The 54,272-nt window shown below is 47.9% G+C and overlaps 1 protein-coding gene across 5 annotated transcripts; it reads left to right on the plus strand.

Annotated features, from left to right (window-relative positions):
* Positions 1-12,095: 12,095 nt before the first annotated feature.
* pou2f2a (POU class 2 homeobox 2a) lies at positions 12,096-50,712 on the plus strand. Of its 5 annotated transcripts, none has more exons than XM_037273216.1 (16): positions 12,096-13,188; positions 41,540-41,605; positions 41,846-41,880; positions 42,378-42,434; positions 43,280-43,405; positions 45,189-45,512; positions 45,698-45,803; positions 45,879-45,970; positions 46,103-46,246; positions 46,317-46,458; positions 46,539-46,687; positions 46,862-47,059; positions 47,469-47,659; positions 47,725-47,793; positions 48,705-48,778; positions 49,486-50,712. In XM_037273216.1, exons 1-16 carry the CDS (start codon positions 13,089-13,091, stop codon positions 49,785-49,787), a joined length of 2,175 nt encoding a protein of 724 aa, XP_037129111.1. In that variant the 5' UTR covers positions 12,096-13,088; the 3' UTR covers positions 49,788-50,712. The 5 variants fall into 5 exon arrangements, with proteins under 5 accessions (XP_037129111.1, XP_037129113.1, XP_037129114.1 ...); XM_037273217.1 differs by lacking the exon at positions 12,096-13,188 and adding an exon at positions 39,168-40,004; XM_037273218.1 differs by lacking the exon at positions 45,189-45,512.
* Positions 50,713-54,272: the final 3,560 nt, after the last annotated feature.

Here is a 54,272-nt window from a genome sequence, read left to right on the forward strand (position 1 = left end):
TGTCCGTTGCAGCTTTACATGACTGCACTGCTGCCCGGAGTAACTGTCAGACAAAAAGACTCACGTTTCCAGGCCTTTAATTTTTTCGTTACACAAGGGGAGGAAATGAGGAAGAACGAAACCAACGTATGAAAAGTCAAACATGAGAGAGCCAGCGGAGAGAGGGAGTGGAAACAGAGGAGGTAACAAAAACAAGGCAGCTTTCAAAAGTGCAGGATGAAAGCTGCAGTCAGGCACCTCCCAAGAATTATTTTATCTTCTCTACAAGGCAGTACAAGTGGCGATTTCAGCGGGCCGCACGCATGTGGACAAGCAGGTCAAATTTTGAGTCAGCAAAAGCCCGATGTGTGCCCGTCTCTGAAAGATGATCCTGTGCCGCTTCATGGCTCGATGTCGCGCTCACCAACACATTTGTGCACTGCCATGGATGCAGTTTGCTGTTAAATGAAACCAACAGTCAGACCTATTTCCAAATCGAGCCAGCCCCGCTCCAGCTCACTAGGCCACGCCCCTCAAAGGCACACACCAAGACTGCTGTCCTTTTTGGGCGCCGAGGAGCCAAATGCTTCCTCCCTTTTTTAGTGAGCTGTCTGGAGCATCCCTCCGATGTTTGTATCGGAATGCGTCTTCAACACGTGTCCCACGTATCAATAGGTTAATAGCCCAGATGTCAGTTTCACTGACTGGCTGATTAGTTGTGTGTTCACTAATCCACACTGGGGCGGGGAACTATTGGCTTTGTCATTGATTTTTAGCCTTGTGAGCAGCAAGAAGATAGAGAGAGGGGAGATCTATTGATTGACCCCAAATTAGCCCCCCCACTCGCCTCTACACACACACACACACACACACACACACACCACCCACCGAGCATCCAATCAATGATGTCGTTTCCTTCCAGCCCTCAGCTGGAGAGTTCTCATTGGCTGCTGACGAACGTCACGTATGATCGCAAAGGCGAAACGTGTTGATTTGATGGAATTTCTGGATGGCTTTGAAATGAGCCGTTAGTCACTAAGTGATAAGTCACAACATCAGAAACCTTTTTAGAAATTTGGTTATGATCTTTTTCTCATTTTTCTTTCAAAAAACGACCTGACCTGATAAAAGGCTTTTATCAAATTTGTGGCAATTTTGTGTGTTTGCTTTCGTTCTACCTTTTGGCCTCGATGACTGGCTAATAAGCAAATTTGTCGAGGCAAATGTGTGCTGCCGAGGGTGGCCTCGTCGGAATGATTTTTGTTGGTGATGACATTCCCCCATGCAGGATAGAACGGCTTTCCCTTTTCCCCGTGACCGTCCCGCCATTGCTCCTTCATCTCCCTCCCTCCCTCCCTCCAATTCCTCTTGGCTCGGTCTAAGCCGGGGAGCTTTCCCCCACTGAGCCCTTTCCTTCCCATACATCACTCGATCTCATCCCTCTCCCGCTCTCCGTATAGCTCCTTCAGGTTCAGCCTGGCTCCCCCCCCCTCCTCTTTGCTCTCTTTGGTGCGTCTGCGAGGTTGTTAAACATTTTTCTTGCCTCTTAATTGTTTTGACTGGTCCGATTGGCATCCCGATTAGGCCCATTGATTTCCTGGCGCTAAGTGCATTGATTTTTAAATTTCTTATTGATTCCTCGCTCTAAATCACCTGCACTCTCACTCACAGTCTGACTGTTTTGCCGCGGCGTGAAAAAGGGCTGAGGGAAGACCGCGGCGAACAGGGAAGGCTGGCGGCGGCAGGGAAATCAAACTATGGCCATACAAACGTGTTTGGAGCATGTCCCACTTGATTGCGTCTTACAAAGTACAATTACATGCTCAGTACGCAAGTGGAAGTACCAAACAACCTGATTTGGGAGGTTTTTAAAATAAATACTATATGAGAAAGGGACGCTAGACGCCTCTTTGGCAATTAAAGAACCAAGAAAAAAAATATTGCTAAGCTTATTTACTTTGAAATGCTTTCCTTGAATATGAGTGCAAAAACAAGAAAGCTGACAAAACATACTATGGAGTCAATTGGACCAATTTATTGACACATTTTGCAGTGGGATCGCCACAGTGTATTGGTAAATCTAAATCCTATTGCTAGGGAGACATGGCTTTTCACCATGGTGAGAAAAATGCAAAACTGTGTACTGGAGAAAACACTTTTACTTGCACACATTTCTGGATAACATACAAAACATGTACTGTCTGTAACAAATTGTACACAGTATAATCATAATGTCCTGGCGTTACTTCCAGGAATCCGTCAGGCCCAATTTTCAAAATGTCTGCTGCTGATTTGGGAGGATTGCGGGGGGCGGATCAATAATTGAGTAATTATGAGCCGGATCGGGGGGGGGATGGTGGGCAGCGTGACGCGGCTATGATGATGGAGCGCATGTTTATGTGTGAGTCACTTGATGGCTGAAGTCGGCTTTATCAGGGATGGACAGATATTGGAAATGTCAGAGATGGAATGCGCTGTTTTGTCTTTGCCTTATTATTTCGCATGCTGTGTGCGTGTGTGCACGTGTGCGTGTGTTGTTTCTGCTTCATGACTGTTAGGTATTGGAGACCCACTGGACTCCAAGTCTTACATGCCCACTGGTGTTTCTCTGAAGGTTGCGCATGGGCCTAATTGGCTTTAGCCTCGTGTGTGTGTGTGTGTGTGTGTGTGTGTGTGTGTGTGTGTGTGTGTGTGTGTGTGTGTGTGTGTGTGTGTGTGTGCGTGCGTGCGTGCGTGCGTGCGTGCGTGCGTGCGTGCGTGCGTGCGTGCGTGCGTGCGTGCGTGTGTGTGTGTGTGTGCGTGCGTGTGTGTGTGTGTGTGTGTGTGTCTGTGTGTGCGTATGCGCGCGCGTATGCGCGTGTGCCTGTTTTCATGCATGCATGAACACCATAATAAAGTGCTGCTGTGTGAGCAAAAGTGTGCATGAAACCCAAACTTTGCTCTGATATATCCAGTATGATGTTAGTGTGAATGATGTATTTCTTGAAATAGTGTCCTCCCTCTAAAACAGGGGTCACCAACACGCTGCCCGCGGGCACTAGGTCGCCCGTGAGGACCGCATGAGTCGCCCGCAGGACTGTTCTAAAATTAGCTCAAATAGCGGCACTTGTCAGTGAGCTGCATCTATCTATTTTACAGTCAAACCTCGGTTTTCGAACGTCCCGGTTCTCGAACAAATTGGAATTCGAACAAAAAATTCGAGATTTTTTGCTTCGGTTGTCGAACAAAATTTGGAGGTTGAACTTCGCGAGATGAGCCGGGAGGACCCGAACAAACCCAACCGCGCGGCCCGGATGCCGACTGACTCCGTTGTTATTGTATTTTCGTTACTTTGAGGATTGTATTAACCCCCAATCATGCCTCCAAAGAAAGCAAGTGGGAGCAGTAAAGCCATCCTAAAACACAAAGATGCTCTTAAAGCAATGCGACAGTGAGCGCCCGGCGCGCTGCGGTTGCGCGATCGGACCAAATTAAGCTCCTGCGCACTGAGGTCCACTTAAATTTCGGAAAGTACATTAGGACTTTAAAAATATTTTCTAAATTTTAGCGACGGCTCTGTCACAATAATGCGACCAGCGCGGTGCAGTTGCGCGGTCGGCGGCGCGCTACTGTTGCGCGTTCGGCGGTGCGCTGCAGTTGCGCGATCGGACAAAATTAAGCTTCCTGCGCACTTAGGTCCATTTAAATTTTGGAAAGTACATCAGGACTTTAAAAATATTTTCTAAATTTCAGCGACGGTTGCGCGTTCGGCGGTGCGCTGCAGTTGCGCGATCGGACAAATATGCACAAATGAAAAATGCTTAAAAAAGGCGGGGTTTTTTTTTGTCTTGAAACGGATAAAAAAAAATTCTATTATTTGTAATGGGAAAAATAGATTCGGAATTCGACCGATTCACTTCTCGAACCGCCTTCTGGAACGGCTTGTGGTCAAAAACCAAGGTTTGACTGAATTTTTGCTATTCTTGTTAAAATCACACTTACATGTGAACTGGAAATGACAATAATAACACAACGATTCCCACTTGCTGTTCCAAGAGATGGTCAGGTGTGCCGAAGGAAATAATCCAATTTAGAATCCAATCCAATCATTTTTCCCAGTTGAAATGAATGGAAATGCCATTAGTTCACCCCCCTAAAATATTTGTGTTATAGTGAGGAAAACCAGCACTCTACAATATTGTATGTTAAAAAAAATAGAGTAACAACAAAACAAAGGCAAATTTCAAGAATTGAACAGTTTGTGCATCATGATTTAATGCTGCAACCCAATTCATTGTGCTTCTCTTCTGGTTGTGTGCCTGACATGGCCACCGGGAGGCACTACTAGTCACGCACACACAAATGGTGAAGAACAGTACTTGTTTTATCACGATGAAGATGCTCTCATCGTTGTTATTCTCAGCGAGCATAAAGCTGTGAGAGCGGCGACATGTTGTTTCTTGATGTTAGTCCAACATTTGTGCTCAGCTATCCGTCGCTTCGAAAAACCGCGTCTGTCGATGCTAACCGTTAGCATTTATGTGGCATTTTGCGTTATTTGTCTATGTTACCATACCAGGGCATCTTAAGGCTTTCGTGTTTTTTTAGTATATTCAGTTGTTTTTAAAAAAAATTGTGTGGGGGGGGGGAGGGGGGGGGTCAACATCAACGCACTAACTCGAGTTTCACCTTACGGTTTGTTTTAGTGTTGGAAAAACGTTTCAAAGGTTTTGCAAGTGTTTTAATGTGTTACAAGCATGTGGGCAGGTCGCAAGTATAAAATCTTAAGCAACTTATTCATCTTCATTCTTTATCACAAACGGGGCTTCACTGTGAGCGACGGTGCTGTCCTCTGTACTGGCCGACTGTCATTGGCTTGCGCAGGTGTGCCTAATGTTTTGTCCAGTAAGTTTTTGCGCAAATGTGACAACGTCTCTCGACCTGTCGTACAAGCGTGCTGAGGTGTTGGCGAGACCTTTCTTTAAGTGTCAAGGCGTGTATTCCTATTATTGTTCCTGCGCTGACCAAATTGCCCTAACCTTTTCCCCAAGTCATTTGCTGCCCGCTATTGTTTGACTATTGTGCAGTGGAGCGCCGCTGCCCCCGCCCCGCCCCCAAATGGACCATGCATCGGGTGGCCCCGCGCCGCCATTACAATATACACTCTTCTGCGAACAGCCACTTAAGATGAGTGCTTTTAAATGGCCCCGCAGATGAGAGCGAGGAGAAGGGAACACGAGCGACAAACCCATCGGTTGCCTTTTTCAAACACTTGCTGAGACGCACAAGCTGTTCTTGGCTCCTGTCCGTGCTGGCTGCAGCATGGAGGCCATATCAAATACGCTATTCACCAGGGGATAGCAATTGAGCACGACAGCAAATGGTAAACCTCCAGGAATAATTGACCAAAATGATTACAAATGCCTCAATATGAAAATTCCTATTGGCTCCTAAATCATGGGTTACAAATACAGCGGTGCCTTGAGATGCAAGGAAAGTGACTCTGATGCAAGCCATCATTTGGCCCGTCCTATGAGTAGAGATTTTTAAGTAGAGATTTTTCACATTCATTCAGCTTGTCCTCACAGGGGTGGCAAACGTGTTGGAGTTGGAATTGACCCTGTTTAGGTCCTGAATACATGAAAGCAATTTCAATGGAATCTAAGACAATATATATGTCCACTGGTTCGGCTTGATGAGTTAGTTGAGTCCAGAGACGGGGAAGTAGCATTTAGCTGTTATGCTGCAGGCAAATGGGAGAAGCTGCCAACAGAAGTGAAGTCAGCCCCAAGTGTAAATACTCGGAAAGCCAGATGAAAAAAAACAATACGCCTTCCCGTACGATCCTGTTGCCCTTGATTTCCCTCCAAAAAAACATGTTATCCAAAAATGTGTTCATCCAGCAAAGAAAAGGGAAAGTGAATGTACTCTCTTGTCTGCAAATCCGTTGAAACGTTGCACACGTTGACGCGTATCGAGTTATCTTGCGTATGAAAGGCGCCATGTAAAACGGCTTTGCCTCGCCTCGCTTTTAATTCACCTCTCAATGGCGCTTCAAACGCCTCCCCGTTATAGAAGCCATCGATGCCACAAATAACGCAATAAAACGGCGCGCCGCACACCGTACATCATCTGTGGCGCTTTATGATCAATATTTATGGATTAACATGACAAAAGCATAAAATAATCCAATCAAATGTCACTCTGTTCAGGAACATGTATGGTTCGCTACAGAAGTGCGGCACTCGCCAAGGTTGGCCGTAGCAAGTTTTGCTGTGATGAACCAAGCGGAGGATGTCAAGGGCCAGTCATTCGGCCCTGTGAGGATGAATTTCAAATTTGACCGCTTAAAGAAACACTCCCGCAGCAGAATGCGATGGAGGCAGCAGAGCAAAAACGCAAGAAGCTTCAAGTTCAATTCACGGTCACGAGGTCATTTGGGACTTCATCTTCAACGAATTGATGTGAAGTTTGAAGGTGTTAATTGAATAATCAGTTTTGAAGTGGATTAATCCTCATTTGGATTTTAATCTCTCTCTCTTTGTTTTTCTGTCATGTGTGTCGCCCACTTTTACGACGTATTGACTGTTTTATGGGCAGCCCAGGAGCACCTCGCGCAGAAATAACCCAATCTGGCTTTTCCTGACCGAACAGCAGGCTTCTAACCTGCTAATGTTCGGTCCTGTTATTGCGCTTGGTGCTTGAACAATTTTGAAAGGAAGTCAGTGCACGCAAACAGTGTTACGAACATCGACATAGCTCGTCCTTGGGACGGATCCGAGGCGTCCGGCTTTGCCTCGACCCGCTCACCTTCTCTCGGCCTCATTCATCCTTAATTCCTCATCATCATTAATTAAAAGCCCCCCAAATCCCCAATTAAAAAATGGCTTGTTGGGCAGGTGCAATGTGGAGCGAATGCAGGCGACGGTAGCGATGGTAGCGGCGGCAGCGGCGACGGCAGCGGCGGCGGCCGTGTGATGAATTTCTCTGTCAAAGACAAATTCGAAATAAATCTTTTGCCTCGGACTTCCAGCGCGTGTCGCACTCTGATAATTTCCACAATATCCTCTGCAACCCCCCGAGGGCAGATATTTTTTATTTATTTATTTAATTTCCTATACTCCCAGCACCCCCCTTTCCTCCACATCTGTCTCTTCGTCTCTCCGCCCTGTTTGTTTCCATCCTTGTAAAATGCTGCTTGCTTTGCTGAAATACTGCAGTGCTTTATCAGCCCACTTTTTTAGCCCCTTCTCCTGGACAAGCCGCCTTCCCCCTCTCTTTTTTTTTTAGTTGTTGTGTAGTACGCCTGCTTGTTGGAGGGTGGAGTGTGTGTGTGTGTGTGGGGGGGGGGGGGGGGTTAAAGGGTGAGGCACGGTGGGAGGGGTCGTGAGCAGACGTGGGTGCGACATGTAACCGCGGCGCAGGAGAGGAAATCAATACGTGAAAGGATGAGGAGCACTGGGGTGGATTACCGTCTGGAGGGAGATAGGGGGGGCTGTAGATGAGGCCTGGGGGGTTGCCGTGCACTAGTGTGTCTATGTGGAGGCCAAGCGCATTGTCCACTCTCGTCCCCACCCTCCCTCCCCACACGCACCCCTGACTTGAATCTTGACCCCCCCCCCCCCCTCAGCTCACATACACACAGGCGTAAACACACATTACCAGGCACAAATGGAGTGAATGTGTGGACGCTTATGGCCGCCGTGTGCTGATAACCTTAGACTATCTGGACGGGCGAATAATGGCCAGATATTACCAGTGTAAATTAAAGCGCTCCGGTGAGACTGTGCCTGTGCGGATGTGTGTGTGTTTATGTGCATCTGCCACCGAGCCCGATAATAAATATCTATAATAAATATCATCATTATTGGGACAAACGCTACCCCCATCCCCAATAAGGCAGCTGTTGTGAAAGATGGCACAGGGGACTTAGGTGGATATTGGCAATATATCAGCATTGATTATTGAGAGTGCTGACAGAAGAGAGGCAAAGTTAATAAAAACTAATAAAAGAACAGAAAAACAGATAGAAGACTGCCTCCCATTTAGCGGGATCAAATGTTTGTAAAGGAGCGACAAAGCGTGCGTACATACATATGATGTCTCACCATGATTTGTTAGGGAGGTGATATGATTGGCCGTTCGAGACGTCACAGTCGCGATCGAGCAAAACCAGATTTGATCTCACGAACCGCTTTCTACGCTTCAGGACGCGGCACCGTCAGCTGAATATTTCGTTTTACTTCATCTTGACGGCACTAATTTGAGATACGGTCGCTGTTTGGCGACAGTGTCCAGAAGAAAAATATTTGAACAAAAAGGGTACAGTGACACATGTAGATGGACAATATGAGTACTCTTACTTTTTTTTATCTTGTCAGAAGAAAGACGAAATGAACCCCACTAAAGCTCTTGGTGGGAAACACCCCACTGCATCATGATTGGTTGCTGCATCCAAGTAGGAAAGCAAGTGTGAAGCATGAATTGGCCTCTATAGTGTCCCCAGGTGGCCAAGGTTGGCATACCTGAATACAAGGTGTCTTGAATTCCATGTGAAAATGGAAGGGAATGTCACAGGACTCCAAGTTTTCCCCTTCATGTAAGGTGGCGTGAGAGTGACCTAGGGACCACCTCCCCTGGCCACCACCTAGTTCCACTCCTGAGTCGATGACTGGTTTGTCCTAGGCGTGGTAACACTTACGGGGACCCGCTGCATACAGAGCAGTGAGACGATCAACCGCTGACAAAGTTGATAAGAGGTCATGCTTCATAACTGTATCGTCTTGACAAACGTATACATCATGTCGCCACGTGTCTTTGTGTGAGAATTGCACCGTACTGCGTTCTTGTCGTGCATGCAACCAGAATATGACAGTGGGGGGGGGTCCATTGTAATGGGGTTAGGCCTCCCCAGCTATCGATTGACGAGCGGTGATGTTATTGATGAGCGACAATTTAATTCCACCGCCTCATTTGTCAGTGTGACGTGACCGTTTAACGAGCGAGCGCGCCACTGATATGCGGTGACGGCAATGGTGTCGACTTGAGCGCTAGCTTTCGCGCGTAATCAAATGCAAGCGGGGCAGGCGAGCGCATGTGACTTTGGTGCAAGGCCTTGTTTATAACTAATGGGTGGCCTGAGGACACTTCAACCTCCTTCTGATTGGATAAATATTTCATGCCACACTCTGACCTGCTGCACATGCAGCATAAACACGTAGAGGCGCTCGACAAATTGCCCTCCGTGAATACCGTTGTTTTATTTTGTGGTCCTATAACGTAAGAAAAGCATTTAAAGAGCCATCGTTCGCTGGCTGAGGACAAAATGGCGTGTGGCGAACTTGCATTTAACTTTTATATGAGCTTCCATATTCTCACTAGGAACCATGTTAGCAAACTTAGGTTGCTAAAACAAAAGAGCTAAAAGGATAAATCATCATTTGCAGTGAGCTTTCATGGTTGAATAATAATGAATTAAATCTACGTTTACTACAATGACTCAAGTTTCTGTGTGTGTCTGGGGGGGGGGCGAAAGGTCTGAAAAGCAACCTGACGGCGATTGTGACTCCAATCCAAATCAATCAGCGGCACAGAGTTTAGCATGCTCAATGTATTGAGAGAAGACAAGCACGATCCTTTCCGTTGACTGAAATCGTTTATTTTGTGTGAAGTCGAGATGAGACGGTGCTCTGGAACCCACGGTGCCGCTTGTTATGCTTTGTGGACGGGCGCTTCCGGCTCATTTTACCGTAATCATCTGTAATCGCCGGCGAGCCACCATTACGTCCATTAGCGCTAGCAAAGGTGCGCTGCTCTATTTGCGGCATGCCTTGCTTGCACCATATTGAGGTTTTGGCCGTTGCGTCGGTCCCCGGTGACGGCAGCCGTTGTTGCTCGCTCGCTCGCTGGGCCTGACTGTCAGTTGGTCTGTGCACGGGCCCTTGAGTCTTGCACGTTCCCCAAGGAGCAGAAACCTCTGTTGGGGCAAAAAACGCTGTGGGGGCCCTTTTGGCAGCAATTTTGCTGGACAACATCAAGGCACGTGGAGGCTTTCTTTCCAAGTTTGGATGTGTTGCCGAGACACGTGAAGGTCCTCGTTTTAGTTTGACAACCCCCGGAAAAAGAAATCGGGAGCTCATATATGTGTCTGATTCACATATGGAAGAGCAAGGCGGGCGGCCTGCTCCCTAGTCCCTATCTGCTGTGTCTGGAGCGTCAATTACCCTGAACAGGATCTCGAAAATGTAAGAATAGTTTCTGTGGGAAAATAGGGCCTTTTTATTCCAACGGGGAGCCAGGCAGCAGCCACCTGTCACCCCCGCCGCCGTTTATTTACATTCACCCAAAGTCAAACGTAGCAAAATGTTCTCAAGGTGTGGGTGGATGCTGTAAAGGTGTAGACCGCACCACCTCCCGAACCGCTTGCGTGCCCCCTTCCCCCAATCTTGCCCTCCCTCCCTCACACACAAGCACAAGCCACTACATTTTCCAAGAAATAATTGCTTTTGTCTGGAAGGAGTGCACGAGGGAGGGCGGGAGGGCTGAAAGGGGGTGCTCACACTCCCTCTATGGATGAAAAAGGGGGTCTTTGAAGGACAACTGGTCACTTACACCCCCCACCCCCCCTCCCGTCCTCATTGGATGTCATCTGTCATACATGACGCTCGGGGAGAGCCGCCATCAAGCCCGCTTGTCCACTGCGGGACATTTTTCTTCATTAAGGCCGCTTTAGCTCGCAGCGCATCCGCAGCGGCCCTGATGAGGAAATGCGGCGAGCGCGGGTTCGCTCGCTCTTCTTTTCGTAGCGTCCTCCTCCACGATATTTTTGTGAAAAGCGTGCCATTATCACCCCGCAGCGTCGTTGAAGGTAGAAATCAGATGCCTGCGGGAAGGACGCCGTTGGACCATTCCGTTGGCCTCATTCCTATTGATTTTCCCCGTATTGACTGCCATGTTTAAAGTATAGATTTTTCTATTTAAAAATCTATACGGACAATAATCTGCCGTGTAAGCGCCTGGCGTTGACTGATGCTGGCCAGTAATTGACGGCGTGTAAGGTGGCGGGCGAGGGCAGAAGGAGGGAAGGAGGAGGCTGCCGATGCAAGGGAAGACGATTCGGGTGGTAACCTCCATCGGGGAACAGCATTTTTGGGGCGTTCGACCGACAGATTTTTTGGAGGTGGTTTGGCGGGATGAAATTATGATTACCGATTAATCGGCCGATTCATTTCAAAATAAATAATGAATGAAATATCTAAAATCAGCCGATTTTTGTTTATTTTAAAATATTACCAGTCAAAGATTTTATAATGGTAAAATATATACTAAAAAATAATAAAATCCAAATTTGTGAATATGTTAAATATATAATCAATTTGTCAATAAAATACAGGTCAGAACTTTTATTATTTATAAAAAGAATCTGACATGATTGGAGCAATGTCTTTTATTTCAACTTAAAAATTCAAATACAAAAATAATTTATAAAATCTACATAGTCAACACAAACAGATGTAGTGTATATATGAATATTTTTTAATGCACTCATTATCTAACGCACTTTTATGGTGATACAAATTTGTTTAACCTACATCTCTTTCTTACAAATAATGATGCATTTGCATGAAAAAAATTGTTAATTGGCAAGCAGATTTCAGTCCTTATTACATGTAGTATTTTAAAAAATATGCCATTTCATTCATTAAATAAAGGTTGGCAAACCTTTGGCCTGTGGCCCATCCATGTACCTTTCCACCTTAACTTACAAATGCGCCAAACATAATAATAATAATCATCATCATCAATGTTGCATCCACTGACACAATGTCTCCCAGCCTGCCTCTCTGGTGGCTTATTATATACAGCGGCGGCGATGAGATGAGTTAATTGCGCCGCATGCTGTGGTTTTAGCCCTTAAGCATCACCATGAATTCCCTGATCCGGGCTAGCCTATCCTCTTTTTTCCCCTTTCCAAATGCACTGATCAGGGCTGGCATCATTATAGCCTGTATTATTAAGAGTCGTAGAGAGGGTGGGTGGGGGGGTTCAAAAATCGATACAGGATACCTTTTGCAGCGCTAGTGAAAACGAGGGAGATGGAGGGGAGGGGCGATGGTGGGTGGGGGTGTGGAGGAGGATAAGGGGGTGGTGGTGGTGGTGGGTAGTGATGTGTGAGTAGTAGCGGCTCCTGAGCTGCCTCAATGTTGCAGGCAGCCTGGTGTGGCAGATCGCTACAATCGTGCAAGGGAGGCGGGTCGGGTGAGCTGGCTGCTGCATACCGGGGGGGGGGGCTTCCCAAAAAAGAAACAAAAAGAGAAAAAAAAACTAAACAAATAAGACTCGAAAGAGACATACACAGGCGGATGGACGAAGTGTAAGTTGTTTTTCCCTCGGGTCGATCTGCCCGTTGTTTGTTTATCTATCGATTGATTGCGTTTTAATTACAGGAGAAGTGGGGCGGAGATTCGGGTACGAGCGCGCGGCTGTGTGTGTGTGTGTGCGCGCGTACGTGCGCGCTCCCGAGTGCGTGCGCGCCTTTTAATTAACCAACTCGTGCGTTTCTCGACGTTCTTCTTTTTTTAAAGCAAGCTAGCTATTACCGAATGTATTTTTGATGCAAATGTACGTACGCCAAAAATAGCTCCAAACCAAATATAACCACACAATAAGACATTTTCCCCCAGTTGTAATTATTTCCCTCTCGAATGCTGTTTTCTTGCCGTCTTTCGTCTGTATTCAAGCTAATAACCAAAGCCAACCCCTTAAGCACGCTAGCGACTGTGTACGCTTTTTTTTTTGTAATATTAGCGTGACGGTATTCACCTCCAGGGGCCTCCATGTTGGCTTATTTCGTCCCCCAGAAAGAGCAGTCCTCGTCGTCTCGACCTAACTTTTTCACTCGTCAATCCGTCTGTGTGGGGTCGTAACAGGTTCTATGCACATTCACGCCGGTTAAACTCAATAAAAGTGCCGAACCGGGGCGGGGGCTACATGTGTACGCACCAAGCGGCGAGCTGTCCACGCCGAACCGCCTCCCGAAGAACAAGCGCCGAGACTCCGGCGGGGACCGAGCTCGCCCCGGCTCCTCCTCATTCGCACCCAAAGCCAAAGAAAGAAGCCGGAGGAAGATCATGTTTGTTCCCTTGCCGGTGCCGTTCGTCTTTCAGAGAGCTGCCCCTGACCTCAGCGCCTGGCGTCTCAAGTCCCCCCTGGCTCTCCGCTCCAACTCCGGTAAGACGTGTTCACTTGTTTCCCTCAACGGCGAGCCAGCCCAGCCCTCCCCGCGGTTGAGAGACCTGCGCCCCGCCTCGGTGGCTCTTCCTTCCTTCCTTTCTTCTTTCCTTCCTTCCCTCTTTACCTTCCTTGTCCGGGCGTCGCTTTGCTTCCGTTCGCTTCTCCCGGAGAAGCGTGTCCGTCCTTTCCCTCTCCTCCACTGCCTCAGCCTCCGCGTCTCTCCCCGACTAGACTCGGCAGGCAGGGAATATTCATGCCAACTTATCGATCCTCGCGGAGATCGATTCCTCGGGCCGCTGGAAGCGAGCGCGAGGGGGAGATAGGAAAGGGGAACGCGGAGGAGTACGGCAGAGAAATGTCTTCTTTGCCTCTTTTGATGTGTTTCATGTAACTCTGGTAACGTTGTGTGCAAGCTGTAGTTGACTTTTCGGCTCGATGGCTGACGGCATCATTGCTCACCTACCCGGATGCGGCGCAGGGGATGAGAGCTGGAGGGCTGGAGTCAGGCTGGTGGGATGCTGGTGTTTGTAGGCTGGAGCTCCATGAAAGGCACACTTGGGGGAAGAAGTCACAGAGCGTGTCCCTCAACTAGGGATGCTAAAGTTTCTTTCTTTCTTTTTTTTTTAATGTATGCCAAAAACGTTTGAATGCATTCTGAGCATTTTTGACTGATAAATGGTCTGTAAATGATCCAATGGTGTGTTTATGAGAGTTCCTTGTCAGTATGTGGATCGCCTCGAGTGCACCCCGCCTCCTCCCATTATGTGCCTCCGGCTTACCTGTGACCCCGAACGAGGATGTTGGAAAAGGGAAGTTGTTGTTTGTAAAGAATTGACGGTTGGGCCGGATCTAATGCTTCGATGGCCGTCTTTGGCCCGCATGCTGAAGGTTGCGCATCCCTCACCTTAGTGTTAGCGTAACGGGTCGTCCTCGGTTTACGATGGTCCAGACATAAAACATTCCGAGGTTCCAAAGGGTGCTAGAATATGTCGTCATGCGGCACAAGAAGGCACACTCGGTTACTGCCGTACTCTCCAGTGATTGTTTTATATTGATGAGATATAAAGTTTTTTACCATAATCAGGATATTTTGAGGTGATGAAGGATGCATCATAATACGTGCTCACGTGGCAGAAGGCACGCTCAGTTACTGCCGTACTTTGTGTTTTTGTATATTTGTCCCATAACTGAATTTTACACCAATATTTTCAGTAGATCTGACAATTTACTGTAGTTTGTGCAGCAGGCTAAGAATACTGTGTAGACAAGCTCAGTCACAGCCGTACTTGCTGCATTTTGTTTGATTGTTTCATGGTAACTGTCCGGCCCAGTAGCAGGAGCATAAGAACATGCTGTGACGAGGCGCAAGAAAAGCTCACTAAGCGCTCTCCTCGCGGTTTTTCATTTGCTTCTTTGTATTTATGGCCACGGGTTGTTGCATATTTATGATATTTCAAGGAAGAACTCGTTTGCACAGTGGCATAAGAGCGGGTCATTAAGTGCCACAAGGAGGCCCGTCTGCTTAATATCCAATTTTATCTTTGGATTTGCATGCCCTAGATTTACCATACCATATTACCATAATTTGGACTTTACTAACTACGTTAACATGCCCACGTGTAACATACACGTTCATAGTAGCGTGGTGTCAAATAAATGTTAGCCAGAGATGCTGGGCTCTTAAAGGGCACCCAGCCGAACCCTGCCTCCGGCGCCGAACCCCGCCTCTCATTTCTAAATCACTTCAAGCATATTTGATCGGCAGCGCAGCGAGCATCACTGCCGTTCCCGCATGTGACAGTGATGAGATCGCCCGCCGGGGCCTCGTGGCTCCATGGCTGGGGCCATACGAAGGGGGGGAGGTGCATCCACGATCAGGCGAAAGGAGCAATAACCAGCCGAGGAGGAGGAGTTTTACTGCTGAAAAATTGCAAATGTCAGAAGCAGATAAAACATATGCGGGCCAGGAGAGGAGCGGGAGAAAGTACGAGCGCGTGACAAGGCGAAAAACGTGGAAGGGCGGAAAACTCGCTTTGAGCTGGAGAGGGAATTGCCGGGTGAAGCGTTCCGTCTGGCCCGCCATTGGAACAAGCGGGCCAAGTGACGCGTCGACGGCGAGATAACAGTGGCGTGCGAGCTATGCCGATTTGGGAACGCACAACAAGTGACTCGTTCGACTTTGGCGCCGAAAAACGCAGGCCAAAAGTGGCTCCTCCCGTTTGTCGCCGTCTTCCCTCAGCTGAATTTGGTTTAAAAGCAGCCACAGCTGCCAACAAAGAAACAATAGAAATGTCTCTTAAGAAACGTTTTAAGGATGGACAGAGATGTTTAGAGGGAGGTCCTGCTTTGGCGAAAAGGCTTTGCAATTCAGTCTCACCCGTCTGTCCAAAAACATGCCACCCACAAATGCTCAGCATGTCCATTTGTGGCAGCCTTGTCCTTCCGAAATGTAGTCCGGCCCTCGGAGGACTTTGCGTCCCTTCCCCACTTTTGGAGAGAGGATCAATTCCATTTCTCGGTGATGCACCTGTGCCCACTTTAGCGGCTATTTGTGTACGACGGACGGCCCACATGGCCAATGAACTCCGTCAGGGTGGGTGGGGGGTTCATGCCAGTTGCAGTGTTAACATGATTGCAAATGACAAAATGTCAACCTGGGTTTGTTAGCGACATAATGGCGAATCAATAGACGTGAGAAAGATGTCAATACTACATGCTTTATTGCATTAAGCTACCTCTCTCCTTCTGCGTAGGCCCCCCCACCCCTCTTCCCTCGCTCACCCCAGACTCGCTCGCTGTCACAATACGATTCTCTCCCTGCTAGAATTAGATTGTGGAATATGACTACAGGAGTGGAGCGACGGCGGAACGCTCTGGTGGCTAACGAGCTTTTGGTTCTGCTCTTTGTGTACATTAGGATGCGATATCGATGCACTGCTTGAGGCCAGACTTGCTGATGTGGACTTGAGCTTCTGCCTGCATCCATCTTCCGTTTGGAAGATGTGCTCGAGCATACATTTGGACACACATTAAGATTGAAACATTTTGGGGGAAGGGGGTGGGGTCAAATGAACATTTAGGAAAATACCCTCGGCATCGAATATGTAGTCTGGTTTCTGGAATTTGCCCCTTGCTTGAAAGTGGCTCTGTCATTGGCGGCAGAGAGATTTGGAAATGATTTCAAAGTCAAAAGTCAAAGTCTGCTTTATTGTCAATTTCTTCACATGCCAAGACACACAAAGAAATCAAAATAACGTTCCCACTATCCCACGGTGACAAGACATAGTACACAATATACATACAAGTAAACAACACACAAAAATAAAAACAAGAAGGCACAAACAATGAATAAATAAGAGTGATGAATAAATAATAAATAAACAAATAACACAATAAATAAGATGAGCAAAAATGGAGCAAGTGTACATACAGCAGACAGTCAGAATATAGCGCAAAAGTACAGGACTCATTCAGTACAGGGATTCATTTCATTTCAGACTTTCTCTTATATGATGATTTTCTTTCTTTCTTCTTTCTTTCTTTCTTTCTTTCTTTCTTTCTTTCTTCTTTCTTTCTTTCTTTCTTTCTTTCTTTCTTTCTTTCTTTCTTTCTTTCTTTCTTTCTTTCTTTCTTTCTTTCTTTCTTTCTTTCTTTCTTTCTTTCTTTCTTTCTTTCTTTCTTTCTTTCCTTCTTTGATGCATGTATAATTATTCCTAAGGCCTGGCTGGATTGATTGGATATTATTTTTATTTGTTTGAGGCCCATATTGATTAGGAGATTTGGCAGAATCAAATCCCAATAACCAATTGATCAGCCGATTAGTCCCAAAAAATAAGGTCCGCCTCTGCCCGCACAATATGGCGCCTGTGTGTTGATATGTAATTGACAGCCTGTTGATTGAATTGATTCACGTGTGGTGCTGTGTCGAGGGACAGTTACTCGCTCTTGCTGCCGCGCTGTTTGCGTTCACTTGGGTGTGTGTACGCATGGTGGGACATACGTATGTGGAAGTGGAATGATTGCGCCACAGTGTGTGGCTAATGTAGTATTCATGGTGATGAGGTCCCGCGGCTCATTAGCCCCAAACGCCATTATTGAGTTTCTTCAGACCACATCAACCACGCGCATATGAATAACCATTAGCAAGCGCTGACCTTTTGCACAAATACTTGACAGTGGCAAAGAGAGCCACGCAGCATCCCAATTGGGCAAACATTGCAACGGTTTTGTTAGCTTCATTCATTGAAATACGGGCCGCCATTAGTCCTAATCATAGCCCACTTCATCAGACCTCTCACCTGTAGAGCGCACGCACAGGGCCCCAAATGGACTCTGCGTGCGTGTGTGCGCGCGTGTATTTGCAGGCAGTTAATCAACACATCAGCGGGAATCAACACATTCAAAGCGCCCGGCCGGCTCCATTGCACATATTGATTGATAGCGTTTATTTCCCTCGCCGTCTCTCGTCTTCACTCGTCCAGATGACGTGGACGTACAGAGAACTGGAGCGTCCTTGACCTCTGCCGGGCACGTCATGTTATGTTGTGTGTGCGTGGACGCACCGGCCCGATCAGGATCTTGAGTGGTCTTCGCCCCTGGCAATCAGCGGCTGCAAAAACAGGTTGTGAGCTCCTGCTGCTTATTGACCAGTCCCGTAGTTGATTTTGCCGCTTCTTTCCACCACCGCGGGAAGGCTTTGCTTGCTGGTTAGCATGATCACGCCACAACAAATGATTGACGCTACTTTTATGGACGAACAGCGAGGAAGTTTTTTTTTATGGTACATTATTTCCTTGTAGCATTTTGCTTGTCCACGGTCTTGCCTTTCCCAACATTTTTGACATATGACAAACTTCTGTCTCTTTCTTCTCGACCTAATCGCAGCGGGGTAGGTTTTGGATGGTTTTGTTTCGAGCTCCAAGTTCCAGAATTTGAGTTTGGCCCAGATTCTTACTTAGCAAAATAAATTGAGGAGGAAATTTGATCATCTGCACACAAACGAGCGTGTCCATTTTTTCCCATCTAGTGATTGTCTTGCTGTATACGAGTTTCAGCAGCATCCACATTCATCCCGTCTGTGGGACTTGATTCGGTTGTTGCTAACAAAAGCTGAAGGTCTCGGATGCCGGATTTGCCGACAGCGCGCTCATAAACGTGCCAACAATCAGTTTTACTGGCCTCATGTCTTTTTTATTTATTTTTTTTTTTTTAGTTGTTGATTGCAGCAGGCTGTCACCTCTGGCATCTTGCTCATGTGCAAGTACATTTAGCTAATAAAAAAGACCAATAAAACGCAGAGGTTTGATTGGGTGTCTCCCCTTAGCCCGCTAGAGCGGACGGCTAAATCAAGGGTCCTTCGCCAGCAGCCCCCCAACCCCATTTCATTTAGCTGATAAGATTTATGGTAATGAAGGCGTTCTATTAACCTCTGCTTTCCACCGCTGTCCTTCACGCCGATGGTGGATGAGAGTCATGCTTGGCCATCGTAGCGAAGCCAGCTAACATGTCCTCTCTTAAGACACACAATGTGCGCACACACACGCATGCACACACACACACACACACACACACACACACACACACACACACACACACACACACACACACACACACACACACACACACACACACACACACAAATAACCGCCAAAAGCAGCTCAGGCCTTTTGAGAGGGTTGAATACATGTTTAATCTCCTTGCGCTGGTCATTCAATCCGTTTCTTTATCCCCTCGATCCTTCCTGCTCTCCATCCTCCTTTGCGGCAGGAGGCCTCTGTTCTGAAATTAATCTGCTGTACTCGACCACCTTCTCGCCTGCTAATTCTCTTGTTCGGTCTCCGTCACGGCTTTTTGTCGGCCGTCACCGCCCTCACTTAGAAAAAAGATGCGGCTTCAGCGGGGTGCGTCCCGAAACATTTTGAAGATCTTAACTGACTCTGCATAGGATAACCGAATGTGTGTCCTCAATAGCCTCGGACATGACTGCGCACGTTTTTGTACCCAAAATCGAGAAGGCATGATTTGGCCTAGTACCCGCGCTAATCTGTGAGATGCAGCAGTGGCACCCAGTTTGACGAGAAATTTAAAAAAAAAAAGCCAAGCCATTAGTTTTCCTTTACATTTACGCGACGGTTGATTTTTGGAGAACTTTGTAAAAATGCAAATGTTGCCAATTTAGTTTGAATGCTGAAAACAAATTCAACAAAATGAAATTGTATACATCAAAATCATTAGCTGTTGTAGGAGTGCAACTATGTTGTTGACAATTGTTTTTGGTGCTTCACAACTTTTCTTTCACCGTTTCACCCAACCCAACAACACCATATTGACACGTTACATTTATGTACAAATAATAGGGGGGGTGGACAACCCTCCCTTTTTTGTACAAAGGCTGCACCCCTCTGTCCCTTTGTGTGCTTGTAAAGAGGGACAAGAGAAGGGGGGGGCAGTTGATGGAGTGACTTAGTGACCTCTCTCTCCCCACTTTTGACGCGCGCATGTTCTGTCCATTTCACCGTAGCGCCTCCCCCTCTTCCTCCCTCTTTCATCCTATTCGGTTGGCCCTTTTTTCAGGCTGGTTAAGTTGCTGTGGCTGTTGGCCTCGCACGTCCTGCCCCCTCCCTCCCTCCCGCCCTCCCTCCTCCGTAGCCTCCTCGCGTCTTCCGCAGTAGACGTCTGCTTGCCAAAGTGTCTGTAAGACGCATTAAGGCCCATAAAAGCCTAGTTTGCCGTGGCACCAGTCAGAGGTAGTGTACAAAAGTGACTTTAAATGAGCCGGTGATTACCCGGGAACATGGCAGACAGACGACCAAGTGGCCAGGAGAGTGTGAGACAAGGCCACGGCGGCTTCTTCTCGCCAGTCTCTTCAAGGAAAATGGTCCAAGAACTAATATTTGTTTGTCTCTCCCTAAGAGCTAAAAAGCCGACTTGAGTGCAGGTGTGGTGACGCAAAAGTTGCAAACCTAAATTTACTGCGACGCCCGCCGCCCTCCCCTCGCTGTCACCCCTCCGCCTAATTGGCCACATGCTGCCTTGAGTGACATGTGTAATCATCAGTCAAATTATAAGGGGGCGGGTGGGGGAGGCAGCAGAAGGTGGTGTCTGAAAGGAAGTGCTTTGATCAAAGCTAAAGATGGAGGAGTGGGAATCCAAACAAACGGATGGAGCTACATGGAAACCCGCTGTCCACACACCTGCTGCAACATTAGTGGCACGTCGCTGGCACCGTGATCGCTGCTAATGGCGCAAAGTCCATCAATTGCTTTTCTCATGGAAATGGCATTGAACTTGCTTGGCTCCACCCCTTTCGCAAGGCGGCCCACCGGCGCAAATAGAATATTGCACATAGATCCATCCATCCATCCATCCATCCATTTTCTGTACCGCTTTGTCGGGGGTCGCGGGCGTGCTGGAGCCTATCCCAGCCGTCATCGGGCAGTAGGCGGGGGACACCCTGAACCGGTTGCCAGCCAATCGCAGGGCACACAGAGACGAACAACCATCCGCACTCGCACTCACACCTAGGGGCAATTTGGAGTGCTCAATTGGCCGACCAAGCATGTTTTTGGGGATGTGGGAGGAAACCGGAGTGCCCGGAGAAAACTCACGCGGACACGGGGAGAACATGCAAACTCCACACAGGGAGGGCCGGAGGTGGACTCGAACCCGCACCCTCCTAACTTTGAGGCGGACGTGCTAGCCAGTGCGCCACCGAGCCGCCCTGCACATAGAATCACTTGACAAAATTTGGTGGAGTTCTTTATTATATCCTGGATAAAAACGGTTCTCTATTAATATCAAGCTTCCTTTTTTGTCACTCGACTTGCCTTCTTTGGGTCATTGCCAAGATTGGTCAAATTGGCCAATTTCGGCTGAATTGTTGCTACGATGCCACTCTTTTTACTTTTGCCAAAAATGCAGATTGCATAATTGTCTGCAAAAATATCTGTGAAAATATCTCCGTACCTAAAATAGCTTCTGCGCTGTTTCTATTTGGACACACATTGTTAACGAGAGCAGACGCTATAGCTTGCTGGCGTGCTAACGAGGTTTACAGTAATTAGGAGCGTTGATGAAGAAGTGCTTTGATTCCCCGGCTGTGGCGGCGCGCTCATTAGCGGCGCGCTAGCCGCAGCCCCAGTCACATCCCATTAGGCGGCTCAGTGTACACTCTGAATCGGGAGCGGGAGATTAAGCCCAGATGAAAACGCGCGCTCTTAAACTCTTAAACCGGTGTTTCTCCATTATTGAGTACACACGCATTTCTAAAGACCCTGGAAAAGTGAAACATGTAAATGTGGCATGGCTTTTTTCCAGGTCGTAGTTGATTGAGAGTTTGGTAGCAACGGCCGCAGCATCAGAGAGCAAATTTGGCTTTGAGTTGTCGTCGCGAACAACACTCGTCTCTGTAGTGTGTCAAATTTACACGACAGCCTGAGCGATACATTATTTTAAAGCCAATGCTAATTCTAATATTTGGCATGATGAAATTCTGATTCTAGATTTTTTTTACGCACGCACACACACACACACACACACACACACACACACACACACACACACACACACACACACACACACACACACACACACACACACACACACACACACACACACACAGCTAAAGACGGTAAAGTCCAAATGCTCTCACCACTATAATAAAGTTTGTAAAAGTTTAACCATAGCTTTAAAAAAAACAAAAAAAAATCTCCTAATGAGCGTGTTACATGGAGTGTGATGTTTCGAGAAATTGCAATTTCCAATTCACATTTCAGCAGAGTAAAGCTGCTCACCTCATGACGACCAAGCGCCAGCCCATCAGGCCCTGCCTCTTAAAGGCACACACATCAACGCAGATTTTCCAGACATTTTGTGCTTGCGGTTTGTTAGTGTACAAAATAAATGTTCAGTGTGTTTAGAAAGTATATTATTATTATTATTAAATATTATTTTTCAAACGGGAATGATGGGTAAAAACCAAAAACTACTACTGGAGAGCTGTGCCTAACCAGGATTTTGTTCTATTTTGTTGATTATTTTTGAGAAAAAAAAGCGGATTTTTGTTAAACCGGTAACGTTTTTCCACTTTTGTGTCATTACCTTTCTCTCTCTCGTTCTCTGTCTTGCGCCATCTTTTGCGTGATGGAGTGATAATTGAGGATGTGGCTCCCGTGTTTAACGCCGGTTGATGAAGTCCGCTTTTTTCCGTCTGCGCTAACCTGTCGCAACCGGGACAGTGCTTATAGCAAAATCAATACGCGCAAGTCGAAGAGTGAGCCAGCCAGGAAAAGGCCAAGATGAGAAGAAGACTGCGCGTGTGTGTGTGTGTGTGTGTGTATGTGTGTGTGCGTGCATGTGTGCGTATGTGTGTGTGTGTACGTGCGTGCGTAAAAAAAATCTAGAATCAGAATTTCATCATGCCAAATATTAGAATTAGCATTGGCTTTAAAATAATGTATCGCTCAGGCTGTCGTGTAAATTTGACACACTACAGAGACGAGTGTTGTTCGCGACGACAACTCAAAGCCAAATTTGCTCTCTGATGCTGCGGCCGTTGCTACCAAACTCTCAATCAACTACGACCTGGAAAAAAGCCATGCCACATTTACATGTTTCACTTTTCCAGGGTCTTTAGAAATGCGTGTGTACTCAATAATGGAGAAACACCGGTTTAAGAGTGTAAAGTGGTGCCAAGATGACTGGCAGCAGAAGGGGGGACACGGGGAAGGAGTCGAGTAGTAGAGGTAGGGGGTTGGTTGTATGAGAGAAGCACAGCTGGGAAATGAGAAATGCAAACCTCCGCACCCCCCCACCTCACCATCCATCCTTCTATCCATCCCTGCACCTCACACACACACACACACACACACACACACACACACACACACACACACACACACACACACACACACACACACACACGATCCCCATCTCTTTATCCTCCCCTCAGGAAAGAAGGGGTGGCGGTGGGATAGGAAGAGACGAAGAAGGGGACAGATAGCTGCATTAAAATTCATGCTTTGCCCCCCCCCCTCCCTCCCTGACTTTTTTTCTTATTTTTCCTTGCTGAAAATCAATAGTGTTTACTATGAATGAGTGCAAGAGTGGACAACAGCAGTGCCAGGGGACAGAGAGACAGTCGGAAGAAGAGGAGATGCAGCAGCAGCAGGAGGAGGATGGGTGACTTTATTGCAACGGGCAGAAGCACCAGAGGCCAAGGTTAAAGACCAGCTGGGCCAGTGAGACAGAACAAGAGACGCACTAAGTAAATTCAGCTGTCTTATAAAACAGACATAGTGCCCCTGTAAATGCATATCACGCCATTGGCCTATCATCACAACGGAATATCAATCTCAGTCCAACCCGCCTCGTAATTACCCACACCGTTAATAGCCCAACTTTCCGCGCCTCACGAGAGATGTGGCCCTATTTTGGAAATAAGAAACAAACGCCACGCGCACGTACAATATAACGCGCTTTTTAGATTTCACACTTGGTTACATGTGGAATGTGTGCAGACCGCCACCCCACCCTCCCACCCCCCGTTCCCCTGGCCTCTGTATTGTGTTCCCCACCCAAGTACCAGTGAGTAGTTTTGCTCTCCTGCCGTCACACGCTCATTGTTGAGCTCCGTGTTTGTAACGCTCATATGCGGGCGAGCAGGCTCAGGCCTTGTCCTTGCGCATGGTGAGCTACATATGCGAGCGAGCATCTCATGCATTATGGAGAGCGCAGGTGAGCGAGAGCGAGCGGCCGCTACGTGCCGAGGTAGCGGGGCCAATCTGGGCTGCGGCCCTTTTATTAGCATAGCATCTCCATTTCAAATCGGCCCGTCAAAAGCAGACAGCATGTTTTATTCAGCGGCTGATATTGATCATGTTATGCATACCTACAAATCCATAGTGCATACCCCGAGCCGAACCTTTAATATGCTAATCGTGCCACTCACGTAACCGCGGCTGAGCCGCTTTAGGAAGCATCTTCATGTCAAAATATTTCCATATGTACTAAAGAGTTCTGAAAAGTGACGTTCAGAATTGTGTGCCAATTGTGTGAAGAAGCAACCAGTGGCGCCAACTGTGACATTTCACCTGGGCAATTTGTCCAAATTTGATTGTGATCATTCAAAAAAAAAACAAAAAACATTGTGTGCGTGCATATGCAAGTTCCTGCGTTGTGAAAGGACCCTTACTGAGGTCAAGCCCCCCCAAATTGATCTTCGAGCGTCTCGTCCATAGATGACCTCCTCCTGCCTCTGCCCGTTAAGAGCCGATGCTTCACTTTAAGAGCTTTTCTTGGCCATCGACATGTTTTCAGCTGTCAATATTTCTCACTGTGTTAACTGAAAGCTGACGACTCCGCTTATGGCTCCCTCTTTTTGTTGCCGTTGTTGTTAACTGGAGCCGATGTGCTAAATCTCCTGGAGTCCTTGAGAGGTCGCAGCATCCGTGTGAGGGAGGACTGCATGCAATGTGGCTGTGAAGGAGCGCCCTTTTTCGTCCCATCTTTCCCCAATGGGACACCTATAAGGGAAGAAAATGACTTGCCCTTTCGATTTCGGTTTTGATTAGCCCCTCATCAACAGTCTTAAGTCTCAGATTCCCCCCCGCTCCTGTGCAGCTGTCTTGTCCAGCCATCTCCCTCTGGAGCTGTTCCCCTAGCGACCGTTTCCAAGGTGCCCATTCCCAAGGCCACAAGGGTCCGGCGATGTTACCCGTGCATAACTCCACACCTGTAATTCATCCTTCCCCCCCTCCTGTGTCCCCCAAAACCCCCAAGCCCTTTTTGAAAATGGAGCCCCAAAAAACCTGTTTCACTTCGCCGCATGAAATTTGGTAGGCGTGTCAGCATTGAGCAGCTCCACCAAAAAGTAATTCCCGAAGGATCTTGTGTGTTTTGCTTGAAAGCGGCCATTTTAGAATAATTTGGGCCATTTCCTGCCGGGGGTCCTACAAAAGTAAACTTGCCTGAGAGAGTTTGGCTACCAAACTAACTTGAGACTTTTTTGAGTAGAAAATAAAAAAACGTTGACAAAACCATAGGAAGCAGGCACAGAAGGTCTGCCGTTTTGGTCCGAAGCGACCGTTTTAGGGTCACATTGGCCATTTCCAGGTGTACTGTGCCACAAAGACCAAGTTGTCCTACAGATTCACTTCAGTTATGATCTTAGTTTCAAGTTTAGTTTGTTTTGGAGGCCCCCCCCCTCGGCCCTCCTCGTCACGGAGGAGCGACGCTTATCTTCTCCCCGGCAGTGTAAGCTCCCCGTGTCCACAGTGTACATGACACTCTACATCTGGTCCATGTTTAAAAGGTCATTTGTCAGTTGTGACATTTTCTGCCCTTACCAAAGGTTTCCTCAACATCCCGCATATCCCCGAAATTCTGTTTCTCATCTGTTTGGCTTTTGTATCAATCTCGCGTCGGTGCCACAACATATGGGGAGAAATGTCGTTGGCTCGATTCGATCGTTGTGTAATATCCAACACACAACATGCACACAATATGACACGTGCGCCGGGCGCGCTGTGCCTTTGTCTGCCTGCCATGAGGTTGCCCGGGTAGCCGATTTCCAGAAATGTCACTTTCAACTGGGAGAGCGCGCACACTCATTGTAGTCAGACTTTGCTAATAATGCATGTTTGTTCTCTTTCTGTGTGGAAGTGGTAATGAAAATTTGAGATGGATTCCGTATGGATAAAGAGAGACACACTCGCTTAGTTTTTTGTTGTTGTTGTTTCATCCATCCAGAGTCCAGCTAGACCCGAAACAGCACAAACGCATAGCGTGGATCAGTTGAACTGTGCAGATAGTCATCATATAGTACGGCGCTCGGCGGTCCTTTTCTATGTCGCAGACAACTGAATGATGAAGACTGACGTCATTTCGTACTAGCTTTCGCGAACGTTTTGTTGGCACCTTCCCCAATATTGCGTTCAGCACCACGTGCCCCGTTTCTGTTTCTTTCGTAGTTGCAATACGCGTATTTCGTCTTTGTCACCGCTTTCTTCCTATTGGTCTGTCTCTCCGCTAACTCCGCCCCCCCCAACCCTCCCCTGCCCCGCTATTGATCCAGTCATAGTTTTCTCAGTCTTCACAGCGCAGGGCTGCTCTAATCAATACAGATAATTGTCTGCTCTCTGCCCATGCCAAACAGCGTCTCTCCCCTTCTCCCCTAGCCCTCCCTTTTTATCAATGAACCCCGGTCTTTTCCTCCTCCGCCCCGCCCTCGCGGATGGGAATTCCCCTTCCGCTAATGACGGGAGATAACCTGCTTTCTTTACAGACCCCCCCTCACACCTCCCTTTCCTCCCTCGTTCATCGATTAGCGTGAGAGTCTGGGACTGGCCCGACTGCCCTACACATGTAAACATGCTCACTGCTCGTGTTGCGGTTTAGTTGCGGTTTGGCTGATCCCCGCCGCCCACATGGCAGCTGTCGCTGTCCACCAAAGACGAACAAACACCTCGCCTCAAATATGATGAATATTCTCATTGATCCTCTCATTCTCTGAATCGATCGAAGCCGGACGTAGGGGTGGGAATGTTGAGGCACTTCACGATTCGATTACGATTATGATTCAGAGGCTACGATTCGATTATAAAACGATTATTGATGCATTTTTAATTTATGTACCGTATTTTACTGACTAAAAGTCGCTCCGGAATACAAGTCGAAATGCATGAGCTCAGCCATATTAGCACCCGTGTGGCTTTCATGCATTGCTCTTGTTTGAAGCACGTGTGCTTTCAGTTCCCACTCATCGGTTTTGAAATGCACAGATAGAGTAATAAATGACTCTGTGGCTACAGACGTCCACGCATCACATGTAACGGCGACTCGGTCTGCATTCAACAGCGATGATGTTATTTCTGCTTTAGTCTGCTTGTAGAGTGCCGGGACTGCTGTGTCGGTGAAATAGCGTCGGGATGGGATGACGTACCTCGGCTCCGTTGCCTCCATCATTCTCCGAAATCCCCGATTCTCTACAACCGAGTACGGTTGCAAACCCATTGCAATGAATTCCGCGATGCCTTTCGTAATTCGCTTGGCCTTTTGCGATGTATTTGGCAGCTTACTCAGAGCGTCCGCAATTGTTCTCTGGCTGCTAGCAGCAACAGCAGCAGCCGGCTTTCCCACCTCCTCTGTAGGGTGGAATGGTGCTGTGTGACTTCTCATATTCATTGTGTTGCCAAAGTATTTTATTTTAGCGTGACAAATCTTGCATACAACGTAGCTTTTGTGCAATTTATTTCCTCCGTCAACATTGTAGAATCCAAAATGATTCCACACGTCTGCTTTTAAATTTTTAGGAGCAGGTCGGATCTCTCGGCGAAGTGGGTTGAATATCTCAGGCTCAGCCATGTTTTTTTTTTTTTTCTGGAGGCGTGTACTGCGGAAGTGTGCTGAGTGTGCCACTGTGCTCACGGTCCGTTCCGCATAGCGTCTCGGAGAATGCGCTTACTGTATTTTAGTTCCGCTTTACTTGGCATATTTAAATACTGTATTTTTCGGACTATAAGTCGCGTTTTTTTTCATAGTTTGGGTGGGGGGGCGACTTATACTGAGGAGCGACTTATATGTGAATTATTTCACAAATTTTCAAAATAAAAAAAAAAAAAAGTGAAACCGCGATAAACGAACCGCAATGTAGCAAGGGATTACTGTAATTTGAACTGCAAGTGACGTCAGCGGCGCGGCGGTTGTTTACATAAAGGACAAAGGATTCGATCACGGGATGACGAAGATGACGAAGGGCCCCACGTACTACCGGCATCATTAGCGGCTTTGTTTGCAAGTGACACGGAGGACGAAGAGTTTGAAGGATTTAATGATTTGGAGTGACACAGAAGGTTTGAAAAACTATTATGGCTTTTACGCACGCCCGGTCCTACTCTACGGAGCTCTCTTTCACCTCCGTGGATGGAAGTCGGGGGCCGGCGCTCGGCCAGGTGGCTGTCCGGGGACGGTGGATGGGGCTCGGACATGGCTTTTACGCACGCCCGGTCCTATTCTACGGCGCTCTCTTCCACCTCCGTGGCTGGAAGTCGGGGGCCGGCGCTCGGCAGCTGGCTGTCCGGGGACGGTGGATAGGGGTCGGACACTGCTCTTACGCACGCCCGGTCCTACTCTACGGAGGTCCCAGCCCCCTCCGTGGCTGGAAGTGCCACCTCCGGGGATGGAAGTCCACGCCGCCACACGCCTGGAAGTCGACGCCGGTGCTTGGGGCCGTGTGGCGGTGAACTATTTATGTTATAGTAATTTGATATATTTTATTTCGTGTAGCAACTTGTATATGTTTTTATCGTTACAGTTCAGTAGTTGTTGGCTCGTTGAACTTGTTTTGTTAAATAAAGAGCCGTTTACAAAACCCACGTCTTTCTTGGTACTTTGTTAACGCTACAATATAGTTATATACTAGATCTGTGGAATAAACGACGAGACTGACGTCAGCGGCGCACGCGCGGCGTTGTTGACAAAGGACGAGGAATTTGATCGATGGATTTAATGATTTGGAGTGACACAGATGGTTTGATAATATTGTTGTTTATATGACAGTTATTTGATATATACTTTATATATCGTTATATGGGTCTGCGGAATATTTAGAACTGCAACTCACGACGAGTCCGACGTCAGCGGCGCGGCGCAAACGCGGCATCGTTTACATAAAGGACGATCGATGGATTTAATGAATTGGAGTGACACAGATGGTTTGATAAACGTGTTATTTATGTAATAGTTATTTGAATAACTCTGAATGTTACGTCAGGCCCCTTCTCAGCTCCTCGCTTGTGTATATGTCACGTTAGCATACCGTATCGTTTAGCCTGTTGTTGCTGGTTCATGTCTGTACTTGGTGTTGGATTTTGACAAATTTGCCCCAAAAGTGCGATATATAATTATAATAATTATTATTATTATATATAATAATATAAACTTATATATGTTTTTTTTTTCACTTTATTGTGCATATAAGAAATGACCACCTGCAATTTTATGGCTTGTGCGACTTATACTCCAAGCGACTTTTAGTCCGAAAAATACGGTAATCGGAATTTGGATGTTTGCGAATCGTTCTCAATTCTTCCACGGCCGAATCGCGATTAATCTAAGAATCGCAAATTCCCCCCACCTCTAGCCGGACGGTAGTGGTTGACTTAGAAGACGTTTGGCCTCTGGTGTGAGTTGGCCGCATCAGTTCATGCTGCGGGGCTTGGTTAGGAAACTGAGGCAGACGTCCTAACGCTGCATTACTCTTAGGTCACATGATCAAACGCTTTAGAAAACAAAAAGCAATCGTGCGATCCTAAACTCTTAGAAAGTTCTGGTTGAGGAAACTACTGGAGGAGATGACAAATTTGCCTAATTCCTGTAAAAGACCAAATTGTGAGCTGCAGTGAATGAAAGCGTTTCAAGAAGCGACTCGAGTAAACCCCACGCCTGATTGCACTGTAAAGTTGGATTGCGTGTGTACACGTGTAATCCTGTGTGTTTAATAATGCATCAGGTCCACAAGGGCCTCCAGGTATTGCGTGTGCGCATGTGTCTTTGTTAGTCTCTATCACTCAAGCCAATCTGGAGCTACGAGTTAAACCGCCCAAGCAATATCAATGTTGATATATATGAAAAAAAAAGAGCCCGTGTGCACGCGTGTGTGGTGTGTTTACACAAATATCTCGTATCCCGCATTCACACGTGCTGCAAGTGATGTTTGGTCTTTTCCGCAAGGGGAGTAAAGTGAGATGGAAAGAGCCAACCAAGTACTTATCAGCCGCGATGTCGCTCACAATGGAATGATTTGCTCTTGTATGAACAAATTTGAGGGAGGGCGACTGCCAATCATTTGCGGTTCAACTTGGCGCTAGGCTGAGGGCTTCTTTTTGGGTCACGGTAGCCTCTTTCACGCCGAGACCTCGCAAAATTGCCAATTGGTAATAGAAGACCCGGCGTTATCAGCTTTTTTTTTTTATATATTGTTTCAGATTCAAGCATCTCGCCGAATGTGGAAAATTGCCTGGCCGACTTTGTCCCCCACATTCCTAGTCGGTGCCGACGTGGGTGGAGGGGCAAAGGTGCAAGTGTGTCATCTGTTGCCTAATGCATGCAGATAATCTGCAAGATTGCTCTAACTAAATGTACCGCGTTGTCTTTGCTTTGTTGATTTATTTTTTTACCACAGCGCTTTTCAAAGACAGACCCTGCAAATTTTCTAGACATTGCTGGCGTACAGGTTAGAGAAAGAGACAAAGTGGACCTGGCAATTTCCCACCTCTGGAAGTGATATCAGAGCCGTAACTTGATTTCGGATACGTGTGGTTGCCGCGGAGGCGTATTGTTTTCTTTTGAGACATTCTTACCATCTATTCCATGAGTATTTGAATTCTGGCCTCCGTTATGCAGTTTCAGCCAGACTCCCGTTGTGTGTGATGTTTCATGTAAGCACTTTTCTTTTGTGTTTGGCTACTCTGCCTTTCATATTAGCTTAGCAATTAGCATGGCTCTCGGTTTTCATCTTCACTCAGTAATAACGATCTTTGTCACAAGTGCGTCGCATTCGTTGCTATGAAGATGGAGGAGCAAGTTAGATCAGCGTCTAGCATTTCCCCAGTCGTCCTCAGATAGCGAGGAAAGCAGGTGACCTTGACCTGGTTGAAGAAATGTCAGACTTGGTTGAAGCCATTTTCACACCCAAAGCCATGCAATGATGTCATCAACAGGCCTTATCAGTATTGGTCAATCAAGGAGTCAAAATCTAAACCGGAGGCCAAACTTATACCATCTTCTACGCGGCGTGGACAAAATGATGGCATTGATGGGCTCTGTAAAAAAAGGATTCTGCTAGCTGGGTGACAGACCGTTGTTATCTGGAGACTTTTTCAAAGCGAAATCCTGCAGAATTGCACTCACGGATGATATCGCCGTATTCATCCGCCTTTGCCTTTTATCCAGCAAAGCAGGATAGACCGCAGATAACAAACATTATCCCCTTTTAGCCAGCCAACGACAACATTTCCGCTGTTTTTCTTCTCTTATGCAAAAGGGTAGAAAAGTGCAATAAAGTCAGATTCAGCCTTCAAAGAAACAAAACTGTGAATGAATGCAATTTCATCAAACACACACATTCAATTTAGCCTGTAAATGTCGGTCGGTACTTCCGATAGTGTTTTAGGCCAGCACAGAATTTGTGACCGCCCACTGCTGACCCTTTGGCACCCGCCTTTTTTACTCCGATATTACTTCTGAAGGCAGAAAATTGGAAGTAAGGCGGAAAATTCCGTCTCACCCAGCCAGGCCTTCTCATGTTTGTCGGCGATAGTGTGTCGTTATCTGTGTGATTGCCCGCGTCGCACATGCGTGTTTGTTTAAGGAACAAAGGTTTACCCAAGCACTCGAAGGGGGCCGACAGTTGGGCGGGCAGTGATGGGTAGGGGTGAGGTCTCTGCGTGTATTATTGGCGTTCTCCTCCGCCGGGAGACAGAAGGGCTCCTCTCCCGTTCCCCCCTCCATCCCTCTTGGGAGTTGAACCGTCAACCCCCTAACCTTACTCTCGCCCTCTGGTCGTGGACTTGAACCCTGTCATCGGCCCCCACCCTTTCACCCCCTGATGGACAATCTGTTCTCCTCCTTGGCTGCAGTGCTGTGCATGCCATTAACGGATAAACACCACCGCTTTGTGTGTGTGTGTGTGTGTGTGTGTGTGTGTGTGTGTGTGTGTGTGTGTGTGTGTGTGTGTGTGTGTGTGTGTGTGTGTGTGTGTTTATGCGTGCGTGCGTGTGTGTGTGTGTGTGTGTGTGTTTATGCGTGCGTGCGTGTGTGTGCGACACATGAGTCAAGTGTTTGGTCAGTTGGCTTTGGCGTGGGGTCATGGCCCCACCTCCTGTTCATCAAACGATCATCAAATGGAAACCAAATCTCTCGAAATAGCTGAAACAAAATCCTGGCACGTCATGAGGCAAATCAAAAAGAGCAGACATCAGGTTGTCTGCCATTTTGTTTGAATGTAGCTCTCCTCCTCGGGAAGGCGAGAAGGAACGGCGACCGCCGTTTGAACGGCTTTACTCGTCACAAGTGACGTTTCCATGCTGAGATTGTGCTTTCATTGCGCACATTTGTAACCTTGAGCGAGCAAGAGGAGTTTATTCACCCCTCCAGGTTCAACTGGGAGGCGCTTAACCCCCCTTTATTCCTCATGTTTGTGTGTTGTGGCTTATCAGATCCCAGCTCCTCACTCAGAGTGAGAATCCAGACATCCTCCTCTCTCTCTCTCGCTCTCTTTTTTTCTGCTAACCTTTGAGAATAAGAGCAATGAATTAGAATTTCTGAGCGAACGAGCGAGTGAGAGGAGGAATCGGCGGGAGGAGTGCGCGCGCAGGCGTGTGTGTGTAGGGGGGGTGGGCTGGGCTGGCTTTTGTTGCGAAGCTCGCCGTCGTTGAGAAAGGCCCCGTTCAGCTCGTCCCGCAGCCTCCCCCCTCCGAGGGGCCCCGATCGATACAAACTCGGAGCAATAAAGCTTTCCCCCTGTCATCTCTGCAGAATACAAAGCAGAATAGAGGGGGAGCGAAAAGGAGGGAGAGAGCAAGAGAGAGAGCGCGAGAGAGGTGAAAAGCTGTTCCGCTAGCCAGACCAATTTCCTAACCCTCCTCCTCGTCCTCCTCTTCCTCCACCACAATCACCGGCAGCACCTCCATCACCCACTTTCTCACCTCCTTCTTGCGCCCCCCACCCCAAAAAAAACCTGCACTGTATTCCTGCATGACTTGTATCTTGCCATAGTAAATGCAGCATGAATAAAGTATGCGTAGATTCCCCTGTGCCCCAACTATTTGAGAGCAAAAGTAGCATGTGATAGGAAAGTATGAAAAGGAAGCGTAGGAAGATGCACACGGCGACGCAGAATATTGGCGATGACGAGGCAAGAGGGTCAAACACAAGTCCCGGCCGGGAATTGAGAGCCAATTAGCGTAATTGCAATCCGTATGCAATGCGATGCGGCTCGCAAAAGGCCGCCGCTGCATGAGTTGTGCGTGTGCACGCGCGCCCCCCGACACTGTTCGTGAATTTGCGCCTTTCATTCTTCTGCACTTGAATGGCAGTGCGGGGGTCCGCCCGCCTGCCAATCAGCAATTGTCAATTTAATATATCTGAGTGCCAGCTTCATATATGTGCGCATGTGATCCTATATCTCAGACTTTCCATTTCTCACCTCTGTAAATGATGACAAAGGAGGCTCTCAACTTTTGCGTCTCTTTTTAATGGCGTTCACTAAGGAGCGGTCTATCTGCTCCGTGCATAAACCCCGCGGGACTTAGCGAGATCAACGCGGCATCAAATTACCATATTGCTCTAACGCATGCGCAACACAGATTGGCAACATTATATGACATCTCCCTCTTTTTTGTGTTATGTCAGTCATAACAAAACAAAGACCATTATGCACAGAAAACAGCATCACTCTTCTACAAAAGTACTATATCAATGAAATTGAGTCAACTCGCAAAATATCAACAGCATGAATTCCGGCTGCACGTGAAACAACACCATTTGGTATTTCAACATGTCAACAGTCAAAAATCTTGTGCGAACCGCGACATACCCATTTCTTCTTTTTTGTTTCTCCCCCCCAAAGGCCATGTGTCCTTCCACCGTCACAGGTCCAGCCTGTCGACCGGTTTGCACACTCGTCCAAAACGGTTCACCGTTTGAGTGGGTTGGGAAGGCTCACTCCGACACAAAGCAGCAGTGTCGCCCGTGTCGGTGTTGGTAGAGTGGAGCAGAAAGAGGTAGAGAAAGAGTGCACCTCTCGTTGCGCACTCTTTCTGCTCTGCCGGAACGGACTGGGAAGCTGGTCCCGGCTGTAGGTTCCGCCTAAGCTCAGTCCCATGCAGCGTCCGGATAATGAAAGATCTGGGCGTAGCACTCATGTGAAACCACGGCCTGCAGACACCATGACTTCTCGTGATCCAGCTTGGAAAGGACTCGATCTCCCGGCTGCAGAGCGGGCAAGGTCCTGGCTCCATGATGATGGTTGAAATAGTGTGCCTGTTTAGCCTTTTCTTTCTTGTCCGTTTCCTCCACAGCCGTCCTGCTGGGCCACTTTGGTTTGAGGTTCGCCTCCAGAGTTGGCAGTGGAGTTCTGATTCTCCTCCCCATCAGCAGCTCCGCTAGGCTATAGCCTGTGGTGAAACAGAGCTACGCTCCTTAACACATCAGCGCCATGACGGGGTCCTCCTGTTTTAGGATCCTTTTAGCCGTCTGCACTGCCCTTTCTGCATGTCCATTGCCTTGAGGAATGGATGTGAAGTGTTGGAAATCAAGTTGCCTAGCGAACTCTTGGAGTTCAGCACTTGCAAACTGAGGACCATTGTCATTCTCCACCTCACTTGGGATGGCAAACCTAGCAAAAACTGATTTCAGCTTTTCCACCACTTGCGCACTTGTTGTAGATGGCAGGTGCAATATCTCGATGAATCTCGAATAGTAATCCGAAACGACCAGGTCGTGTTGTCGGTTAAATTCACAAAGTTCCATAGCTAACCTCTTCCAAGGTCGCTCCGGAAGCGGTGTGGATAAGAGTGGCTCCTTTTGTTGTGTTCTCTTCATTTCGTGGCAAATCTGGCAAATGTTCTCCTCACGGTACACACCGAAGTCACAATGTTCAGACAGTTCGTATAGAACCCTAATGAATGTTTCCGCCTTCTCACCCGGCCGTTGTGTACGCTGGTGGAAGCATGCACGTTCGTGTATAACATTCCTTCGCGGCACAAAATACTCGTCGAACTTGCCAAGCACTCGATCAAAGTCATTCCTGTGCCCATCCTCGGCGAAGGTAAACGACCGGTTAATGTTCTCGAACTCATTGCCCATGGCGTAAATCAAGCTGCTCACTTGCACCGCGCTGTCCTCCCTGTCGAGCGTCGTAGCGGTCCTAAACCTCACAAAGCGCTGCTTCCAGTCAGGCCACTCAGCAGGCTTATCAAAGGGAAAGCTCGTTGGAGGGTTAAACTTTGCCATCGGCCCAAGTTTACTTCTGACACCATGTAAATGATGACAAAGGGGGCTCTCGATGTTTGCGTCTCTTTTTAATGGCGTTCTCTCACATTCACTCAGGAGAGGTCTATCTGCTCCGTGCATAAACTGCGGGACTTAGTGAGATCTATGCAGCATCAAATTACCGTATTGCTCTAACACATGCGCAACACAGATTGGCAACATTATATGACAACCTCTAACCCCCCCACCCCCCGTCTTGGTCTTTTATTCGCTCAGCCAGCAAATCAGCCACCTCCCCTCATTACTATCGGTTGTGCGGCGCATTCAACGCAAATTTGGCATGAACTCAGTTTTCAGAGTTTCAGGTCGCTCACAATTGAGATGCAAAAAAAGTCTGGGTTGAGGATAAATTCGTCAGTTGGGCCAGTGATTTTTCAGGTCGATTATGTGACCGCCCGTGAGCATATTTTTTCCATCGGACGCGATCGAGAACATCTCCGGCGTGTGTGGCCGCTTCCCTGTGACAAGATACTCTGAGCATCCGACACTTCCTGGCCGAGAAGAACAGCGCAGTGCTGGAGCCTGGCTTTGTTTCCCATCCTCCCCATGTCTCCCAGTTGGCCTGGGATCCCTCCCAAAGACACGGGTGGACAGACGGATGGACGATTGTCCCGTATAGTTCCTTGTTGCAAAGTGCATCTTTCCCACCTTGCTTTGCGTCCTTCGCACCTTAGCCTTGCCTTGCCTCTCTCCATTCGTCTCTTGCGTCCCCTTTTGTTCATCCCGTCTCCCTTTCGACATTGTCCCCTCTTGCTTTTTCATCATCATAGGCTCATTTTGTCAACTCGGTGTCTCCCTCCCATCCCTCACCCTTCCTCCCCTCGCCCCCACCCTGCCGGCTCCCCGGGGAGGTCAGTAATAATGGTAGTGATGGAGTGAGAGAGGGAGGTGCGATTATTGTCTTGTCGGGAGTCAAAGGAATCGATCGGCCCAGAAATATGAGGCGCGAGAAAGAGCCGCTGTGTCAGATACAATAACCACCCACTCCCGGGGGCTTACGCACACACACACAATGAGAACACATTTATTTGTGGAGACGTTGCAGACAGACATTGGTTTGATTCTTTTTTTATTTTTTTATGAACAAGACGCGCTCTTATCCCTCTTGCAAGCAGCCGGCCAATCATCTGCATGCTTTGATCGGAGCTAAAGCTCGGAATGCCCGCCGATCATTGCTCATGCACAGATAAAGGGCAAGGCGTGGAAAATGGCTCGTGCACCTTTCACTTGCTATAAACAGACACACACACACGCGCACACACATACACACACACACAGCAGAGGCGTGCACGCTCACACCGAGACCTTTCACTGCTGTTGCCTGGCAACATGGCCGAATGTCCAATTGGAGGCGAGGAGAGTGGCCGCTGATGTCACTGCTGCTGCTGCTGACCAACATGGTTGAGAGAGGAAGACAGAGCGAGGAGAAGAGAAAGTTTGAATGAGAGGAAGAAAAAGGGCAAGGTCGCCACAAAAGAAAGATGGGACGCTTGGCCACAAAGCACAGCAAACTCCCAGAAGCCCCATCTTCAGACTTTTTAGTTCAGGCCTCTTTCGGCAGATCGGGATTCTTATATCTTGCTTCTGTTGTAAATTGCTTCAGAATAATGAGAGAGGAGAACATCCGTCTGGAATCAAATATCATTTAGATTACTGCAACTGATATTATGCTGCCATGATGTTTGGAATCAAGCTCCTTCTATGTTTCTTCTCCTTTTTCAACTTCAGCCGACTTGACATTTTCCCACAGGCCCACCTGGGGTTGGCCACCGTTGTGGTGACGGAAGCTAATGGCCGAGAGTGAAAGTGAACCTCGAAGTCGCTTGTCCTTCACTGGTGCAATTTGATTTCCCCCCCCCCCCGACCTCGGTGTATCGCGCCGCTGGGAGATGGCACAAGGGTCGGTGGGACCCGGCTCCTCGCCGGCCAGCCGCATCCGGCATGTAGGTGAGATGTTTGTGTTTTCCGCCACAACAAGCTTGTCGCTCAGCTTGTTTCTAAACCTACCACAACACCCTTGCCCACCTGCACGCCACCAAAACACCGAACTGGATTTTTAATCTCTAACCTTGCAGTCTTGCGACTCGGACGATGTAGAGGACTTGGCGGCTCCGTACAAGAGCGCCAATGTGATGGATTGGATGAATTAACGGCCGCGCGCACGTGTGTGTGCGTGTGGAAATGGGAAGGCTGCGCCAGAGCGAGAGAAGGCCGGTGGACTCCTCTTAAGGGCTCGCAGTAGGCCCGACAATGAGCCATTGCGTACGCACCTTCCTTTTCTTCCTCTGTCTATCGCCACCATCCTGTGTTCACCTCCCCTTCTTTTTACGATTCTCCTGCTCTTTGTAACCCCCCCCCCCCCCCCCCCCCCACACACACACACACACACACACACACGCACCCCTGCTCCTCTTTGTGACAGTCTGGTGATTGATGGCGCTCGAGAGGCCTCAGCCTCCCCCATCTTCCTCCCTGGGAGTCACACTATTGCATCGTGTGTGTGCGTGCGAGTGTGTGTCGTATCAACACAACTTAAAGTAATCACGAGATCACATCTTAATAGTGTGTGTATGAATCACAATTAGGCCGGTCCAAATTGAAACTCTCCAAGCGAGGGCTGTAAGTGAAATGTGTTTTTCTTTATGATGTGAAGCGTCCTTAGCGTTCCAAATTCAAAGTGCAGAGCATGTGCATTCAAATCAGGAAGGATTATCAATGTTCAAAGAATTCCCACATTGTACCAACATTTTCTCACATTCCCAGAATTTTCACTTTCTGCAGCAGACTAAATAAAATGGGTTTAAATTTTTAACACACTTTCTCGAGCAATCAAAACACGGCGGCGTCAAACTGCTAAAATCAGCAAATTAATTTCCGAATCCTTGCACATACCTCAACTTATTCAAACCACGACAGCGACAAATTAAAACACTATCAAAGTAAAAAAAAAAATCAAAATGTAAAAATAAGGGTCAAGCATTCAAACCATTCTAACTTAAGTTGTACTTTTTTAAATACCACATTTGTCCTAATAAATTGACGTTTGCTAAACTGACCAATTCTCAGCTAATTGAAGCCGTTTCAACTTGTTAAGAATTCCAAACATTTGCATGAACGTTTTTAGCAAGGGGGGGGGGGGCTGTCTGTCAATGTCTGACCACGCGTCAATTGAGACCCGAGCCATCTAAGTGGCCTGGCTGGCTGTAGTGTTGCTAGAACTGGTCTCCATGGTAACCAAGGCTGAGACCTCCCCCAGGGTGCTGTCAACTGTAGCACAAATGGCCATTTGCTATAGTTCTTCTCTTTTTCTTAACCAACGGTGCCAATACGCACGCACGCACGCACGCACGCACGCACGCACGCACGCACGCACGCACGCACGCACGCACGCACGCACGCACGCACGCACGCACGCACGCACGCACACACGCACACACGCACACACACACACACACACACACACAGCTTGTTATGTGGATAAACCGGACCGTAGACAAAGGTCACGGCCAAAGCCAGGGCTGCTCAGACAACCTCTGACCCCCAGACACGTTACATACAAAAACACCCGCCGTTTGTCACGTACGATCACACAAACGCATCTGGCGCCCAACATCGCTGGCATGGAAATCGCACTTGCCGTCATTCGTGTTGACAAAACCGATGGAAATTGATGAACAACCCCCCCCCCCATTCACACTAAATTTCAATTTCAACACAGCTGTATTTTCTCACATAATGGTGCCGACTTATTGGACTGGTGGATGCAAAACTGAACAAAATGTGATTTTCGCAGCAAATTTCAGTGTTGCTAATATGACATTTTCTCAAATAATGCCCCCCTTCTGTTATAGATTTTGCTAACCAAAACAGCAGTGCCACCATTATGCCAGCCAACATGTTTTTTGTCATCTCGTCACATTTCGTGTGTCAAAGTCAAAAGTATCTTTTGAAAAATAAAATGAAACTGGATTAAACATCATTTCTTGGCTTGTGGCCATTTTGAGTGACCAAGAGAGGTCGTTGGCCGCATCCATTTGCGGCTCAACAGTGCAACCTTGTGGCCGCTCGAACCTCCCGTCACAGTGGAGCAAAGTGAAAACAAACAATTGTGTGCTCTCCATATTCTCTATGTGGGAGTTTATCCTGTTGCAGTTGGTCCTCTGCACCACTCAATTGGTTCCCAGTTGTAAGTGTGTCGATCTTGTCATAATTATTTCTGCTTGGGGAAGAAAAAAAACATCCACCTCCAGCCTAATTCTGTTTTTAGAAGCAGTGGGTGTCGTTGAAAATTTCCTCCACGTTGTGTGTATGTGTGCGTGTGTGTGTTGTACAATTGCGCGTGTCAGCGTGTGAGCGGCTCTTTCCAGCTGCACTGTCACTTTCCACCGCAGTCAGTCAGTCAGCCAGCCAGCCAGCCAGCCAGCTCACTTCTGCCCCTTCCACTCTGTCACATACTCACCTAACGCTCCCTCCCTCCTTTTTCTCGCTTTCTCTTCTTTCACTGCCATCTTCCTGCCTTACCTTTGGGCCCACTTCCCACTCTTTTGAACCTCACTTCCTGTCGCGTTGCAGGATGTGGTGATGAAGGAGGCGTGGCTTAGTGAGAATGAGTGAGTGAAAGAAAGAGAAAGCGAGAGAGGCTGTCTTGCGTGCGCGTGTACGTGCGTGTTGCAGTGACTTATTCTTTGCTGACTTTTTGAGTGAGGCGCCAGCAATTGCTTAAGATTGCAAGGACTCGTTCGTCGCAACTATGTGGTTGCCAGGTGAGTGTGCACTACTTGACTGGGCAACCAATGACGCGCGTGCACGACGGCAATGTGTGTGCGTGCGAGCCTAATTGGAGAGCAAGGGCTGGCCTGCCTGCCTGCTTGCCTGCCTGTCTGCCAATGGGCGGGGGAGTTAAGGTGGACAGGAAAGGTCAGCGCTTGTTTCCAGTGGATCACATCTTGCCTTTTTTAATTTTTTTAAAAATATTATCTATTTTGTCTTCATGCTCAGCTGACAGAGCTAAAGTTAGCCAATCATTTGGCGTATCGGCAACACCGCATCATGTCCCGGTTAAATTTTGTCCAATAATTCTTGTTTAAAATACAAGGCTTAACCTTGTGTGTGGGTCAGCCGGAGGTCGAGCGCGCTCGTTAGTCCGCCCGGCCAATTATCTCCAAAATGTCTCCGTTGTCCCTCCCTCAGTGCTGTCTTTTCATGTTATTAATAATTCCCCGTGTGAGCTGGATAAATTGACCCCCGATGGTGATGCGAATCAAAGTAACATAACCAAGTCGAAATTCACCAGGCTTCAAGTGGCCCCACTTTAACTGCAGACTTTTTTGTCCAATCAAAATCCAGTAGAGTTTCATTTTTCATTTGTGCAGCTACATTGTACAATCTTTGAATTTTATCTTGAAGAATTTTATTATAACAGTCTTCTTATTGATTGTTCCTGATTCTACATCACGTTGGATTACACAGCGCCAAATGTTGCCAGATTGGAGTGCGTCACAGGGCAAAGAAACCCATATTTGAAAACGTTTTCTTGATCATGACATCAAAAGGCAGCACTCTTCTTTGTCATGTGTGCGTGGAATGTTTGAACATGCTAATGTTACCGGTAAGTAACACACACCGCTAATCTTATAATGGGGAAGTAACGTGGGGAAGTGAGAGAACGCCAGTGCATCTTGATGTACTGCACATGTTTGTCATCTATGTATCAATATCGGACGGACGTCTGTCCACTGTCTGTCCACATGATGGCGGTTTTCTAGCATTCTTCTTTCCACCAATCCATTGTGTCAAACATCATCTTGCACGCTGTTGCTTCAAAAAAACGAACAGAGTGTGGGTTAGTGAGTCGATTCTGCAGGTGTCATGACACAATTAGTCGGTGGTTGGGGCAGATTTGCATATTTTCACAAAAGGGAAGTTGCTCGCAAGAAGGCCTCACAAATAACCGCAAGCCGACTTCATCTCGCGGTTCATTGGCCAGGAAAAAAATGAGTCAAAAAAAGAGCAGAAAAATGTGAAGCGTTGCACCAGGACTGGCGACTAATGACACGCGAGAGACCTTTAGAGCTTCCAAAGGCGCCCACGGTCAAAACATCTCGAGTTAAATTTAGCCTGAGCCCGGCCTACTCGCTTTAATTGGAAAGTATGAATGGATACAAGCAAGCGACTCACCTACGCTGCCTGTACAGTGTGTGTGTGTGTGTGGGGGGGGTGACTGTGGTCTGACAGCACTCCCAACCTTCACCTCAAGGCTCCTCTCTTTCTCGTCAACACGTGTCTTTGTGTCTTGCAGATAGCAGGATGCCAAGGCCGGCTGAGCTTGACAAACTTGGAGCTGACTCACCGCTGGACAGCACAGGTGACAATCGCACACGCACACACACAGGCATGAGTAGAACACATTGTCTTTATTTTGTTATGCATTTTCTCAAATGCATATTTTCCAATCTATATTTGAATGAGCACAATTTCAATTCTTTGCAATTTTGTCAGTCGTCTAAAATGCACCTGCGTCAGCTTCTTGTTTCCTTTTAATGCATCGCCCACTTTGAAAACTTCACTCGGTTTGTTCACTTAGACCTCTTTCTTTACCGTGCAGATTCCGAGCGCAACGGCTCCGACTCCAATCACCAGGTACGTCCAAGTTAATCTGGCAGACTTTTGGGGCCACCCTGCACTCCGTGTTCCTCCAGCGCCATTCCCGCCAACATCAGTATGATGAGGCTCGTGCCGATTAGGCTAGCCCAAGTTAATTGTACGAGGCCGACCTCAAGTTGATTTATTTGCATCACGGCAACATTCCGGTCGCTTCGATGATGAGTCTCTGCTTCCAAATCCAAAAAGGCACATTTGGGTCCAGTTCTGGCCGTCTCCAGCCCACACACACACACACACATCCCTTGCCCAAAGTCAGTCGGAAGCAGCTCCAGCACACAACCCGTCCCTGTTGAGGACAAGTGAATGGGCGATTGCTAGCTGGGTTCGAATCCCCTCTGCAGTGAGCATGATGTTCCAGAACACGTCAGCAGAAACACGGAACCATTGTCACATTTATGTGTTTGTTCTCCTTGGATATGAAAAATCACTTCTTCAACCAATCATCCAATTCTGTCCTTTTTCTCTCCATCAAGGCTCAGTCAATAAAGGTCAATCCCTTTTCCCTTTCACCCAGCCTGAGCAGCATCAAGGTAAGTGACTATTCTGCCTGCCTGTGTGCATGCCCACGTCTTCATGTTTACTCATCTTTTGTGTCTTAGCGTCGCACAGAAAATTGCTTGACAGCAAGCGGGTGAGCTCTGACTTGCTCCTTTTGTGTCCCTGCCCTAAGTAAACAAGCAAGCCACTAAGACTAATGTCTAAATAAAGTTGGGGTGCTTCAAATCACCCAAATTTGCATATGCCGGTGAAGAGATGCAAACGAGTGGCCGAGCATAGTCTTGTCTTTCCCAGTTGGGACATGCTCCATCCTGGAAGGATCGCAAAAAGCCGCCACCGTTTTGTCGCACAAAATGCCCCCCAAATCTTGCAGAATAAAGAAAAACAAGAATAGAAGAGTCCTCAAGTGCCAAACTAAGTCCACTGTAAAATATGATTGCGTCTAAGGTTTGTTTTTTGTTTTTGTTTTTTTATTGCGTCTCAGTTGAGACTGTCTTCTCCTGCGTGTCATTAAATCTTCGTCTGTATGTATTCTACTGCCCCCTTGTGGCCATAATGCGTACACCGAAGTGAGCAGGAAAAATCCCGTTGAATTGCCAAAATAGTATATTAAATGTTGTAGTGGTTAACGTTTCCATTCATTTCAGCAGGAAAATATGATTTAAGAATTCATACATTGTGCCACTAAATATCGTCACAAAGTAGCTTCAAAAGTAAAAAGCTCTTGGTAAATGTTTCTTGAATTAAAATACAATGAAAGTAGTTGTTGGCATGACGCTTGCTCTCTCTTGTGCGGACCTCGCAATGGTGTGTTCTCCCCACCAGCGAGGTCACCTGCTCACTTTTCTCCTTCCTGTCGTCCTCTTGTTTCTTCTAGAATAAGATGGAAGAGTGTGGCCAGATGTCCCCGGCACTGCCTCCCTCGCACGGGCCCACCCCCTCCCCCTCCCAGACGACACTGCAACACACACAACTCATGCTTACTGGCTCCCAGCTGGCAGGGGTGAGACACGCACGCATGCGCACACACACACACACACACACACACACACACACACACGCACACACACTTTGTTTTTCTTATTGTGCTAATTTGTTTAATCAATAATATCATTAGTTTGAAAAGAGCAAATATAGGCCAATTGGAGCGCTACTCGCTACATAATTTTATTACGCTTTTATTATTTTAATATTGCTGATTATGGCATACAGCTTAAGAAAACTCAAATATCCTATCTCAAAATATTAGAATATCATGAAAAAGTATACTAGTAGGGTATTCAATTAATCACTTGAATCGTCTAATTAACTCGAAACACCTGCAAGGGTTTCCTGAGCCTTGAAAAACACTCAGCTTGGTTCAGTCAACTAAATCACAAGTATGGGGAAGACTGCTAATCTGACTGCTGTCCAGAGGACCATCATTGACACTCTCCATCAGGAGGGTAAGACACAAAAAGAGCAAGCTGTTCACAGAGTGCAGTTTCAAAGCACATCCACAAAAAGTCTGTTGGAAGGGGGAAATGTGGCAGGAAACGCTGCACAACCAAGAGAGATGACCGCAGCCTTAACAGCATTGTGAAGAAGAGTCGCTTCCAGAATTTGGGGGAGCTTCAAAGACAGTGGACTGAAGCCGGAGTCCAGGTATCAAAAGCCACTGTTCAGACGTGTCCGGGAAATGGGCTACAATGCCGTATTCCCATAGTCAAGCCACTTCTGAAGCGTCTGACTTGGGCTATGGAAAAGAAGCACTAGACAGTTGCAGAGTGGTCCAAAGTCCTCTTTTCAGACGAAAGCAAGTTTTGAATTTCATTTGGAAGTCAAGGCGCCAGAGTCTGGAGAAAGGCTGGACAGGAGCAAAATCCAAGTTGCTTGAAATCCAGTGTGAAGTCCCCACAGTCAGCGATGGTTTCGGGAGCCATGTCAGCTGCTGGTGTTGGTCCACTGTGTTTCATCAAGTCCAGAGTAAACGCAGCTGTGTACCAAGAGATTTTAGAGCACTGCATGCTTCCGTCTGCTGAAAAGCTCTATGGAGATGATGATTTCATTTTCCAGCATGATCTGGCACCTGCCCACAGTGCCCAAACCACCAGTAAATGGTGTACTGACCATGGCATTACTGTCCTCGATTGGCCTGCCAATTCCCCTGACCTGAACCCCAAAGAGAATTTGTGGGGTATTGTGAAGAAGAAGCTGAAAGACACCAGACCCATCAATGCAAATGAGCTAAAGGCTGCTATTGGAGCATCCTGGGCATCCATAACACCTCAGCAATGCCACAGGCTGATTGCCTCCATGCCACGCCGCATTGATGCAGTAATCCGTGCAAAAGGATTCCCAACCAAGTACTGAGTGCATTAATGGACATTTTCAAATGTTTGATTTTGTTTTGCTGTTATAAATTTGTTTTTTTTTACTTGGTCTGAGGAAATATTCTAATTTTTTGAGATAGGATTTTTGAGTTTTCTTAAGCTGTAAGCCATAGTCAGCAATATTAAAATAATAAAAGGCTTGCAATATTTCAGTTGATTTGTAATGAATCCAGAATATATGACATTTTTGTTTTTTAATTGCATTACAGAAAATAAAGAACTTTATCACAATATTCTAATTTTCGGAGACAGTCCTGTATATTTGAACAAAATGTCAAGCTCACCATATCAGGCAGGATACAGTGCCTACAATGCATCGGTCGACTCGCAGCGCCTCTCTTGTGCTCACTCTATGCTTTTGCTTTGGCTTGCAACTTCATAACGCTTGCTCTCTCAATTTGGCGCCGCTCGCAGCTCACAGCTCTGTTGCCGGCGCAGCAGCAGCTCCTGTTGCAGCAGGCCCAGGCTCAGCTGCTGGCCGCCGCCGTGCAGCAGTCCAATGCCGCTCACGCTGCCCACGCTGCTCACGCTGCCGCTCAGGCCACACAGCAAGCTCAGGCCGCTGCAGCCAATCAGCAGGCCCACAAGCATCATCAGCAGCACCTGCAGCATGAGGCGGGACAAACAGGCCAGCAGGCGCAGGGAAAGAGCACACAGGAACACACTACCCAAAACGTCCCTGCCCCACCTCCTCCGCCCCAGCTTGCCCTCTCTCAGCCAATCCAGCTCACCGCCCAGGTACTGACTGGCTATAATGTCTTTTAGGGGGTACTGCTGTTGAATTGACGTGAGGAATTGTAGAATGTTTCCTGTCCAAAGTTTGAGATCCCCTGCATGACAATTCCTCGTTCCACCCGGCATGCCCTTTCTCTCAACTCCTGCTGCTGACTTCTTATCGCACCTCGTGCTCTGGCCTTCCTCAGGACATCCAGCAGTTGCTGCAGCTCCAGCAGCTGGTGTTGGTGCCAGGCCACTCGCTGCCGTCGCCTGGCTCGTTTCTCCTCCCGCAAGCGCAGCAGAGCCAGCAAGGTAGCGCAAGCGGCGGCAAAACGTTCCCTTTTCAAAGGTTTTCCAAAAGCTTTACTTTGATGTTATTTATTTCAGGACTCCTGTCGACACCAAATCTTATTCCGCTACCTCAAGCCAACCAAGGGAGCCTGCTGTCCGCTCAGAGTCGAATGGGACTGCAAGCACAGGTAGGGGACAGGAAATCATTTAGGGACCTCGCATTGGGTAGCGCCATGGAAGAGCACTTGGGCTTCAGCCCGCCTTTGACCCAAATGAGGACGAGGAAATGAAAAGATTTGAAATCTTGTTTCCTCTTTCAGCGAGACAAGAGCCTGGAGGCGAGTGGCGGCTTGAGCTCGGCGGCCGCCGTGCCCTCTCACCCCGAGGAGCCCAGCGACCTGGAGGAGCTGGAGCAGTTTGCTCGCACCTTCAAACAGAGACGCATCAAGCTGGGCTTCACGCAGGTAAGGAGGCCCGACGTCGTCACCGCAGTGTGTCCGTCGTGTGGACTCAACGTGGCGGCCATCCGCGCAGGGCGATGTGGGCCTGGCCATGGGGAAGTTGTATGGCAATGACTTCAGCCAGACCACCATCTCCCGCTTCGAGGCCCTCAACCTGAGCTTCAAGAACATGTGCAAGCTGAAGCCGCTGCTGGAGAAGTGGCTCAACGACGCAGGTTCCTCTTTCATAGTGCCTGCATGATGAAGATGATGGTGAGCGACGGGATTGTGACTGTGTCCGTCCCTCCCCTTCCAGAGACCATGTCCATTGACAGCACCCTTACCAGCCCCAGCTCGCTGTCATCGCCCTCACTGGGCTTCGACGGCATGCCCGGCCGCCGCAGGAAGAAGAGAACCAGCATCGAGACCAACGTACGCGTTGCCCTGGAGCGCGCCTTCTTGACGGTAAGACGCCTGATGACGCCTTTTGCAGAAATGGACTCGCATTTCGCGGATACCTGGAGAGAGGGAAAAATCCTGGCTCTGAAACTCTGCGGCCTATTCATCCTGAACCTTTTCAGTTTGAATTTGTGAAGTAAGATTGCAATTTGGTCTGAGTGAGCTGAACTGCCGTTGCAGAACCAGAAGCCTACCTCAGAGGAGATCCTGCTGATCGCCGAGCAGCTCAACATGGAGAAGGAGGTGATCCGTGTGTGGTTCTGCAACCGCCGGCAGAAGGAGAAGCGCATCAACCCCAGCAGCTCCACCCCACCCCTGCCCAGCCAGCCTGCCAGCGCCCCGTCCGCCCACAAGCCCGCCTGCTACAGCCCCCACATGGTACGACCTGCGACAGGCATTACCGCCCTCTAGAGGCACCTTGTAGGATGGCTGGACATCCGCTTGCACTTAAGTGTGGGCTTTCAGATGAATTTACAAAGCGTTAAAGCAGGGGTGGGCAATTGGGGTCCTCGAGGGCCGGTATCCTGCATGTTTTCTAGGTCTCCCTGCTGCAACACACCTGATTCAAATGATCAGGATTGTTATCCAGCTTCTGCAGACCTTGCTAATTATCTGACCATTTGAATCTGGTGTGTTGCAACAGGGTGACATAGAAAACATGCAGGACACCGGCCCTCGAGGACCGGAATTGCTCACCCCTGCGTTAAAGCATGGATTCATGATGTGTCCCCACCTATTTTCCTCAGCAATGAATAAGAGATCAAAATATGTCTTGCGCTACTGACAGATGAGCAACCAGCTTTCCCAGGCCGTGAGCGGTCTCGGAAGTGCGACGGCCACTGCCGTGTCCCCTGTCTGCCCCCTGACCTCCAGCCTGGCCTCCAGCCTCACCTCTAGCTCCGCCCCCTCCCCGGTCACGCCTCCTCCGCGCAGCACGGCCAGCCCGGCCAGCCACAGCGCCATCAATCTCAATGCCAGGTAAGCCAACAAACGCAACTTGTTGGTCCAAGCTGTGCATTCTCACTCTGCGTGTGCGTCCACAGCTTGTGGCGTGTGGGCAAGAAGAACGGCGAGGTGTCGAGCTACATCAGCGACTTTGCCGCCAACTTGAGGTGAGTTGTGCGAAGAGGCTGTTCTCGCAAGAATTGAGGAGGCAGCTTTTGCTTTGCTCTTGATGCACGGCACTGCAGCTCGAGTGTCTGGCGCTTGTTGAACTTGTTCTGCGCTGAACCAAACAAAAAGCCCTTTGTTCCTTTTGGTTTCATTTTCACACATGAGCAAATATCTACAAGTCTTTGTGAACGTGCATGTACAGCGGAACCTTCCCATGTGAAGCTGAGACCTTTTTTCCCATTGGTTCGCAATTCTAAGGGTGTATTCAGACTTGAATGTTTGGTCTGCTTTAAACGGACCAGGGTTCGATTGGAATGCTGGTCCGGACCTTTTGTGCAGGTGTGAATCCTGGTGCGGATTAAAGAACTTTTTAAAGAACGGACCAAGACCCACTTTTTCGCTTCCAAATGAACTCTGGTGCGGTTTGCTTCAGGTGTGAATACAAACAGCGTAGAGCTGAACCAACAGCACACATATGCAGAGCAGGAACGCAGCACGTAGGACTCGCATGTGTCGCCCTGGTCATTGCAAAATATACTTCACTTGTAAAATGTACAGTCTGAATAGGAACCGCATCAATCGAAAAAAATTAAGTCCACTTTTGGTCCGGACCAAACAACCGGACTAAAGGACTTTTCTGGTCTGAATACACCCTAAAGAACTTTTCAGGTCTGAATACACCCTAAGCAAACATCGGAAATTGATGCTATTCATGTCGATAAGTTAACTGCTTGGTCTGGCCTTTGAGCGTGAGGGATAGATGTAGAGCGTACAGTATACACACACACAAGCCAACAAGAAAGTTTCCTCTTTACATTATGCTTTTCTGCTAACCTTGCCTCTTCATCTTTTCTCTTCTGCCTGGATGCCTGTCTTGATGTGTGCTTCACGCCTGCGTGCATCACAACAGGAACACTGTGATGGGCGTTAACACTGGGATGAACCAAGCCCTCCTCGCTAACAATCCCCTGGCCACTTTTCAAGGTGTGTGCTTGCCAGAATAGAATTCGGGTTCCTTTCAGACCTCAGCGCACTTGCTCTGTTTTACTGACGTGTTTTACGGCCATGAAAAGAAATCGTTATATGGCTGCAAAAAACAAAAACGTTTAGCAACGCAGCACATCTTTCATCATCCAAACTATTAGGCCTGTCACAAAGGAATGTTTTTACAATCCATCAGCCCATCAATTATTCCATCGATTATCCCCCGCATCTTCTTAAAAAATATTTTTAAAAGGTATGTTATGTATGCAATTCTTTTCACATCAATGTGTTCAAAATTTGTCGAAATTATACAGCTTTTTCTCCAATGTATAATTTTTTCTGAAATTCAAATGTTGAATTTTATTGCTGGCTTGCCTGGTAAGATGATGGGTCTTGATTTTGTTTTCAGTGTGGCCCTAATGCTCCTTTGTAACATTTCCAATCAAAATCCATTGAGTTGTTGTCGTGTGAACGTATGTTTGCGTGCGTGCGTGTTTATCTTGCTCATGTGATTCCTTTCCCCCCTGCATCATCATCATCATCATCGTCAAACAGTCCGAGCACAAGCTTGCTGTTTGATTTTGAGCACGAGCCGCGTTTGCAAATTATTGAGAGGGGAGCGCGCTCTGCTTCAACGCGGAATACATTTTCTACACGCACGGGCATGTATTTGTCTAAACATGTTCTGCTGTGTGTGTGCCCCTCAGCTCTGGCAGCCAGTGGTGGCCAGCTGCCCCTTTCCAGTCTTGAGGGCGGCGGCAAGATGATGCTGGGGGCGTCGGGCGGCCAGGGCGGCGGCCTGGCTGCATCGCTCTTCCTCAACCACCCGGCGCTCCTCCACATGGGCCAGAGCCTGGGCGCCGGCCTGCTGAACGCGGCCTCGCGCCCTTCTCCCTTCGCCCCCTCGGCCAGCAGCATCAGCCCAACCCTCTGCTCGCCCTCGCCCTGCTCCAGCCCCGCCTCCTCCTGCTCATCCAGCGAAATGGCACACAGCCCCAAGATGGAGTGATGGCGGCGGGCGGGCGGGCGGCCGGCCAATCAGAAAGAAGCAAGGAAGCGGGCAACTCTAGCCTTTCACACCAAAGCTAGCTCTTCCTCTCTCTTGCACTCTTCTTCTTCTCCCGGCCCTCTTTGTCCTTCCCTCCCGCGCTTTCCAATGCCAAAAACCCCCACAGAATGGAAGAGGAGGGAAGGGAGGGTGCAGGAAGGGGAAGACCAAAACCAAAAATCTTTTTTGTTTGTTTGTTTGTTTGTTTGTTTGTTTGTTTGTTTGTTTGTTTCGTCAGCATCAGCATGGCACCTCGAGACTCTGAGCAAGAGAAGATGAGCGGCGAGGCCTGCCAACCGGTGTCTAAACCAAAAATGACAAAAGAAGACGAAGGAGGACTTTCAAAAGTATTTATTTTGCGTGTCTAACGAGGAAAGCGAAAGAGGAGGAGTGTTTGAAACCAAAAATATACCCAAGGAGGAGGAGGAGGAACACACAAAAAGTGACAACCATACCAAAATCTCAAATACCAAAAAGTACGGAGAGAAAAGCTTTATTCCACGGACATGTAAATAAATTGTCAAGCTATCCAGGACCAGGACTCCACTGCAACGCTTGCATTCCATGTCATCCATTTCATGAAGATGCTGCAGTTACCTTGTTGCGCAATTTACATGTAGCCCATCACCATCATCTTCACTACCACCACCGGTGGCACGCTCCAAACGTAAGAACAAGGCACCTCTCGGATGGGGAGCCGCAATCGGATGCTGCCGCCGCCCTTTCATCAATCAACTTTGCGTGTTTTGTCCATGTCGTCGTCCGCCACCGCCATCCGTCCACGTCCCACTGCCATTAAACGCTCAAAATGGAAACCAAAGCATTTTTACCAAGGCCTCAAGGAGGTCTTCTTGAAGAGCCTCGTCCAAGACACTTGACACCCTGACGGGTCGGCAGCGGGTTCAAAGCGAGACCAGATATTCATCCCCCGCCTGCCACAAACCGTTCACTACTGGGGTCATCGGCGCAACTTGAGATCCCCACGAGGAAAGTTTCCCCGTCAAATAACAAACGGGATGAGTCAGGTTTGTTGAATAGTCTGTGGGGGAAGTTGGGTCCGTTTAGCCCAATGGACCACTAAGCAGGCAAAGGGTGGGACACACATCTGTGACGTCACACCTTTTCGAAAAGGATACCAAAAATAAACCCAAACCAAAAAGAGACAAACGACCTGAGGACTGAGCGAAGCAAACCAAAAATCACCAACCAAAATGTGTCCGGAGGGAGGTGGTGGTGGTGGGGGGGTCTTTGGGCCGCTGCCCTCAAAGTGTGTAGCACAGTCAGGTGGAGCGCCCAAAGTCTGGCGGCCAGGCAGGGTCCCCCCCCCTCAGCCTCCCTCTCCAGCCCAGCGCACGGAAGCAAACGCAAACAACCTCATTGAAGTGAATCTTCTCAAAGAAATCCTTCGTTTGTTGGGTCGCTGCCATGCCCTTTTATTGTTCTGTACCTTTTAGTGCTCTCCCCACTTGCTTACCACAAAAAGCTCCTTTTCATTTAGTTTTTTTAGACGTGCTAGAAATTTTTATCAAGTGGATGGGTGGGGAAAAAAAAAACTGTGAATATTTTGCTTCCAGATTTTTCCAAAAAGCAAACAAACCAAATTGACATCAAGTGACAGTCTGGCAAAATGGAGCAATTTTGTGTTTGGGCTGTTGGTGGGCACCCAATTGAAGATGGTCTTTGTCACCACTTTGCAGGCTCGCTTTCGCCCCCAAAGTGGCAGGCGGGCGTTTACCCAAAGACGACTGGGCTTCGACGTGGAGGTTGACGCCTCAAAGGTGAAACCTTTAGTCCACGTGGACTCTTTAGACGGAATGTATCTGTTAGTGCTTCTATAGATTTTTGTAGTACCAAAAAAAAAGATCTATGTTCTACTACTGCTTACTTATTGCCAATGTATTGAAAAAAAAGAGATCCTTAAAACATTTACTTGATTTTAGACCAAAAATTTAAACTATCTCTTTTTTTTTTAATTTTGAAGTTAGACTTTTGATTGTACTGTTTATTCAGGGTAGGTTTAAGTTGCTATTTATTTGTTAATTTATTTTGTTTGAATATTCTGGGATGGATGTGATGTTGTGCCCCTCCCCTCAACGTTCCTCTCGAAACCAAATAACCCCACCGAGGTTACGAGGACACGCTTGCTTTCCCTTGATGTTGCCATCGCTGGTGGTCCTTGGTTTACGACGGTTCCGGCGCACAAGCTTTCCACGTACTGAACGAGGTCACGCGCAGTCATCCCCGTGCTTTGTGTTTTACGTTTGTTTTATAGTGATGGCCTCCAAGTGTTTTTCATAGAAATCTTCACTGTCGTTTGCCATTACGGTGTTAGCATTAAATTTTGTGATTGACCACAGCGTAAAGGTTTCGGTCATTGTCGTAAACCAAGGACCCCACCCCCACTCCCCCACTGTAAATGATGTTAAAGTTAAAAAAATGATGAATCTTTTTGTACAGCTGAGCAAAAAGTTGACTTAGACGAGTTAAACGTTTTTCTCCACAGGGAGAAACTTCGAAAGCTTTACTGCTGCGTGACCAAAAAGAAGCAAAACACGAGAAAGGAAGCTTTTTTTAAATAACGTTTGTTACTCAGTTTCGTCCTTCAACCTTTCCTTTTGCTTTCTTGAACTTTTGTTGTTTTCCTTCATCCAGTGTTGGATGTCAAAGAGAGATAGTTCATCATATACCTCATATTCTCCGATGATAAACCAAATAGATGAATGCTTTAAACAAAACGTGCACAGGGATGAGCGGTGGGAGGTGAGTCTGGCCTGGTGAGCAGCATGTTGCGCTGGTGCAAGTTTCAGAGTCCGACGTGATCACGTGCGTCTTTCACACTGAGATCAATTGCAAATTGTTTTTAGCATAAGAGTGAGTGTTGGTAGTAGGGCATTCCCCTTTCTTAAAATTGGAAGTTTGCTGAAATGAGTGAGGCGGCTCGGTGGCGCACTGGGTAGCATGTCCGCCTCACAGTTAGGAGGGTGCGGGTTCGATTCCACCTCCGGCCCTCCCTGTGTGGAGTTTGCATGTTCTCCCCGGGCCCGCGTGGGTTTTCTCCGGGCACTCCGGTTTCCTCCCACATCCCAGAGACATGCTTGGTAGGCCGATTGAAGACTGAAGAGAAGAGATTGAAGGCCGAAATTGTCCCTAGGTGTGAGTGCGAGTGCAAATGGTGGTTTGTCTCTGTGTGCCCTGTGATTGGCTGGCAACCGGTTCAGGGTGTCCCCCACCTACTGCCCGATGACTGCTGGGATAGGCTCCAGCACTCCCGCGACCCCCGTGGGGACTAAGCGGTTCAGAAAATGGATGGATGAATGGATGAAATGAGTGAAGTCGTACTCCAGTCCCGGAGGTGGCAGTACTGCAAATTGCGTTTTACTCCGCAGCCAGCAAAGACACGATCCGAATGCTCTCAAGCATCTCCCAATGAGATTAGGACGCCAGTGTCGTATGCGATACTTGACAGACGCAATTGCTGGGATACGTGCATGGTCAGCGTTAGCCTTTATTTCGGCATTGCCCAAAGCGCCTGTAATCCTGCATCCGATCCTGTTTCGCTCCTTGCTCTGATACTACCTACCAGCACTTGCGTCCCCCCATTCAAAAAGTATTCTGTCGCCAAAAATGTCTTTTCAAGTTTTGTTAATTTCTGCTCGGTGTGAGAGGGGCTTGGACTGATCCAGGCTCTCGTCAGCAACTCGTGCGAGCCCGGGCACCTCCTCCCTTGAAAAATCCCTTTGCACCATTGCTGTCCGCCTTGAGCTTTGAAGGCCGCCCTCTTCTCTTACCTGGGACGCTTCCATCCTTTCAGACACGGCTGCGATTCGCTTGCCAATCTAGCCCAAAAATAATCACAATTTCCGTAGCTTTCCGAATCAGAAAGCGACCCGGGGAACCGGGGAAGGGCGGCCGAACGGTCGCCAGGTGACACGTCCTCCGCAGAATCCCCGTCGGGCGTGAAGGTGGACTTCGGGCCACCTCGGGGTGAGGATAACCCCCTTAGTGAAGGATACCAAAGTCTACGCACTGCCCCAGAGAACACGGCGCTCCTGCTTCCAGACGTCTATCTGACGCCGCTTCACCTCCGCCGGACTCCGGCAGTTTCAGTCCCAGATTAAATAATTTCCCCTCCACCCCCATTTTTTTTTTTTTTTTTTTTACAATTTAGACTGTTGCTGAATTTCTTTTGTTTTAGGGTAGCTTCAGCCTATTGCTACTGCTCTTATGTTAAAATAATGGTTTCTTTACATTTTAATCCTGTAAAATCTTGGACCCTTCCTTGAAAAAGTAGATCCTTTTAACATGATTAAAAGTGTTTCAGGCAATGAAAAGGAATGAAAGTGGTGGGAGAAAGCGAGATTAGCTAACTCGCACATTGCGGTTTCTCTCTGACTTCTATCATGGCTTTTCTTTTTCTGTCTTCTCCCAGTGCAGCTTTTGTCCACA

This window comes from Syngnathus acus, chromosome 16, assembly GCF_901709675.1.
Source record: "Syngnathus acus chromosome 16, fSynAcu1.2, whole genome shotgun sequence".
Classification (NCBI taxonomy): Eukaryota; Metazoa; Chordata; class Actinopteri; order Syngnathiformes; family Syngnathidae; genus Syngnathus; species Syngnathus acus.

Coding starts and splice junctions, on each gene's coding strand:
- pou2f2a (XM_037273216.1), top strand. CDS start 13,089: ATGTTTGTTCCCTTGCCGGTGCCGTTCGTCTTTCAGAGAGCTGCCCCT. Junction 41,606..41,845: donor CTCACCGCTGGACAGCACAG/GTGACAATCGCA, acceptor TTTACCGTGCAG/ATTCCGAGCGCAACGGCTCC. Junction 47,794..48,704: donor GACTTTGCCGCCAACTTGAG/GTGAGTTGTGCG, acceptor GCATCACAACAG/GAACACTGTGATGGGCGTTA.